The following is a 66352-nucleotide window of genomic DNA, read 5'->3' as shown; positions in this document are numbered from 1 at the left end:
GAATTCACTGGGAATATTTCACTGGAGGCATTTGCGTGCAAACTTTAGAGTCCTATCAATTGTGTTACCACGTATTGAAAAGAAGCATCTTGCCATTAAACCATCTCTGCAGTGGAGCTCCAGTTCTCCACCCAATTTCTCTTCAGGCAAAGAGATTTTTTCTATGCCAGAAGCTGGATGGGATTTGGGGTATCCTGACATTTTTCAGCTTACATAGTCCAATGGCAAAAAAACCCTTTAACAACCCACATGGCCAACCACCACTTTTAATCCAATCTACTGCTTTGTCTGTTCTACTCAATATCTATTGTCTCATTAGTAATCTATCATTTTACTTCTTCAGGGATAATCTCTTACTCTTCTTAATGAAAAAAAATTTACTGATTTCATGAGGAAGATATTGCTCTTCTTGTTTTTTGTTTTTTGTTTTTTAATGATGATCTACAGCTTTTATAAATGATCTGCTGGATTCCCAGACATTCAGCAGCTCACCTAAAGCTGTGGTTTCATGGGGGCTTCTGGCCTTCATGTGGGATTATATGCAAGTAGTGTCAATCTGATATAACCAGGATGAATTAGGCTAATGCATGACGATTTACCCTTGCTTAGATGAAGATCCTGGCCAAGTCAAGACATCATTTGGGGAAGTTCATCGTGTAGGAGTTGAAGAAGAGTAGATGAAGTGTTTTCATGGTCTCTGGGGAACATGCTCCTTTCTTGACCCCAATCCTCCAACATTTAGGCCTCCAAATTTGACTCCGTGATGACCAGTGGAGACCTCTGTAAGCCCCCAGCCCAGACAGCAGCCTGGCTGCCTGCAGGCATATGGAAGCCAACCATGTTCTACATCAGGGGGTGCAGGTCTGATTCATATCAGAGTCCAAGTCCTGATGAATGAGGGAAATATGTTCCTGCAGTTTGAGTAAATCATACTTAATTTTTCATCGGTAGACAGGGAAGCTTTGGGGAGGGGAACTCAGAAACACAGAGGTTAAGTGACTTGCCCCAAGCTGCACAGGATTGAGATTTCTAAATGCACAGACCAGTCACTTGGTCACTGGGCCTCAATTTAATTAGCAAGTGTGTTTTTATTTAAGAATGACAGCGCATTACGTTTCCTTGTAATTCATGGACCCCACCCCACTGTGTGCAGATCCAGATCAAAGAGATGGCTCCTGCTCACAGATCTGCTGCTAGAAACGGTTTCTTTTAATGCCTTAAATTTGAGAACATCAACAGTATCTAAAACATTCAGCAAATGATTTCTTTTCTGCTTTGAAGCTGACTCCCTTCAAATCATTTCCTCCGTCTTTGGTGCAGGTTTCCGCACTCTGAAAGCTCCATGCAGAGCCTTCAGAAATAAATCAGACCCCAAGCTCTCAGCCCCATTGCTTGCTTTGCAGATCCATGTAGTCTGTTTTTGTGTGACAAGAACAGCCAGCTTGCAAACGGCAGCAAAATAAAAGTCATTTCTGAAACCACTGGCCACCAAAATCCTGCCCAAGCTTGGAATGATTAAGCCTGGATTGTAATAATTAAATGCAATTGCATTGTGCTTTGTGTAATGCATCTATGGGTTCTGCTGCTACAGTGTGAGATCTAAAGGTAGGTGCTGCCCAAGCTCATTTTGAGCCCTATTCCCTCCTCATGACGTGGGAACATGGTTGGGTTATTCCTCCTGGCTGAATGGATCTTGCTTCCTTTCCACTGCTGATTTCCTCAACATTCCCTCCCTAAGGAAAGCAAAAGCTCTTCTGTAACTAAAGGCTTTTCTCAGCATACGGTTTGGAAGGGAGGATATAGTTTTAGGGCATCTTAGCCATATGCACTGGATGGTGTTGCACTGGCCCTTGTAGATGTAGCCATCAGGGACAAAGTCAGTTTCTCATTTTCAGCTGAAGTTTTGCAGGTAGGATGCTCCTGTGGCACCCTTCCTGCCTGTCCTCTCCTGTCTACTGCATCTGTTAGCAGTTACTGAGTGGTGATAGGGTTGGGAGGAATAGGGAAGAACAAAAGATGTGTGGTTTTGCAAACAGTCCCCATTTTTGCATCAAAATGTGTTCCCAAAAGAAGTGATTTGTAGATGAAAAAAAAACCAAAAGCAAGATCTGAGGCAGAGACAGCTGCTGTTTTGGTTGTCACTGCCTGATCAGAAGAGAAGGGATGGATGGGATGGCCACTGGACATCATGCTCTCAAAACCTACAACCCAGCTGCCACTTCCTGCTCATTTTATCAGGTGAGAGCCAGACAAGAGGACACCTCCAAAACTTGCAAAAGGGTAGCGAAACGCTGGAACAGTTTGGCCAAAAATGTAGTGCATGCCCCATCCCTGGATATGTTCAAAGTCAGGCTGGATGAGCTCTGAACACCTGACTGAGCTGTGGGTGCCCCTATTCATTGCAGGGGAGTTGTACCAGATGGCCTTGAAAGGTCTCTTCCAACTCAAATGATTCTATGATTCCTTCCCCAAACAGCTTTTACTGTGGCATTAGCACATTGAGGATGGGGAGAAGACCAGCTGGACTCCCCAGAAGTCCATGCTACCCTCAAATTTGCTCAGTTACACAAAGGTAAGACCCCACACCAATGTCAGTTGAGATCTATGAGTCACGGATCTGGACAGGACACAGCCTGCAGCAAGTGGGCAGTTTGGAGGACAATGCTGTGCACATCGTCCCATGCCACGGTAAGCATGAGCCAGTTCTCTCTAATTAAGAGCCATGACTTCACCTCCCATTACCTCATGCTTACCACGTGGGCAGTATAACACACTGCAGCCTCACATCCTCGTCTCTCACATGGTGACTTCCTCCTCTATCCCCTTTCTATTAGTATTTTCCCACATGAGATCAGGCTAAACCTGTGTCCATGCACAAACACGTAGAGAAGTACAGGTGTAGGTTTGGTGGGGATGGTCCTACACAGCGTGTTGCACAACCTCTACGAAAGCAAGATCAGAGATTTCCAACCTGACGTAAATTATCCAAGGATGTATCACGGAGGAAGGAAAGACCGATTAGTATTACAAAACACAAGTGCACCAATGCTTCAGGGAAAAGCAAATTAATATCTCAGATAAGGAGCATGGCATTAGTGGGTTTTTTTTTTTTCACTGATGAGGCGCCTTCATCCTGATGTGAGTCCCAGATATTCACTCAAAGAATTACAAGGAGGAAAAAAATGATGCTAATCCTGTGTATCAGCAATGTCTAACCTGCCAAGCATAAATATTCATGTAATCACTTTGCAGTTACCTGGTAACCACAACAAAGCACACATTGAAAATGTAATTACAGGGGCTCCATAAGCTCATCTTAAATTATCACCTATAGCCAGGCACCTACTATCAGATATTAGATTCTCCTTTAGATCAGAATCTCATGTTCCTTGCATCTAAATTGAAATAACTATCTCCTTATTGGCAAGCGACGAAATCTAAATGGAGTCACGTAAATCCTGCTTCACAGCTCAATTAAGGAAATGTGATTATGGATCTGGAAGCAGATGCAGATATTACTAGGGAAGGGATGATGGCAGGAGCCTACAGGAAGCAGTTGATGCTTTCCAGGGGTCATTTGTAGGGGAACCCGTAGGAACAGAGTTCCTATTGTTATACACTTCATGCATATGGGGCGGAGAGGGGGTGAGAGACCGGATTCCCATTTTTAAGTGCTTTGGAGATTTTCAGAGGGAATCAGGTTCCATTGTTACATTTTAAATACTCTCTAAGCTCTCTGGAAACAATACATGTTTTCACCTATTCCCTTTGCACTCTTCCCTCCCATGACGAGGTTCGCACTCTTTGATTGTTCAGCGGCAGTCACTGATCTTCACACCATGACTGGGGAGTGGGACAAGGTAGGGGGAGATGTCACATTATGCACTTAACCCAACAAAAGCCAAAATGGACTTGGAAAGATGTCCATGGAGCACTCTGCATGCAGCACACAGGTGCCTTTGCAGCTCTCTTGGTTGCACACACCTGGGTGACTCTTGGGAGGACCATTTGTCAGATGCAGCTCAAAGGGTCTCTGTGCCCAGTGGAAAACAGGTTGGATGTCAGGAAAAATTTCTTCTCAGAATGTGAATTCTCAGAGTGGCAATGCATTGGGACAGGTTGCTCAGGGAGGTGGTGGAGTGACTGTCCCTGGAGGTATTCAAGAACCATGGAGATGTGCCACTGAGGGACATGGTCCATGGACGTGGTGGGGATGGATTGACATTTGGGCATGGTGATCTGAGTGGTCTTTTTCAACCTTAATGAGTCTGTGATTCTATGATTGATGTCAAAGAGAGATGACAACACGTCCAACATGGCACAGTGGGTGGCATGGTGGAGGAACACTGAGTGGTGACACGTGGGCAACAATCATCTGGCTGAGCCAAACAGAAAGATGCCCTTTACCAAAGTCCAAAGAGAAGGTGCTAAAGTTACCAGCAGCAGCTGTAAGGGAGCAGGGGCTCAGTGGCTGCAGGTGCAAGAATACATCCTGTGCATTCACCCAGGAGCACGAGTAATTATTCCTTCAGGAAAGGCATATTGTGTCAGAAGGCTGCACAAAATAAATATGGATGCATAGCAATGCATTTGCAAACTTTGGCCAGTGGAGAATGGGGAGAATCAGGGGCAGATGCTGATTCTTAGTTCCCTGCAGTGACCATGGGAGTGTTGCCTTATAAAAATGGTGACCCTGGTCTGTTGAGCGATGGCTGTTTGCCATCATTCTGACCTGTCCTTAGTTTTGCTGCTCCATCCCAAATTGCTTGCTCCTAATTGGAGAAGGCAGTTAGAAAACAGAATCTCTCACACACGTTTGTTAGTTGATCTAAATTGGAAATTAGGACTGATCCAGAAGGATAGCCTTTAATGTTGATAGTTCCCATAGCCTGAAATCCAAACATGGAAGCATACAAGAAAAAAATAGATAGGTAGGTAGATAGATAAATAGATGAATAGATAGATAGATAGATGGATAGATGGATGGATGGATAGATGGATAGATAGATAGATAGATAGATAGATAGATAGATAGATAGATAGGTAGATAGATAGATAGATAGATAGACAGACAGACAGACAGACAGATAGGTAGATACATAGATGCATAGATGGATGGATGGATGGATGGATGGATGGATGGATGGATGGATGGATGGATGGATGGATGGATGGATGGATAGGTAGATACATAGGTGCATAGATGGATACAGATATACAAGTATATCTCTGTCTATATCTCTATGTGAAAACAACAAAAAAAGGTTAAGGAGTTCAAGAAAACCACCCGATTTCATTTGAAACCCATCCCTTTGAGCCCTTAATGTTTTCTTGTATAAAAACAGTGTCTGCTGCATGAAAAATGAAGGGGAAAAAAAAAAAAAAAAAAAAAAAGTTAAAGTGTTCCATTCTGTGAAGGTGCAGACACACGGCTCCTGGACATTGTCTGAGCGTGCCTGCTCAGTTTTAGAGCAGGATTGTGCTGAAGTCAGGGCTTTGAAAGAAGTTTTAATTTCAGTGAGAGTTACACTTCCTTTGGTTGGGAAAATAAAAGTTTTGAGCAAAACTTTATGATTACTCTACTTGTGATGCTGGGACCAAATTATAAATGCAATTTGTGTATCGGAAATCCCCTTGAAATTTCAATTAAATTTGATATATGTGTTCTCAGCATCCTTTCCTACGAGAGTTGGTTTCTGGGCCAAATTCTTCCATCTTTATTCATACACACAGTAAGTGGAGACTTTCTTACTGCGTACTTCAGAGTTTGATCCTTTTCTTTCAGTCTGTTGCAGCTTCTCACAGGAAGAAGAAAAAAGACAAAGCATATTGTAAGAGCAGTAGCTATTTTTCCATTGCTTTCCATCTGGTACGTGATCTGTGATCATACCTCCAGGTCATTATGCTTGTAATGTTTATTGGAAAAATCAATCTTTAACTTTAAGACTTTACACAGGAAATATTAAAGTAAATTAGGGCCCTATACATCCATTTTCAAATTTCCTTTCGGCCTCGCAGTACCTACTTCTTTCATGAAAAGAAATCAAGATTATATATTTTTTTTCAAGCTGTTCCACTTTTGCATAACTGACAAAATTTCCTGGAAGTACAATTTGCCCTGCTACCTTCGTTATTATCTCCAGCCCACATTAGCAGCTAAGCGGTTGTTGACATTCCCTTTCAATATTGCTACTAAAACCCCATGAAGTTCATGCAGAATTTATATACGAATGTCAACTCATTTCTGAAATATGTAATAGGAAAAGATCAGCCAATGCCTTTCTGGCCACCTACATTTCAGGAGGTATTGGCTGGTATTAAAGTAGTGTATACATATATATTTTAAGAAACCACACATTTTCTGGGCCAGATTCCAAGGGCACATAAAGTAGTTTCGTTGGTTATGACTGCACGAAGAGCTAGATGGAAAACAGAACATTCTCAGAGGGTTTGGGTGCACATGAATTTCTTTCCAAAATTAATGTGAGTGGGGGTCATTAATTTTGCTTTTATTTTGGAGGATGAAATGTCGCTCTTCTGGATAGTCTCAGGGAGCGACGTGAAGCCACATCTACCGAAGGCACAATGCTGTCAGTGCCTCCCAGTGCTGAGGCTGAACACACCCCGCTGTTCATGGTGCTTCTGACAGAAACGCTGGGGCAAAAAAATCCCAAAAAGGGACAGTTTGGTGTCTGAGGACAGACAGCTTCGTGGGAGGAGAAGAAAGCCACAGCAAGTCTCTGGCTCTCACCTCCAACATCCACAGTAAATCTCATTATCTCAAGCTGACCATGTGTCCTCTATCCCATGCTACCTTGGATGCAGTGGGGGAAAGGTGGCTCAGGAAAAACCTTTCCCTATTATTCATGCTGTTTGTATTTACTTTGAGTCCTTGCCATCAAACAGTGCCCATCCTACCTGGGCAAGCTGGTTGTGTTAAGCAGTTCACTAAGACAGACCAACGCAATGAAAGGAGAAAAGGTGTATCATAGAATCATAGAATCATTAAGTTTGGAAAAGACTTCTAAGAGCATTAAGTCCATCCCCAAACCGTCCCTACCATGCCCACTGACCACATCCCTCAGAGCCACATCTCCATGCTCCATGAACACCTTCAGGGATGCTTACTCCACCACCTTCCTGGGCAGCCTGTGCCAATGCATCACCACTCTTTATGAGAAGAAATTGTTCCTCGTATCCAACCTGATTTCCCTCCCTTCATTTCTGCACTTTTTAAGAGGGGAATGAGGGTGCTTTGCAGCAGAGCTGTTTGTGATGGAGCTGTCTCCAGGTGGAAGACATTAGTGAAGAGGGAGATATTTTTTTTCTTTACCATTCCTATATGTCCTCTTTAATACCATTAGACTTGACATATCCTTGAGGTTTCTCATGGAATCGACTCATCTTCTCTATTCCCAGAAAATGCTGTGTTTCAATCACAGCTAAGAGTTGTTCGAGGCTGTGTCTTTAATGATGCCAAATGGAGAGATTGCATAACATTGAAATAAAATTTGAAGTAATCAGACTCTTCTCTTACGCTGTGGGACCACATCCATCAGCTGTAGATGCAGCTCTTTTTCTTAACAGAACACACAAAACACCATCATAAACAGTGGAAAACAAAACCACATGTCACCACAAAATGAGCCTGAATACCAAAACTTGCAGGGGAGAGGCCAGATGAACGATGTCTCTTGATGCCAACTAATGTGCTTGGCTGTTCCCTGAGGCCAGGGGACCACCATGACCCATGAAACCCCATGGATGTGTGTTCTCATGCCCTGGGACCATAGCAGCAGGAGTAGGAGCAGTACCAGCCCTCCTGCACACAACCTGTCTCCAGGGCACCTCAGACCACAGATGTCCTCCTGGGAAGTGCGACCACCGCCACTCAGAGCTTTGCAAGGATGTGAAATTTTGCTCCCTGGGAGCTTTTTTTGCACAGAGCCGGCATCAGATGTTAATTTTTAGTCATGAGATTTCTCTCTCAGACTGATTCTATCATTTATTTCCAAGCCCTTGGGCCAGTGTAGGCTGGACTTCATTTATTTTAAACTTCTCTGCCTGGGACTTATTGTTCTGTGCTGCTGGTTCACAGTTCTGTAAGTCATTACCCACTCCATCCCTTCCCCCAGATGTAGTTATTGGGTCTTTTGTCTTCTTCCACTACTTTTTTTCAACACAGAAAATTAGCTCTGTAGCTGCAAAAGAGAAAAGCCCTGGAATCCCTTACTCTACTTTCAAGAAAAAATAAATAAATTTTAAAAAAGAGAAGAAAAGGAGGGTGATTATGTTGCAGTGCAGCACACCAGAAAGCTTACTAATGGCCTGCCTGCAACCAAATGGCAAAGCCTTTAAGCAGAGCCAGAATTTGTGCCATGACATAAGCCTGGTCCAGGGTGTTCAGATGCAGTTCAGAATTTCCCCAGCATGCCAAGATATTTAAAGCAAGACTGTAGGTATAGGCAATTATGGAGGCAGCTGACAGCTGCAAAGAAGCCTGGTCCAAATTTTCCCAGGGCTGCAGGATGTCTGGATCAGAAATCTGCAGGTGAGAAGCGGCGTGTCTTTTGTCTCATCCTTCTTCTACAGGTGTGAGTCATTTGTGCACTCGGTTGCTTGAATACATTCAGGATTACAGGATTTCAGGCAGAGGGCTCCCAGGAACTGAGCCCAAATCCTGGAATGACAACTGGAAATCAGTGGTGGGGAAGAGAAAATGCTTTGTGAAAGCATCAAGCAGTGCTTTTTACAACCACAGGCTGTGTAGGGCCCAGCTGAAAGAGGAAGGGAAAAAAGACCCACTTCATATAATTTCATCACATATTAAGGTGGTTATATTAAGCTCTTGGCCATTCCACTTCTTTAAATGCTAAAGAGAACATCCTGGGAGGCCGGGAAGTTTTCCTTCTGGTAGGGCAATATTTGGGTGGATCTGGGACCCATTTAACCCTAATCCACCCTTGGCGTAATGTCTCAAATTCCTTTGCTGCATATAGACTGCTGCTCCATTCCAGCTTCATTACACTCCTAGCAAAGCTGCAAGGGCTCAGGGATGCTATTGCCATCAAAGGCTAGAGGGCTTTAATGCCACATCTTCTATGGAAACTTCTCATGAGCTCGCCCACTTGCTGGCATTATTTCAGCTGTGTTCACAACTCCATACAGAGATGATGCAGGAGAGGCAGAAAAGTTCTGTCACTTCTCATCCACATGTCTAGAAGAGAATGGGCACTGGCAAAAACAGAGAGATTCAACCCCAATCATCTGGAGATCGTGTCTGCAAGGACCTGGGATGCAGACAGGGAGATTGTCTTGTTACCCAAAAGATTCTGAGGAGAAAAAAGTCATTTCCCTTTTCTATCAAAACATGAGAAAAGCATAATCCAGCTTTCTTGACTGGCTACCAGAAGAAGAGTGATGAGCTTTGGCCCTTTAACTCATGCCAAAGCCAACAGCACTTTTGGACCTCCATGATGTAGGAGAAGACCCTTGCCAGAGTGAGTCATGCTAAATGAGGTGGGCACATAAAAGTCAGCTTGCTTGGATCCTGCATGCACCTGCAGAAGATAATCAAGCCTCCTGTGGCTACCACCACTCATCCCCAATGTGCTTTTTGCAGAGAGAAATAGAAAGAAGCTGGCCAGGAGAAGACAATGAGAAGCAGCAGTGCTCACCACTCCAGCTGTTTGTGGATCAGGTATGGGTGCATAGAATCATAGAATCATTAAGATTGGAAAAGACCTCTAAGAGCATCAAGTCCAACCCCCAACCCATCCCCACCATGGCCTCTGACCATGTCTCTCAGTGCCACATCTCCATATTTCTTGAACACCTCCAGGGATGCTGACTCCATCACCTCCCTGGACAGCCTATGCCAATGCATTACCTCTTTTTCATTCAGATTCACATCTTTTTAATTACAGCTGAAAAATCTTTGAAGGCTGCAATGTCTCAGGAGCTCATGCACAGGATGGGGAAGAACAAATATGAAAAGGGTTTTATAGCTGGTATGTGGGAGGGAAGAAAAGAAGTGGCACTGTTGTGAACTATAAGCAATATCCCACTAAAAGTGTTTGAAATGAGGTGAAGATTTATGCATTTAAGGAGCTGATGCCTCAGTGGGGTGGATGGCTCTGCTTATTGATTTGGGCTGGAGAGCAAACAAGACAAAAAGTTGACTTACGGTGTATTTGCACTCTGAAGAGGAAAATCTCACAAGCAATAACATATCTGGGAACTCTTGGGCTGCTCCACTGCCCTTATTTCTTCAACGAGGCCTAAATGCAAGTCCTGCAGCTAGAAGGACACAGAAATCCTTGCCCTTTTCATCTTCTGCATATTGCAGAGATCTGCAGGGTAAATAGATCTGCTCTTTCAGCCTTATAGATGCATCCCTACCACGTCCTGCTGATCTAACTCAACTGGGAAAAGTGTGGGACCAAGGAGGTGAATGAAGGAGCCCCACACATCCAAGAACCATGAGGAGGCTTGGGTCAACACCACCAGAAACAACCCAAACAAAATCTCAGATAGATAGCTGGAGTTTTCTGGCTGCTGTTTTGAAATATTTGGCTTCATAGCCCTTCAAATCTCACATCTCTCACCATAAGAAAGCAAGGCAGCAACTCCTATTGACTTCAGTGTGTTTTGGCTCAGATCCCTCCCAGCCTCATGCAAGCATCCCTTGATGTTTAAGTGGACCTGGAGGGGGGCACCATTTGGTATCACCTTCCCTCTCTCTCTCTAGTTTCACACTCCAAGGGTAATATTTTCACACTAGGACCATCTGTCCCCAGTTTTCCCCACCTCCTGAGACTGTATCTCAGCTCAGTTTGTCAGCCCTGCTTCCCTGCTGAGCACCCAGGCAGTTGTGCTGTCCCTTACACGTGACATTGAAACACAAAGCTCTGAAGAAGGGACGTCTTTCTGAGGCTTTCCATTACATATGTTCTCCAACCACAGCACCGTCACACTGTCAGACACAAGGACTGCAAGAGAGATGAATGTCATGGAAGTTTTCCTCCTGAATCAGGCAGTATTTGGGCTATGGATTGAATGAGCATCCCAAGGAAACCTGATTGCTGCCAGATTTGTGATCCAGTAAATTCTGTGCCATGCAATGTTTCTTCTCCACCCCTCTCTGCAGGAGCTCATGGCAGCCAGCACTCCAGATGGGGTAAAGATCAGGTTCCTCATCTCCCTCTGGCTCACACAATCCTTAATGCACAAGAAAGAAGCACAAACTCCCTAAAACTCCATTCTTCCACCCAGGATACCTCTCACTGTCATCTGATTTTTTCCTAAAAATAATTTCCTGGTATCTGATGCCTTTCCAAGCTCTCTTTTACAGGAGGCAGCGGCTTTGTGAGGTTCTCAGTTTTGTTGCTTCCTCTTGGAAAGAGGAGTTTTATGTAAGGAGCAGCCAGGAGCTGACAGTCAGGAGCCACAGGAGGCAAAAAATACTGCCTTTAAACCTCATCTTCCTCTGTTTTGTGCTGTTCTCCTTGATGGAGCAGGATGGACATCTCTTCACAGAATCATAGAATCATAGAATCATTAAGGCTGGAAAAGACCCTTAAGATCACTATGTCCAACAATTGAGCCATCCCCACCATGCCCACTAACTATGTCCATCAGTGCCACATCTTCATGGTTCCTGAATACCTCCAGGGATGGTGACTCCATCAGTTCCATGGGCATCCTGTTCCAATGCCTTACCACCCTTCCTTATTAATATCCAGCTTGAACCTTCCCTTGCACAACTAAGGCTCATTCTAGCCCTATTGCTAGTTACGAGGGAGAGGAGACCAACCCCCACCTCATCCCAACCTCCTTTCAAGGAACTGTAGATAGCAGTGAGGTCCCCCCCACTCTGTCAACAATTCCAGTTCCATCATCTGCTCCCCATAGGATTTGTGCTCCAGACACCTCACAGCTTCGTTGCCCTTCTCTGAACAAGCTCCGAGGCCTCAATGTCTTTCTTGTAATGAGGGGCCCAAAACTGAGCGCAGCACTCTAGTACTGGACACAGTACTTCCAGGTACCTCAGCTTCTTCCATCACTCAGTGTCTTTGTTTTAGAGGTCAAAGCGTTCATTTGCACTCTGATTTGCATTGCCCTGTGGGACCAAGCTAAATCAAAGTCTTCCCACCACGCAAAGAGCAAAGTCAATTATCCTCCCCTCTATAGAGGAACAAACTAGAAACAGAGTGAAATAGGAACAGATTATGTTCTTATCTGGGATCTTTCTATCATCTGGGACAACTCAAGACCAAGACTTAAAGATGCTGCAAAAGTTTGGACCGTGTGCTACTAATAAACTTGTGAGGAAGGAGAAGATTTTGTGATGACACACCCAGAAGGACATATCTCACTGGTCTCTGTTGGAAATGGTAAGTGATATCTCAATATCATTGTTACTGAATTCACTCTGTTGAATGACACACTAAGGACATTTAGAGTTCTGTGTACACTCTCATCTGGTTGTGGTTGCCTTCAGGTCCATCAGTTGATAGGGCTGTAGGTCCTCTGTTCCATCGGCAAAAGAGGAGAGGACCCAGGACTGTGGGAATGCACTGGTATTTTTTCATGCTGGTGATTTTTCCTCTGCACATCCAAACTTCTGCTTCCAACTGATAACAGTTAAAATGATGTGGTAGATCTGGGTGGAAGGAGCTATAAACATCACTGGTGCAAAGGAAGAATGAATTACAGTTGTTGGAGGCTAACATGAAAGCAGCAAATTAATTGGGGGAAAAAAAAAAAAAAAAAAAGGAATACGGTCTGGCTAGCCTGAGGGCTAAAAGATATGCAGTTTGGGGAACAAAAGGAGCATTGCATGAGAATAAACTCAGTGCTTGTGCTTACACTTGCAGAATTCACTTGAATTTTGTGGTGACTTAATTTTAGAAGGGACCCAACCTGAGAAAAACTGTAGGGACATAATGGGTGGGTTGAGCTCAGCATTGTCCTAGGGCACAATTGGAACTCCTCATTGGGCAAAGCTCAATTTGTTGGCATCCAAAATCCCAAGTCTCTCTCAAAACTGTTTGGGTGGACACTGAGGAGAGAAATAGAAGCCTGGATTTCAAAACTGAAGTCCAGATAGAGTGCAAAATTACCTCAGGGAAGAGTAAGAAAGAGGAGCCTCTCCCTATTGCCTACATGTCCTGAACACCAGCAATGCTCAGTGTGCAAAGCAGGACGTCTCCCCATCTTCCTCCCCAAATTTGACTTTCTTAGCTCTCCCGATGATGCAGCTTGAAGCAAAGAAGTGTTCTGTGAGGAATGTGTTTCGGGATGAAGATGAATACCTCAGAGCCTGACAGCATAAACACTCCGAGCCTGTTTGGCTTCTTCCAGTGCCAACTCTCTGGATGGACACAGAAAGCTCATTCCCCACCCATGAAGTCTCTTTGGTTCCCTCTGATGAGTTGGAGCTGTTCTGACCCAAAGCAGATGGAGTCAGTTATTTACACCACGGTCTCCTAGGTGCACTCTTGACCCACTGCTTGCTGGTCTCAGTAGACATCTGCACTGGTGCCGGCTGATGGTTTTGGTATGACACAGAGAACATTAGTGGAGCAGAGCCAGGCAGAGGCCCGTAGAGAACAAGCAGGGATGCAGAGCTGGGAGAAGCTTCGTGGTCCCATGTCAAGCAGTTGTGTGTTGCATTCAGGTGGCAAAACGGGATGTAAAACATTCTTGCTCACCCTTTGCAGCTGGGCATGGTGGTGGGCATTGTCTGAGGGGATGCCACGCTTGGTGGGACATCACTGAGCATTGAGTTTGGTGGGGAGGTGGGGTTGTGGGCAGAGGGGGAGGAGGGCAGCTCTGAGATCTGTTGGCCTGGGAGAACAATTTATTTGGCTCAGTGCATGTGATCTCTGCTGGAGGCTCTGAGGAGCAAAGCAGGACAAGCTGACTCACTTCTGCTCCAGCTCCCTAGGGCAGAGCTCGCTTGGCTGTGTGGGCTTAAGGGATCTGCCTTTCCCTTCATCTTTACCCCTCATAGCTTGTAACTCCCAGTCAACATTTGGGTTCCCTTGAAACATGCTGCAGAATGTACAGCTACCATCTCCTACATAGCCCAGAGCAAGTATTATACCTGCAAGACAGACAAACGCAGCTCACAGCTGCTGTCCCAACAGCTGGAAGAGGAGAGGTGAAGGAATTTCAGAGATAGCATGTGGGGAAGGGTGTTAAAGGGTGTCCAGGACTTCAGCAGTTGATGCATATGATTCCTTGAGATGTGGCCAACAGAGACTTATTTGGTCCCACACCTTTATAAACCTTCTTCCTAATTTTTTTTTTTCTCCAACAAAAGAAAGCTTCAAGTTCAGAAGGAGCAAAGAAAGATTAAGTAGAAGGAGTTACATTTTCCTGGCTGCTATCAATGCTTCTTTTCCAGCTTTTCCCTTTTTTCTCTTCACACTGACATACCTTCAATGTTTTATGAGCTGAACTGTATTTCATTGCACGAGGCACTGGAAGACAATCTGAGAGCCTTTTATTCTGAGGTGCTTTTCAGCTTCCAGGCTATGATCTGCATTGCCTCGAACCAGAGCCAGGCTGCAGCCGTGGGCCTGGCTGACATTTAACAGGGAAAGGGGAGTGAGGCATCAGCTCATGAAAGTGTTTGAAGGCTCAAGTGTTGAATATTAAGATATGCCAGCTCTGAACTCCACACAGCATGCTTGCTTGGCTGAGATATTCACCTAAGTTAATTTTTGCAGAGTTGACAGTGCTGGACAGGCTGACAAAGTAACTCTAACAGTGATTTTCACCAGCTGCAAGGTGCCTAAGATCAGCAGGAGACCAGCAAAAGTCTCTGCAAGGAGCTGCCAACCCATGGGAACTCCTCATAGGGTGGTGTGGTGGATGCAACTCACAACTGTGGGCTTAAGCACAGGATTCTTGAGAGAATATACCTGGCTATCTTCTCTTTTTCAGATGGCAAAAGGGGAGACTTAGATTGGGTATGAGGAAAAAAAAAGTCTGTGATAAGTATGGTGATGCACTGGCACAGGTTGCCTAGAGAGCCATTGGATGTCCCATTTCACTCAAGGTCAGGCTGGATGGGGTTCTGAGCACCTGACTGAGCTGTAGGTGTCCATGTTCATTGCAGAGGAAATGGACTAGATGATGTTTAAGTGTCCTCTTCAACTGAAATGATTCTATTATTCTACGCATTTCAAGGCTAAGTTCTCTCTGTGTTATTGGTTACTTCAGTTTATGGAGGTGCTGGGACATGCTTTCTAGTAACAGGTTGTGAAGCCAAGATCATAACTCAAATTCACAATTTGCTAGCTACTAGGGACATTTGGTAAGACAAAGATAAGAAATCTGGGTAAAATCAGTCCAGGAACTAAAGACCAAAACTGTTGGTGCTGGGAAAGAAGCTGGTAGAGTTTCCCTGCATAATCCATATTGCAGTTCAGCTGTGGTGTATTATTAGTTGCTTTAACAGAAGTTGTGCAGCTAGTGGAAAAGAGAGATAAATGTGATGCTGCATTAGGCAGCTGAGCACACTACCAACACAGCACAGTTACCATGAGGCTTAGATCATTTCAGCATCTGGGAAAAGGCTGAGGACAGTCAGAAAATGAACTGGAGAGCAGAGGACCTGAAAGGGAAATATCTGCTAATGGAAAGGAGTGGCTGCTGGACTGTCTGGGAAAGACATCCCATAAGTTATTGCAGGAAAGCACCTAAGGCTGTTAGCCACGATGTGCAGGTGCAGTGTTAGAAGCAGAAGGTTGCAGGGCTGATCTGCTCCCATAAATCACAGATTGAAGGGCAGGGGGATTCGGTCTGGGACTGCACTGTGCAAAACTGGAGTGAAATCTTTCTATCCATGAATGGCTGATGGAGAGATAAAATAGAGCAATGTGCAAGTGCAGGGTTTGAAAGCATCTGAGAAGAGAGAGAAAATGAGTTTTTTCTAATCAAGTCTCACAGGGGTAGAGTGGACTTGGTACCACTCTAATGAAGATTTTTGTGTGCAGTTTTGGGCATTACAATATAAGGATATAAAACCATCAGAGAATGTCCAAAGGAGGGCTATGAAGATTGGGAATGGTCTGGAGGGTGAAATGTGTGAGGAGAGACTGAGTTTCCTTGGGTTGCTTGGACTTGAGGAAGTGGAGAGAAGGCCTCATGGCAGCCTGCAGCCCATCATGGTGGCCTACAGCTCATCATGGCAGCCTGCAGCCCATCATGGTGGCCTACAGCTCATCATGGCAGCCTACGGCTCATCATGGTGGCCTACAGCTCATTGTGGCAGCCTACAGCTCATCACGGTGGCCTGCAGCCCATCATGGCGTCCTGCAGTTCATCATGGTGGCCTACAGCTCATCATGGCAGCCTGCAGTTCCATATGGCGTCCTGCAGCTCCTCACAGTGGAATGGAGGAGCAGGCTCTGATCTCTGCTGTCTGCTGACATCCAAGGCTTCACAGAGGTGCAAGGAGCTGTGAAAGGACTCTTTGTCCCCCATATGGAGAGCAGTGTGGGCTGCTGTGATTTGAGGGACCTCTTTTATGCTGAAGTCAAGCCTCTCCCCTCATCTCCCACACATCTTCTCTTCCCTTTTGCTCCCCTGTTTCCCCTCTTGACTGTGCTCTTTGTTTGCTTGGCCTGCTTGTAATATTGAACCCTTTTTCATGCAACACTCCCCTGCAAAATGTTCCTTAAGCCTCTTCTTGCCCTTTCAAAGCTGTCCCAGGTGGTAAGAAATCTCCTTAGCTCAAAGAAGAACGCCAACTACAATAATCGCTTGTCACTCTCTGCTTAACAGCTCCTGGCTGTATTATCTTGCTCTGTGAAGCCTTTGTTTCTTACTAATCTGCCCTGTTCTCTCCGTCAATGTAATATATCATGAATACACATTAATGATGTTAATCCTCAATTTGCTACATGATTTTGGCTGGGTTGGTCAATCCAAACGGTATAGATGTTGGGCTGTAGGCCAATAAGTTCAGAAATGACAGCTGAGTTGATGTGTGTCACTTTGGGAGCATATGGTGCCTGATTTTCAGAGGTGTTGGAGACAGTTGACAGGACCTCCCTATGCTTCGCATTGCTATGTTATGCATCTTCGATGATAGCTTGTTTTAGTACATATTTGACATTGCTTTCTTCATATTGTTTAGATCATGGAAAGTGGCATTAACACTGGTGGCAGATTTCTGCATGGCTCAGGACTCACTTGATAGGTGGGAAAACCACAAAACTACTTTGCCCAGGCCCTAGCAAGATACCACAGAGATGGAAGGGTGTCCATCTCCCCAGAGGAGAGATCGAAGCGACATACGTTTGAGCCATCCTTGGGTCACATCCTACCCAGAGAAAATAGATATTTCTGAAAACACCATTAATCTCATCCTAAAAGTAGCATGTAAAGTAGATAAGATACATCCCCTGTTTCTCTGCCTAACTAATCTGTCTCAGTCTACCCTTGTTTTGATGCTTTCTCAGAAGGGAAAGGTCAGGGGAAACTGCTATCTTTTCCCAACAAATTGAGCAGATAAGCAAAGTGCTGAAATTCTAGTTGGCAAAGAAAATTGCTTCTATAAAGACAGCCTGATGCATGAGGATGGATCAGCCACTGGCTTTGTTGGTTCTGGAGGACCCGAAATTGTAATGTCTCAGTTGAGCAGCTCATGGTTTACAGGCAACCATGTGAGGGTAAAGACCATTTCTGCATCCGGGTTATGAGCAGAGCTCAAGCCTTCAGGTTCACGCCTGAGGCCCTCAGCACAAGAAGGACATGGAGCTCTTGGAATGGATCCAGAGAGGGCCACTCAAATGATCAGAGGGCTGGAGCACCTCTCCTATGAGAAAAGGTTGAGGGAACTGGGCTTGTTTGGAGAAGAGAAGGCTCTGGGGAGACCTCATTGTGGCCTTCTTGTGCTTGAAGGGAGCGTATAAACAGGAGGGGGAACGGCTGTTTGTGAGGGTGGATGGTGATAGGACAAGGGGGAATGGTTTTAAACTGAGATAGGGGAGGTTTAGGTTGGATATTAGGAGGAAGTTTTTCACCCAGAGGGTGGTGAAGAACTGGAACAGGTTGCCCAAGGAGGTTGTGAATGCCACATCCCTGAAGGCATTCAAGGCCAGGCTGGATGTGGCTCTGGGCAGCCTGGTCTGCTGGTTGGCGACCTGCACATAGCAGGGGGTTGGGACTGGGTGAGCACTGTGCTCCTTTGCAACCCAGGCCGTTCTATGATTCTATGACAGAACAAAAAACTGTGGAGATGTGGCACTAAGGGACATGGTTTAATGGGCACGGTGGGGATGAGATGATGGTGGGACCTAAAGGTCTTTTCCAACCTTTATGATTCTATGATTCTATGATGTTGTGTGTTTGAAATTCAAAGCCAACTTACTTGTTGGGAAAGGCAATGGTTTTCATGGAAGAATTGGCATCAAGCTACTTAAAATGTCTGTGGAATGGTAGTGTTAGTCTATCCCTGCATGCCACTGCATTTCATGTTTCCCATAGGAGCCCATTTTGGGTTATTTCTGGAGTTTGGGCACACAGGATTTATATTAAGATGTGAGGTTATTAGGCAGGAAAATCCAAGCAATGAATTCAAAGCTAGATCCAATTTACCTTAATATTGAAGACTGTTCAGATGTGGAAGTTTTGGTCAGATGACTACATATTAATATGCAATAATAGAAAACCATGAATTGAATTTAATCTTATGCTGCATTGACTTTCTTATGAGCTGATTTTATTTTAGGCATCCTGTGAAAGAAGAGTGTGAGAAACCTTGTTTCTAAAAAAAATAAAGTAAAATTCTTGGTGGAGTAAGCTGCAAGCAAGGAGAAGTAGTATTTAAACTAGATGAGAGCATGGTACAAACACAGATGGTCATAAACTATTGACAAATGAAGTGAGATTACAAAGTAAGTGAACATTTCTCATTTTCAGAAGTGAGAAGATCCAGGACAACTTTCCAAAGAAATAATTGCTGTGTGAAAAATAAAGACATTTTCAGACAGAACAGGTTATTTTCTGAATGGATTTAAACAATATGATTGAGCATGATGGCGAGGAACTGGACTTTTTAACCCTAGAGGTCCTGTCTCATCCTATGCCTCATGGACTGGTTTCAATGATGCATTTGTGATCACCAATATTCCACAAATATTTCTGGGCAGGATATGAAGAATCTCATATCCCTTTGAAACCTGAAAAAATAGAATGAAAAACCTCTTGAACCTGGGTCTTTCATGGCACAAAAAAAATCAAATGGTTCCTTTGGGAGTTCTTCTACTATTGTTAATTCCCCATCCAAAGTCATGATCCTTGTATTCCATTACAGGTATTTGCTGTGGAAATAACGGTGATGTCCGAAAGAATGGTTTTAAGGATGTAGCATCAGAAACACAAGAGTATTTCAAAGTCTGAGATCCTGTGTTCAGTCATCTTTAGTTCATAAAGATTGAAGAGAGAGACTAAACAACAGACATATCCATTTACTCCAGAAACATTCGTACATGTAGCAAAGAATTTTCAGAGATATATTTTGGCTCTTCTGTAAGTTAATCAAGCCAAAGGTTCTGCGAATCTGCCCAGTTCACTCCTTTTTATATAGTTAGAAGTTATTTTGCATCTCATTCTCAACAATACAGACATATAATGAACCATGTATTGAATGAAACGTCACTGCTCGGACTGCTGGGAGGAACAAACATAAAACTGTTGCCTAACTGTACCTTGAGGCCATGCAGAACTTATTGTCTGGCATCTCAAACTACAAAAAATTAATTGTCTGGCATAGCTTTTACCTCATCCATCAGCTTGGCTTTCCTCAGATCCAAGTTCTTGCAGGTCTTCAGCTAAGGCTCAGCTGAACTCAAACTCGGTTTGTTCTTGCCTGTCCCTGTTATTTCTCCACAATCATTTCTAACTCAACCCTCAGTTTTCCTGGAATATTTCTGCTCCTCTTAGGACTTACATCTGACTCACGGAACCATTTGAGTGTTTAGTTTATTTAATGTTTGAGTTTGCTTCCTATTTTCATCCTGATTGCAAAGATTTAACGTCTTGCACCTCAGTAATGTGTTCCAGATTCTTCAAAACGCTCCTCAGTTTGTTCCTCCAAGTGAGCAGCACCAGGTAAAATCTGATAATGGACTAAATGGCCTAGAGGTGAAGTCTCTTGGGAGAACTAAGGTCTTTTCACTTTCAAGGTGGTTTTTTCCTCGCAATGATTCTAGTTTTTATGAGAGCCAAGAGAACAACCCTGCATTTGCTGGGACAGATCCATCTCATCATTCATTTCCTTGTGAACGAATGGCTTCAGCAATGATGGGCAGAGGGGATGCTTACGGGAGATGGCTGGGCGTAAATTTTGGTTTCCTAATGGGAGCATTGAAGTGTGATTTCCATTTATCAGCATTAGTTTTGTTGTTCATTAGGGGTGATGAAAAATTTCAAGGTGTAAGAAGGCTGAGCCTGATTTCTTGATAGCTTTCTCTCTTCAGTCTGGGGAGTGCACATCTCATCTCCAGTGCCCCACAGCCCAGATGAGAGGAAGCTAAGGAACCACAAATGCTTAAGACCTGGCCTCTCAACCCCCTGGCTGTTGGGATTGCCCTTCACTTCCCAAGATGCAAGCTATGGAAAAGCTTTAAAGAGAGGCTGGCACAAAGCTGCTAGCTCTAGAGTAGAGCTGTGCTGGGCATCGTGTGGTTCCTAACCTAGTTTTTGTAGCCAAGTTCCAAAACTTCATTTTCCATTCAAAATGAGGAGCAACACTAAATTCTGGAATAAGAATATCTTCCCCAGTGGTGATGTAATTATTACCCATCCAGCTCTAACAAAACCTGCACAGCTCAGAGAATTCCATGGAGAAAGGGGGATGACAGCATCTGAGGGAGAAAGGAAGCAAGTGAGCAAGCCAAGCCATCCAAACTAACTTGATTTTCTCCAGTCTGGACTGTTTTCTACTAAAATATTTCCTTGGAGATTTTGGCTGGATCCTGATCATCCAGCTAGATCTAGTAGCATGATGCAGGACTCAGCTTGACAGGGAGCAGACACTGCTGAATTTCACCAAAACGTGATGAGAACCTGGGTGACTTCATGTCCCCTCAAAGAACATCCTGTTGCCATACCCCTAAAGCTGCAATCCCACAGCACTGCAGGCACCAGCTGTGTTGAAAACAAGCAGTGAAACACAAACTCATCCTGATTCTGCTCGCCTGCTTCCTCTGATTCACTCCTGCCTTCTTCTGTTTTCATCCTGGGACTCTGTGTTCAGTTTGGAGGTCCCTCCTTTTCACAGCAATTGCCAGCATTCAAACCTCACTGCCTATTGCCTGCTGCCAAGAGACAGTATTTTCAGCTTGATCTAAAGACACCTCACAGCATGGAGAGAGCAGAACAACCATTTCAGAGTCCTTGCTCCAAATTGCAGCAAGTAGAAAGAGAGGAGCAGGGCTGTCCTGAGAATTCCCCTTCTGCATGACAATATTTCCTCTTTTCATCCAACTTTCAAGATTCTCCCTGCCAGGACAATTAGTTAATGAGCACATTGAGTTTCAAGCTAAGCACACCCGCTGATCCTGAAGTTTTATCATAGAAAGAAAAAAAAAAAAAAACACAAGAAAATGAATAATAAATGAATAAATGCAAAATAAATAAATAAATAAATAAAAAATAAATAGATAGATAGATAGATAGATAGATAGATAGATAGATACATACATACACAAATAAGCTTTTCCACAAATTGTACAGCACAGTTTTAGGGCAAAAAGCAAATACATAGGGACTTGAATTGGCACTCATTGGTTTCAGGTGAATGCATCATTTTGTATTCTGTGCAAACCCAATCTCCTTTCAGAACATCCAGCTCAAGGATTGGGCTGGGAACAGTGATTTCCCTGAGGAATAGATCATAAAATCACAGAGTCACCAAGGTTGAAAAAGATCTCCAAGGTCATCCAGGCCATCTATCTACCTACCAGCAGTAGAACCCCACAGATGAAGATGTTCACTATTCAGGATGCACAGTGGTATAGAGGTGGTATGCAGTTGCTCACAAGATGAGAAAAAGGGACCTCTTAACTTCAGATTAATTTACTATTAAAAAAAAAAAAAAAAAAAAAAAAGCATTAAAAATCTACTTCTACTGCTTCATGTGCTGAAAAACCTGGGGAAGTGGCATGTATTTTAGTCCTGGTGAGAACCAGTAATGGTCACAGCTGGAACTTGACCTAACCTTACTGACACACTCCCCCCAGGATTTTCAGGTGTATAAAAAGAGATCTGCCTGCAAAATATCTTTCCTTTTCCTTGATCTGCCTGAACAGATCAGAAATAGACCCCATACATGGACCCATCTAGCAAATGGATTGCTCCCAATTGAATCTCCATCTTCTCCATCTTGGGAGGTCTTCCATATTTCATTGGTCAAGTCCCTGAGAAACCTAATCAGGCCTGCTGTGAGGAGGATGCTGAACTGGAAAACCTCCAGAGGTCCTTTCCAACACAAACTGTCTTCTGATTCTATGATTTTATGGAAAAATGGAGCTAAAACTGGAAGTTAAGGCAGCAGACCTTTTCCCAGGACTGTCTGCTGACTCTGAAGCAACACATTTCTTCCGTGGAGAGATCTGGCTGAGAGCTGCTCCCATTCGTGTCATGGAGCCATCTCTGCTTTCCTGGTTGCTGACTCCCTGGAATCTAAATTGAAAGTCTACTGTGCTGCCATTTAAGAGGACTGCTCATGACAAACCATATCCCTCTGTTTGTTTACGTGATTATGCCCTGCACAGTTTCTGCAAGCAGGAATTAAAACTTTCTTTGAGGGGGTTCTTACATAGGAACAACATCTATTTCGTGTAGCCTCTCAGGAACTATGGCACACAGGCATGTCTGTTCCTGCAGGACTAGAAATGCTGGACTGTGGCCCATGCAGGAGATCTTACGCTCCAAGCAGTAAAACAGGAGTACCTCCATCACTCCAGGCTGAGGTGCCAACAGAGGAAATGCTTCCAGATTTAGGGATTGGCACCACCAGTGTTCTTCATCATTTTTGAACCATGCAGGGATAGAAGCAAAATCGTGGGATCATTAAGGTTGGAAAAGACCTCTAAGATCAAGTCCAAACCCATCCCCTCCCCACAATTCCTACTGACCACGTCTCTCGGCATCACATCTCCATGGTTCTTGAACACCTCCATGGACAGTGACTCCACCACCTTCCTGGTCAACCTGTGCCAATGCCTCATCAGTCATTATGAGAAAAAAAGTTCCTAACGTCCAGCCTGGGAATTAGCCCTTATCAGAGCTGGTATAATGACAACATTGCTGTTACTCCCATAAATTGGGATGTACAAACCCGTAAATTGGATAACCAGAGATATTTTTAGCCAACTAAGGACAATGCATCACATCCTTCTTTATGTGGACGATCCATTGACATCTTCAGTGCTGAAGAAGAGTTTCAATGCCAACAAAAGGCATATTACCTTATCCTGGTAGACCTTTCCTAATGCTGGTGGAGATATGTAGTAAACAGTTGACCCACTATCTCTTATATCTAAACATTTTAGACTTGCTCATGAGCTGTGCCTGCACTTTCCCAGGCAGTTGATTCATTTTAGGGAAGAATATTATTTACAGACATTTCCTGCTGCAGCAGGATTAATACTCAATAAGGAATAATTCTGCCCCATGTGAAAGTCTTGGAAAGTATTTCTCTCTGAAGATAGTGGTGTTCATCAAGGGGTCAGAGGAGGAAGGAGTTGGCCAGGTGTCTGGCAGAACGTGAGATGTTGCTTCATTGCTGGGCTGGTGATGGAGAGTGTATCTTGTTACAGAGGGAACCCTTTTGCCATGTTACTAAAGGAACAGAGGTGCCTTGGAGGATTGGATGATGTTCTGGATCTCCTCCATGCACGTGGAAGCATGATTTATTTTTCAGTTGCCTGCTGGATTCATTAGATTTTCCTTTTAAGATTTGAAGATGCTCTCCTTGAACCAAATGGCAGAAATCTTAATGTGCTCAGGGGGCACGGATGTAAATCCTGCCACCTGATCTTGTATGTTGTAATGTTTTAGCTGCTTGAGCTGCATCAGCTGAGAGTCATTACTGCCTGCAGTTGCTTTTCCCTTGTTTTCTGCTGTAAATAAATGGATAATAATTATAATTTTGATGCTTTCAATATAAATCATGTTCCCTGTGCTCCATCTTGTCTATCTTAGATGCAGTCCCCATAAAATTAGAGGGTAGAAAAGCCACGTTGTCAGGATGCATCAACATTTTCCCTTCCATTGCTTTCTCTGAGATGCAGTGCCATCTCGTGAGAGCATCACCTGGGCTGGTTTTATGTTATCAGAGCTTTCCATCCTTGTAACTGTGAGGTTTTATTTCGTATTTCACCCGCTCCACGCTGCCAAAATTCTTGGAGTGGATGAAAATGTGAAACATGACGATCCCACAGATCCCAAACACTGGTTGCTGGAGGTCCCTGGTAGGTACATCTCCAGACTCGATATGTTATTTCTATGTTAGCTTCAGGAAAGCAGGGGAAAGCTGTCGGAATGCAAACACCTTCAGGCAGACAAGATAAAATCCACTCGAGGACGGCGCTGAGCTAACAAGAGGACGGATTGCTGGTCTGATCCAACTCCCACACAAGGAATGGAAAGGTTCCCACTGATGTAATCAGAGCTGGATCAGGCCCAAGATGACCAGCGATTAATCATGATTATTTATTTGTTAGCACCAGCGATGGATTTGAAAATTTACAAGACATAAATAAAAGGCAGAGCCTGCCCCAAATTGCTCAGCAGCCAACTTCTCTGGTTTTACAAGAAGAGGAACTCTGGGAAGTCCACATGAGGTATTTATTTAGCTTGATTTTAATCTATCCTTCCACAATTACGTGTCGCTGGGACAGAGAGGGCATTTAACTGATGAGGGGTTAGTGATGCTGAGCCTTCTGGAGGAAGCCCTGTGTGCAGCAGGGAGTTGAATTAGGTGGGAGGACCTGAGAGGGGGGAGTTCACTGCATGAACAGCAGAAGATACAGAGGAAATGATTCCAAGCCAAGAAGACTCAGAGTCAGGGAGGATGATGGGGACACAGCGATAGCAGAGAGGCCCTGGAAAGTGAAATAATGACTTCAGTCCTAGGGCTGGAGAAGTGAGTTGAGAGGTAGGCAAGTATATGAGGTGTGGAGCAGTGGTTATGGGAGGAGGAAGAGGATGTGAAGCCATGAGAAGGAGGTTATTTGAGGACTGTGGCTATAGGGGAGTGGTCGGTGATGGTTCTCAGAGCAAAATCAGGAAAGCACACACATGTGCATACACATGGAATGACATATGCATCTTCTCATCTTTTTCTGGAGTGCTTTCATCCTGCTCATCACTCTGGCTGACACCTTCATCCCTGGAGGTGTTTAAGTGTGGAGATGTGGCACTGAGGGACATGGCCAGTGGGCATGGCGGGGATGGGTCTGGGTTGGACTTGGGGACTCTACTGGTCTTTTCCAACCTGAAGGATTCTATAATTCTATGATTCTCTTTTCAGGACAGCTGTGATCCCCTCCAGCATTATCCTGATGATGACCTAAAAGTTAATGAATATGAAGATGAAGATGGCACAAAACACTGGGAGAAAGGATACCCTTGATGCTTGTCCTGTCTTCAGTAAATTGAGCTGTAGATTTGAGCCTCAATTACTGTGACAACACTCAACGACCCTGAGACAAGGAGGCTGGGCTGCTGCCAGAGCCAGATCTGCTGGAAATCAGCATAATTCCAGCGATATGCTGACTGAGAAGGGAGCATCATCCATTTTCAGCAGCTGGAGGCTCCTTGGGAGACCCCATAAAGGCATTTGTTGCTGCAAAATGTGGGCAGATGGATCATGTATCCCTCAGTACCCAGAGGACCACCACACTTCAAGGGTATCCTTCATTAAAGCAGTGATAGGAAAACAGTCTGCGTGTCCCTAGTTAAAAGGAGCTGGTGACTGAAGGTCTATATAGACTGAAAGTCTATGATAAAGCTCCTATTGACCGTAGTGAGAGCTTAATTAGGGCTTTAAAGCCACACCTGGTAAATATCATCCAAATCACTGCATCTTTCCAAAAAAAAAAAAAATGCTCTCCTTTTGCTTGTTTCACAGCTCTGCGGTCCCAGGCACTCAGGAGGAACAGCAGCCTGTACCCACGTGCTCTCGAAACTGACTCCTCTTTCATACACTCACTAAACTATGTAACATTTATACAATCCAGCAGGCTCCATCTCGTAACTCCAGGCGATTCTGAAAGAAAAGGAGATAGCATCAGTATCATAAACCTAACCTCACATGGTCTGCTTTCATGCTTCAGCTACCCTAATGTTTATAGATCACATATCCCAACCACTTCAGTTCAGCTTGCGACTGGTTTTCAAGTCCGTGGGCTCCAGGAAAAGACATAATGGGCTGTTCAGATGGAATTAAGGAAAATAAAACCCCTTTATATTCTCTTGCATGTATTCATTTTACCGCCCTGGTCATTCTATATTTGTCAAACTTCTTCTGAGGTTTATCTGAACTATTTTTACATCCAGATTTTTTTTGAGAGTTTACCTTTAATTCTTGAAAACTCTTCTAAAAACCCGCAGTGGAAATGTCAAAGTGACACCTAATGTTGTCTGAGGGCTTGTGGGGGATGTTTTTAAGGCAGTTTTATGTGATGTGCCATTATAGATATATATATATACTTACGTGTAATAATTAAAAACAAACCTAAAAACATTTTCCATTGCATTTGGCACTTTTTAACTCATACATTTCTGGAAATAGCTATAAACGCACAAACTGTGCACCATTCTCAGATCAAGGTTATGTCTCCTTTGGGGCTGCCCAGGGTGGCTGAGGTCACTGTGCTCTTCCAGGGAGGAGCAGGGAGGGACACAGAGGTAATTCTGTCAGCTCTGAGCTGCTCTCCATTTCCTTTCCCTTGCCTGGTACACTGAGGCAGGGCATTTTTTCATGGCAGCAGCTTCACAACCTGGCTTGTATTTGGTCGGCAGAGTTGATGTTCACATCTCACAACTCCTTTGTGATGGGCAACCTGGCCTATGGGAGCTGTCTCTGTCCCTGGCAGGGGTTGGAGCTGGAAGGACCTTGAGGTCCCTTCCAATCCAACCCTTTATTTGATTCTATGATTAAGTCTGTGTTAACTCCCTTTGCCCATGTTCTGCTTCCAAACGGGTAAGCTAATAAAGGGCATGGAAGACAGCATGCAAACCCATTTGCTCCCATTTGCACAGAGGCATAAGCCACATCAAAAGACATCAGCACGATGTGTTCCTACCAAGAGAGACAAATTCATCTGTCAGTATCAACTGTCTCACATCTGATATTGAGCTGCAGCCCTCTGATCCTGACCAGTCATGACTCTGTGCACCAGGGCAGGTTCCTCAATATCAGAGGAACCAGTTCTTTGCCAAAAGTTTGTTCCAATATCAATCACTGTACCCCCAAATGGATCAAAACTCGATATACCTTGATTTTCTTGTTGGGACATAGGTGTGGTTTGTTGGGAGAGAGGTTGTTAGCAGAGAGGTTGTGATGGGTTGATGGTTGGACTTGATCGTCTTAGAGGTCTTTTCCAACCTAAATAATTCTATGATTTTACGATTTCATATTAAATGCAGTTCTCAGATAAACAGTTAAGCTCTCAGGGGTGGCTCTTAAAGGCCTCCAGTTTTGCTCTCTACCTTCTGCCTGGTGACACTGGGCTTGGGCAGGATTTGGGGCAGCTATGTAGAGAGCAGTGTGGAGCTTGCAAACTCCTGCTATGATTTTTAAATCCACAAATTAAAAAAGTGCAAAGATTTGAGAAATAATTAACTCCCTGGGGTCTCAGAGTCTGCTCACCTTATTTTCTGAACTAACTACTTATGCAGGGATATCTTGTGTTTTACTGGAAATTATCTAGTGTAGTTAGTCTTAGACTGTTAGAATTCACTGTGGTTTTTTTTTTTTTCTATTTCATATAAATTTCAGTGTGAAATTTGTTCTCCTCAGGGAGTAGTTTTTCTCACACATTTTACTGAAATATATTAATAGTTAACTGCTGGCTAGAATGCAGTTTCAAAGTTCTTATAATCCTTCTCTCTTCCCTTCCCTTCCCTTCCCTTCCCTTCCCTTCCCTTCCCTTCCCTTCCCTTCCCTTCCCTTCCCTTCCCTTCCCTTCCCTTCCCTTCCCTTCCCTTCCCTTCCCTTCCCTTCCCTTCCCTTCCCTTCCCTTCCCTTCCCTTCCCTTCCCTTCCCTTCCCTTCCCTTCCCTTCCCTTCCCTTCCCTTCCCTTCCCTTCCCTTCCCTTCCCTTCCCTTGTAATGAGCTGCCCGAGATCCTGAACAAAGTTTTCCTGTATGCTTCATTCATACTTTGGACAGGAAGATTTCCAGCACTGATTGGGTGTAGACACCTTGCCCCTCCTAATGGGAAACAACTCAGCTCATATGAGGGCAGCTGCTGCATTTTAGCACACAAGGTTCTGGAAAAGGTGCTGAAAAAGAAATGACTACGTCATTTCTGGCTCCAGTTATTGCATAATTGTGGGAGAAATTTATTTCATTTTGGTATTCAACAACTTTATTTCCTCTGCATTTTCTTTTTCTTTGTAATCTTAGTCAATGAACCTCCAGAAACATATATTTAGTGTCCAATGCAGAGACTGTCCTGTATTGCAAGGAAATTCTTTTGGTTTTTATTTTGATCTTTGTAAAGCCACTGGTCCAGAGCTAAGCAAGCTCTTCAGTGCAGGAGCTCTCTTCAATTTCATGTTTTATATGGTAATAGCAGCCCAGTCAGTATTAAAGCAGTAATTTTTAAAAAGCCAACTATGCTGCATTAGGGATATACCTGATTGGTAGAAAACTCAGATGTGGTTAAAAAAGAAATGAAATGAAGGTGTAGTCAGTGTGCAAGTTCCTATCCATGTATGGAGCAGAGGGGATGAAGAGATGCCAAGATGAGTTTTACCAGTTCATGCAAAGAACTAATCTCAGTGATGTCTCAGCTTCTTTGCAAAGGTAAGCATTGGTTTCTTCTGCAGCTCTGACTGCTGCAGAAGAAGTGGAAAATAACAAGTACAAAATGTAAAAAATAAGGTACTACAGGCATTGTAAATGTGGTTGTTAAAGTATACGAGATATGAAAGGGAGCCTCCAGCCTTGCCAAGGAATTTTGTCCTTTCATCACTGTGCAGATAAATAGCTTTTAAACCATTCGCGTTGGTTTTGAATGTCTAGAATTCAGAGTTAATCTGAACAGAACCAAATTTTATAGTAGGCACCAGAGCAGGTTTGCTTTCCAATGGCTTTTCCAGGGACCTGCTGCTCCAGAGTGCAGAGGATAAATGCAGCACAGAGGGGGGGTTCTGGAAATAGTTCTGTAGCTCTTTCAGTCAGACACTGGGGAGAGGAGCACACTGAGATTGAGTTACATCAAAGACACACAGAGCCACTAAAAACCAGACTCCTCCACAGCTCAGTTCTGTATGAAGTCTGCATAAACCACAGCTCTGCTCAACAGCTCAGGAGAGAACCAGACCCAAACAATTTGTTTTAGTGAGAACTATTGGTGATTGGTGGACGGTTGGGCTGGATGATCTTGTAGGTCTTTTTCAGCCTTTGTGATTCTGCTATTCTATGATTCTATGAAATCAAGGAACAGTCTGCACAGGGAAGTGATGAGTCAGTATCCCTGGAGATGTTCAAGAAGTGGCACTGAGAGACATGGTCAGTGGCCACAGTGGGGGTGGGTTGATAGTTGAACTTGGTGATCTTAGAGGTCTTTTCCAACATTAATGATTCTATGATTCTACAAAATGGGGCTGTCTAGTTCAGATGGTCTCACCCAAGGCCTGTAATCAGGTGGGGATGGACCTGAGCAAAGACTAGGAAAGGCAAGGTGTCTTGAATGGGGAGAGTGGAGATGGAACAGGGATACCTCGGTTTAGATTTAGTGTTGCAACAGCATCTCTGCTTCTTTTCCACTCATCTTATAACCCCCGCACTCCGTGGGGATTATTTTTGGCATTATTTTACCCTTTGCAGAGAGCACCCTGGACCAAAATTGACTGAGGAATTTGGACTTGTCAAGTGCAATGTGAGGAGGGAAAGTCAGCATAATAAAACAGCAGTCTTCACGGAAATATGAACTGTACTGTCTTAGTGAGATGTGGGCTAGATCCCATCAGCATCCACAAGATAATGGCACTGGAGTCACACAGGCTTTTCTGCAAAATGCATCCCAGTATTTTTACAGAAAGTATTCCTGTGTTGATGCAGGTGCTTGGCTTTGTTATAGGCTTTTCCCAGTGCTTTTTCCTTCCTGCAGATTGGAATGTGACATATTTTCTGGTTGTCACTAGATCCTAATATGTCCAGTTTAACATTTATCTTTGCAGGTCCAAATCAGAAGGAACAGATCTCTGAGCTCCACAGTTTAGCAAACTGGGTGGTGATTTTCCAGGGCTTCATCTCCTTCCCAGAAGAAAAGTGTGTGAGTGCATCTCACCTGGTTTGCAGGCTGAGAAGGGCTGGAAGTGCAGATATGGCAGGTGATTCACAGTGAGTTAGTTTAGGCAGAAATCAACTTATTAGAGCAGTGTCGAGAGCTTACAAGGAAGATGGACCAAAGAGTTCCCCAAGATGGTGTATTTTCTCTTCTGCAAATTGACTTTGCACCTCTACCTTTCTGCAATGGTCCAAGTGCTACTAATCCATGGGAGGTTCAGCTTGGATATTAGGAAAAATTTCTCCTCAGAAAGAGTGGTGATGCATTGGTACAGGCTGCCCAGGGAGGTAGTGGAGTCACTGTTCCTGGAGGTGTTCAAGATGGAGATGTGACACTAAGGGATGTGGTTAAGTGGGTATGGAGATGATGGGCTGATGGTTGGACTTAGTGATCTTAGCAGTCTTTTCTGACTTTAATGATACTATGGTTCTATAATCTTGTTCCTGGGTCTATGTCTCCACTATCTCTCTAGAAACATGGGTGCACAGAGTTTGAGCCTGCTGACTCTGTCCTTACATCCCCCAGTGCAATTAAACCTATTTATCATCTGAGCAAGCTCTGTTTTCACAGCCCCTGCAAGCCTGTTCCAGGACTGTGCTGATCTGATGCTTAGGAAACTTCATCTAATTTCCAGACTAAATTTACTCCAGGCCAATTAAAACCTACTTGTTGTCGTGCCAACATTTTTTCTTTAACTCCAGTGTTTCTTTTTGCTCCCAGCTATTTTTACCTCTTGTGTGCAACTGTGCTCATTTCCCCTCTCTGCCGTTGTTTTGAGCTAAAAAGGGCCCCAGTCTGCAGCCTCCCCCCTGGTGACAAGCTCTCCATCCTCTTGACCATGTCCTGCCACTTCCCTGCACCTGCTTGGTCTCAATGACTCATTGATGGACACGGCTGACCAAGCCTGGAGGAGATATTCCAGACATGCTCTTAGCAATGCATCACGCTTTCCCAAGCACTAAAAAACAAAGACCCCCAAAATATTGCTGCTGAAAGTAGATTAGACACGTGTATCACTCTCATCTTTCCTCTTCTCCTTCTCTAGACCCAAAGGGAGATTATTTTTGCCTGTGCTGGGATCATCCATGTGCCAGAGAACACAATGCATCGTTTGAGTGGTGTGAGCTGCAGGCCTGGTGATTTGTGCCTTGGGGCCCAGCTGGTAGATTGCAGCTATCCATCCCGTGTTGCAGAATTTGTGCCTTGCTTTTGTCACTTGAGATCAGGGCAGGAGACAAAGGCACAGTGGAAGAACACTGCTTTGAAGTTGAATCTGTATTCTGAAAAGCCCAAGAGAACAGAAATATGCTCCACAAGAAATCAATTCAAGCACAAGGAGACAATAATTAGATCCTAAGTTTTTTCCATTCAGTAAAATTTCTTTCTCCTCTCCTCTCCTCTCCTCTCCTCTCCTCTCCTCTCCTCTCCTCTCCTCTCCTCTCCTCTCCTCTCCTCTCCTCTCCTCTCCTCTCCTCTCCTCTCCTCTCCTCTCCTCTCCTCTCCTCTCCTCTCCTCTCCTCTCCTCTCCTCTCCTCTCCTCTCCTCTCCTCTCCTCTCCTCTCCTCTCCTCTCCTCTCCTCTCCTCTCCTCTCCTCTCCTCTCTTCTCCTCTCCTCTCCTCTCCTCTCCTCTCCTCTCCTCCCCTTTTTCTTTTTTTTCCTTTTTCTTTTCCTTTTTCCTTCTTCCTTTTCCTTTTTTCTCGTCTTTCTTTTCCTCTTTTCCTCTTTTTCTTTTTTGCTTTTTCATTTCCTTTTTCTTTTTTTTTTCTGTTCTCCACAGAAAGGTCATAAAATTTTCAGTCTTTCATAACCAACATGAAGGATTTGGAAAATAGATGTCATATATGGAATCGAGACACTAGAAGGGCAAGTGGATTATTGTAATTATGCACAAAATTAATAGCTTGATCATGACATACCACAGAGATATTGCTCTCAGCATCAGAACTACATCCTGTTAAACTTCTATTCAAACCCCACGTTTCTTGATGGGAAGCATAAAGCCCATCAGACTCTGCACATATCTCATCCACGGGATGAATTTCACTCACTAATGGACTAAATCATATATTCTGCTTCGATGAGGATGCTGTAGATGGTGAGTCATTGGCCAAGGAAAATGTAAAGCCAGTACTTTTAATTTGTCCTGAGTGTAAGCTGCTTGGTTTTCACAGGTGATGAGTGTCAGCACTGGATCCTAGAGACATCACTGCAAGCTAGGAAATCATCCTCACTATGACTCTAAGTGCTCAAATAACAGATACCTGCTTTCTCCGGATTTCACATTTCAAAATTGTGGTGAAATCATTATTTTCATCTATTAAAAAAATTATGATAATGTGTTATTAGGTACTGGCCAGGGAATGCAGTCAGACAAATACAATATGAGAGTCTTGCCAATCCTTGTGATTTTATCTGGACCTTTATTACATGTTTTCAAAACCTCAGACTTTGGAGTCATGGGATTAGATACAAATCTCAGGTTTCTCTTCTTTGTTTTTTCTTTTAATAAAGGGAAGGAAAGGAGGTTTGAAAACTTCTTGTAGGTATATTCTTTTGATTCAAAAAACAGATGAAAAACTGGCTGGTAAGGAGAATTTAAAAACGTAGATGAAAATTGGAAACTGTTAAAGAATATCTTACTATTCATCCAAAAAAACATAAGCCCACAGCTGAAAGAGGACTAAATCGGGTTTTTTAAAAGCTACTTTACAAGGGAAGTGAATGCAGCTATGAAAAGAATAATAAAACTCCAATATGCAGAAAGTAGAGAAGTTTAAAAGCAAAAATTACAAACTAGCAACTGTAGAGATTGCTGGGGGAGAGAAAGACACTGCAGGGGAACAGGAGGATGGCAAAGCTGGGACAATAAGTAGGAGTTTTTAATGCATTGGCATGATGAAGAATGATAACACTATTTTGGTTTCTGGATGGATATTGATGAATGGGAAAGGACGAGACAGACCTGTAAATAATAATTCAGCAGTAGCAAGTATCTTCAGGAAACAATTGCATTACAGCCTGGGGAGAAATATAGATTACAGAGAGGGTACATGGTGATGACTTTCCATTACAGTAGAAGTCATGTAAAATAATTGTAAAATCAGGGGTTTAGATGTCTGTATAACTGGTAGAGCAGATTTACAAAACCAGAGATCAATAAGTGATGTTGAGCTGAGCTATAGCTTGCATCCTGGGAATGGAAACAGCCCTAGAACAAACAAACAAAATAAAGTGGGTGGCTCTGGGCTCTCAGCCTGACACAGTCACAGACAGAAGAATGGAATCATCCACATGGGACTCCACTGAAAAACATTAACACCTATCAGCACAGGAAATAATTCTCATCAAGCCGATCTCACACGAGTTTTGATAGGCAAAAAAATGACAGCACTGTTGTTGAATATTTCCACAGGAATCCTGTGAATTACAGCACAAAGTTTCTCTTATGGAATTGGTACCTCTGGCTAATCAACACGATATACATTGAAAGTGATAGCAATGCCAGATAGGAGGAAAATGGTTCTATAAATGTTTATGTACATTTTTGACCCAATACATTTCATAGCTGTACTCTATGTGGATTTGTCTGTAGCCTTACTTTGTTTAATATGTGTACCAATGGCAATGAAAAAAACATGGAAATTGCTATGGATAAACACAGAATCATACAATATCCCAAGTTGGAAAGGACCCAGAAGGATTACTGTGTCCAAATCCAACTCTACATTGTAAATGACACTAGAACAAGCAAAAAAGATAAGCATGAAGACAGATTGCAGATTCTGGGATTGGCAAGCTAAACATACAGAAACTGCTAATATTTCCACATGGTGAAATATAAGATGATGTGCTTAGAAATTGTATGTATGGACCTGATCTACCACATGGGGTTGGGGGACATGATTGCACTCTCTGGAAGGCAGTAGTTTCAGCAGGGACTGGGAGGTGATGGTAGATATTGGTTTAGTGTGCAGATCTTAGTCATTCCATAAGCCTTGAGTTACAATTAGAAGTGGATAAATGGTGGAAATAGTCAAAGCAGGGTTTGCAAATCTGGTAAGGTTTAATAAAAGGATAAATGAATGTCCTTAAAAGTGGTGGATGCCCCATCCCTGGAGACACTCAAGGTCAGGCTGGGTGCAGCTCTGAGCACTCTGATGGTGCTGTGGGCGTCCCTGTTCACTGCAAGGAGTTGGAGCTGATGAAGATTCCTTTCAATTCAAACAATTCCACGATTCTGTGATAAAAATTGGAAAATGTGCTGAGAAAACCTCAATTGCTTTAGATTTAAAAGATTCTTTGCATGTAGGGGGAGCATTTCTCACCACCCTTACGAGGAGCTCACAGTTTTATGCCTACCTTTCTTTCTGGATTAGGCTCCTTCAAAATGATGCTTGTCATTTATTCACCTTTTCTTGTTTCTGCCAGTCCCAATCAGTGCTTGGGCATCTCAGCACAAGTCTCACTCCAGTGCTTCAGGAGGTGAGTCTGTACCGATGTGCCACCAGAAATATGGCAGCAGAGGAAGGAGCAGAGAAAGGAGCCAGCCACAAATTGAAGTCCCTGAAAACATCATCAAGAACTACAAGTAGGGGAGCAAAACACATGGGAGGTCAGCTCATAACTATTCCCCCTATTCAAGTGCTCTCCCTTTCTTCTACCTGTCTGTTGGCTATCCCAATGTAAATCCTCCTGGGAGGGGTTTTATTTGGTCCAACAGCGCTGCTCTTCGCACTCATTTGTGCCCTAGCTGGCACTGCAATCAGCCTCCTTAGTAATAAAAATAAGGTAAGGGGATTTATGAAATACACAGCACTGGGGATTTGAAACCACAGAATACCTGCTTCTCAGCTTGGCAGTCCTTCTGCAGCTCTGTTCTCCATCTGCATGGAGGATAAAGGCTCCAGGGAAAATAAAAGCCCTGCTTGAGCACTAAAGCAGCAGGGCGTACTGCAGCAAAAAAGGGAAATCACGGCTCCGCAGGAAGCAGTGGTGAAAATCTTGTTGCCTTTGGTGGGGCCAGGACGTTGCCTAACGCTTTTCATTGAGGTTTAGCATATGGTTCCCACTGATTTCCCTTGGCATTCAGATCTGTGGGGGTGAAAGAGCTTGTCAGTGGTCCTGCAGCACAAGCAAGAAGAGGAATGGAATTCAGTACAGGGAGTTTGATGGGGCTTGCTTGAATTCCTCCAAGGGAAGGAAAGAGTTTTTCCTGTTCCCAGGCATGTGGCAACGTAGCAGATCCTTTTCTGCTTGCTATATCACACGGCTAATAAAACTCCCATGCTCCACGCTCAGCAGATGGTTTTGTGGCTGATGCATGAACCAGAACAAGATCCTGTTCCTTTTCCCTGCAGCTTTCCTGGTTCTACAGTGTTAGAAAGGGCAAAGGTTGCCTGTGAGTTACTATACACGTTGATAACATAGCAGCACAGGGCAGGAAAACCATGAGGGTTTGAGTGAGGGATCATCAAGGGAGAAAACAAGAGAGAGATGAGTGAGATTTCAAATGCTGCGTTGAGAGGCACTGCAGAATCTTTCATCAGAAAGGAGGAGGGATTTTACAAGCTGCCTCTGCTGAGTGAGGCTTTGCAGGACTGCTGCGACGTAGCAGACTCCAAGGTTGACCTTCCCAACCCTGCTTTCTCCCTGCACTGAAAATGATCCCAGCTCACGTGTGAGTCCCCATGCAGCAAGCTGCATTTAACTGACGATGGGTTCACTTTCCTCAGTTTGCTTTCACAGGACACATAGCAACAGCTCAAGAACTCAAAAGATCCTCCATTGTTGAAACCTCTTGAGTCTTACTAGTTTTGCCAGTCACAGAATTATGGAATAACCAATGTTGGAAAACACCTCCAAGATCATCCAGTCCATCCGTCCTCCTACAACCAATATTTTCCCACTAAACCATGTCCCTTAGTACCACATCCACACATTTGTTGAACATCTCCAGGACTGGTGACTCAACCAGCTCTTGGCCACGTAATTTTACACCCTGTGATTTGAACACAAGGCATGGTCAGAGTTAGACTCATAGCTGTACTTGGAAAGCTCTGCATGGAGATGCACGTGGAGCAGAAGAAAGGTTTTTCTGGGAACTCAGATTGAGTCGGAGTGGTGCAGAGGGCATTGAGCAGCCTGGTCAGATGGGAGATGTCCCTGTCCATGACAGTCTTGGAACTGGGATTTAAGGTCACTTCCAACCTAAACCATGCTGGGATTGTATGAAATGACTGTTTCTAATTGGTGTAAATCTTTCTGATTTCTCCATTTCCCACATAGGAGGTGGCTCAGACTTAGCTAACATCACAAGGGAAAAAGCTGACATGGAAAATCACCAAGGATATCCCTCCAATGGCTAATGGATGAGATTTTCCAGAACATCCCATCAGGGGAGAACCTACCTCCAAGTGTGCCTGATGTTGAGATGTACTCAATAAATAAAGAGATATGAGGGAGATGTTAGGTTTTGCAGCTTGATTTGTCTTCAAGTACGGTGACATTAACCTCTTCTGCCCACTCAAACCTCAGCAGAAACTTTCACTGCATCATGAAACATGAGAGACGAGAAAGGTTTCTGCAGAACACTCAGAGACTAAAAATAATGTGTCTGGCTTAAAAATTCAGGAGATAGAGCCTGCAAGTTGGGTTTTAAGAGTTTTAGAATATGGCCGCTTTATATTTTCAGGAGGGATAGAAACTTAGTTTGAGGTAAGTAAATAAAAGAATGAAAGCTGGGATTTTCTCATAATTATTGCTTCTAGCAGTCTGGAAGTGAAATTATGGTACTGGGACTGACTGGGATAAAAAGGTCACAGCTTTCCTGGAAGCAGCAAAGTAGATCTCACTTTTAAGGCTTTCCCTCATCCCAGCTGGGTGCTCATGCAGTGTTTGAACTTGGCAGGTCATTGAGAAAAGTTGCTCCTGGGGCAAAGGGAGAACATGAGATGTTCCAGGTACACAAAGAAGGACCAGAAAGATGGAGTTTTCCAGGAATTTCCTTCATCTCTCCTCTAGAAAGGTTGTCCATTTGATCAGGAGGACTCCGAATCTTCGTCCAGGATTCTGAGATCCCTAAAACACCCAGACCCACTGATCAGACTTCCCCAGTCCTAGCTGGACTGAACCAAGCAAATGTTCTTCTGCAGAAGATGCACTTCCCTAAGGTACCTCCACCTCTCCGAAAAGAGCAAAGTAAGGGCAATGCTCCCCATTTACATGTCTTATCCACTCAAAGTCTGCAGGACAAAGGCTGCTTCCTGATGGGTATTTGAGCCTCTGGGCCCTCCTCCTCAGTGCTGACAGGAGAAAGTTTTTGGAAGGGCTACAAGCACATCTAGCTGACATGAAAAATCTCAGAATTCATTCAGTGGCTACTTCAGCTGGGCCATTTTGTTATTATTATTATTATTATTATTATTATTTTTGTTAGAGCAAGATGTGAGTCCTTATATCTTCCCTTTATGAATGGGAAAATGAGACACAGTGATGAGCTTAACACTGGAGTTTGTTCAAGCTCCTCCAATGTTTCCACTCACTGCTTTCTGGTCAAAAAAGGACAATGGTTGGGGTGTCATCTTCCCCCTTAAATGCTGCCAGATAACCCAAGCAAGAGAAATGATAGATATTATCTTCATGATATCAACCCAGAAATAAATCTGGTGTGTGGATGGAAATACTGAAAACCCCAAAAAATAAGAATTCAAGGCTTCCCTCATAAGGGAAGATAATCATGAGAATACAAAGAAGTCTTCCTGAACTTGCAGGTTGCTTGAGGCATTGGGTTTGAGGTACATAAGCTCACATGTGGGTATTGACTCCATGGGTACTCTCCAGGACTTTGTTCTTCATCTACAGGGTGAGAAGTGATGTGGATTAAACAGAGCCCTGCAGAACACCCATGGAAAACGAGAAAGTAGAGGGCAAGATTTGGCCTGCTACTCCAACCTACTGAACCCTACAGCTGTCTATTCCTCTTCATTACTCTGCCATAGACTTCAATAAATAGCAAACAGCTGCTGGGGCTCATTCCTTGCTGATATATAACGGTAAGAAGTGTCCAAATGGAGCTGAAAAAATAAAAAAAAAATCCATCCTTCTATAACAGCATAAACTAAACTGCTTCCAGCATAATCATTCCACACAAATCATCCCATAAACACCTTTGAATCTCCCAGTAAAGCATGCATGGCCTCCACTGATGTTATTAGAGGACTCCTCAAGAGTAAATTGAGAGCAGGCTGGTGCCAGACTCCTTCTTCTCTTGTGTTCCTTTTTCTCCCAGGTCTTTGGTCTCAGTTAGTGCCATGAGGGCTGTGATGCTGAGATATTCTTTTTGCTCATCCACTCTCTAGCTGTTCCTGTAAAGAGATCAACCCTTGCAGGCTCACCACAGAGGATGACTCTTCATCATGGCACCCAGAAGGATGTTTTTGGGGAAAGAGAAGTCTCAGTATAAGAATGGGCCAAATACTACCTACAGAGTCCTGCTGAGTTCACTGGATATCTGATCTTCAGCTCACTCCTGTGATTATGATGTGTGTAAATAAGAAACTGGAGCATGAGAGAGACGCTGCTGCAATGGATGCTTGGTTATGAGTTCAAAACCCAAGTGATCCCAAAAGGGGAGAGTAATCAAGCTCTCAATACCACAACTGCATCCATACTCATTGGTGGAGAGAGTAGGCAGTGGCAAGGGGCTCTCCAAGTTCTCCCAAACCTCTCCAAATGGGAGGCTCAATGGGTAAAGGAACGTTGGCAGACAGTGCAATTTCCAACAGCTGCTACTGCAAATCAGTCCCAAAGGGAAGCTGGGTCTGGCCCAGGTTCTCCCAAATGTAGCTGCAGAGGGGCATGGTGGAAATCTTGTTTGTTGGAGCTGCTGCCTGGGTAAAAGAAGCCATTCCACAATTTGTAGCACACATGGAAGCTGGTGTTATTTTGCATCTCATAAGCTCCAAGCTCTGGTTGAAGGTTATTTCCTTCAAAGGCATATCCAAAATGGTATTTTAAATGTGGATTCTCTGGTGTTGAGAGATACAGTTGAATTTGTCTTTCTTTCTCTGTAGGAACTGGTAGATTATCCTTTTTTTTTTTATCAGTTGCTGTAGAATTTGCACAAACTGGACATCTCCCTGAGCCCTCTTTTGCTCTGCTGGACAAAATGACAAAAGTTATCAAAGCTCTACAGTTGGAATAAGTACACCCACATACTGTGGGATCAGTAAATGTTGTTTCCTTTGGAAATCAGGTTGAAAATTAAGTCCAGAGCATGCTCATTACTGCTGCACTTCACTTCTATTCTGCTGCTGCATATTCCTGAAAACAAGTTTTCTAACAAAGTTCATTAGGAGTTGGACTTGGCGATCATTATGGGTCCAACTCATAATATTCTATGATTCCATAATTACATCTTTAATTAATCTGGTTAAAACTGTCCAGGTGGAAGTTGAGCCTCTGGCTATTATATCATCTAAAGCTTCTTCAAGAGAAATTAAATTATAAAATGAGCATTTTTTTACAGTGGCGCATCCCAGATCCTAACTTTACAACTGTGAAGCACCCAGGATGTGGTGTAACTTGCAATGAGTGCAGATGAGAATACAAATTTAGGAATGACCTTACTGGGACAGATAAAAGGGACCATCTGTCCCCATAATTCACTTCTGACATTGGCCCATGCTGAGGAAAAGGGTATTGGAAATCAGAGGTCCTTCTCCTAGCAGTGCTTTCTCAGCTTGAGATTACACCCAGGCTATTGTCTTTAATATATAACCATGGACCTGTTCTACATGGGGTCATCTCTTCACACAAGCACAGTGAAAACCTTTTGCTTTAGCTTGGAAACAAATATATTCCCAATCCCAAAAATGACTGTTGCAAGACATAATAAATTAGTGAGGTCAGACAGCTGAGGATGAGATTACAAGTTATCTGAGGCAAATTTACAAGGTTTAACTTCTCACTCTGCTTTCAGGTTTCAAATATGTTTTCCTTCAACCTACGATACAAACACATGCTCAGAGTTTTATTGGGAAAGGCTTGAAGTAAATTTCTTCATTATTAAGGAGAGAGGGGGATTCAGAACTTTGGATGGGATTTATTTCAGTTCCCGTCCTGTTTCCATCCATCTCTGGAATTCCCCAACAATTGCAATGTGAGGAAGAGCAGCTTCATCTCCTATTTCTTCCTGACAAATGGCAAATTGCTCCAAGGGCTGAGAAGGTGAAAGAAATAGAAAAAGGCCTCGTTTAAAATAAGAGGGGAACTATGCAATAAATTATTATTAATAATAATACCAGCTCACAGACCTAAGACAGGAGAGTCTTCAGCAAGTGAAATGACATAGAGAAATCACCCCATCCACTGGTGAAATGCAACCTCCCCTAGCAAAGCTTAGCAGTTTGGAAGAGAAAACACGGAGGGTCAGCTAAGAAAGGCTCCCCTTTGGCTTCCTGCTACCGTGAAGGATGTATTTGGCTCTGCCATCTCAGATCTTCATGCCCTGAAGCTTCCTCCATGCCCTCTGAGGTGCTGGCTCTTTCATGTTGCAAAGGAAATTTTGCCTCATCTGGAAGGGATCATGTCCTGTAGTGCAGTCCACCAGGAAGAATGTTGCCCTTTCACGCTGCCCGCAACACATCAGCTCATCTGGAGCTCTCGTTCTGCACTCTTTGGAGTGCTTCCATGAGGCATGAAATGCAAACTTTGGCAAGCTTTCATAAAATCAATCTGCAATTCGGGAGCTCTACCAGTTTCTCTAAATCATCACAGTGAGTTGGTCACTTTAGTGTGACTGTAGCCTCTCTGTCTCCTGTCACAGAATCAGAATCATATAACAGATTGGTTCAGAAGGGATATTGAAGACCATCTATTTCCAATCTTCCTGCTATAGGCAGGGACACCTCTAGACCAAGTCAAAAGGATATATGGCACTGTTCAGTCTTGCAAGGCAGTGGAGAGATGTGCTAAAGCTGATGAGATGTTCACAGGCCAGTAGTGCAGGCTGTAGCCCAGGCAAAGTTAAGAAGAACCATCCCAACCCAAAATGGCATTCATGGCAATGCATTGAAATTGGAAGCTCAGGGAAGTGGTGCAGTCACGGTCCCTGGAGGTGCTCAAGAGCCATGGAGATGTTCTGAGGGGCTGGTTTAGTGAGCATGGTGGGGGTGGGTTGACATTTGGACTCGGTGATCTTAGGTGTCTTTTGCAGATTTAATGATTCTGTGATTCTATCGCCTGGTACCTGCCTCCAGCTAGGGCCTGCACAAGTATTTTCAAGGGAAAAGGCAAGAAAGCTTGCAATAGTCTGCCCTTAACATCTTCCCCAGTTAATTTCTGGATTCTTATATCTGAATATTAATAAAACCAAATTATTTTAGCCATACATCTGGGAGTCAGTTGCAATACTACCCGTTTCCGGGAAAAGATGGGCCAAGATGCTAAGCCAGCCCTCAAAAATTCAAAAATAATGTCTCTGCCCATATTCTCACTCCAGAACATCAGCAGCTGGAGGTTTCAGGCACCAAGGGATGTTGGCCCAACACACTGATGTGGTTTCTTCTCAGAAATCTTTTCACAGCTCTCTGCTTATCCCTCACACATCACAGGCATCCACCATCCAGCTGATACGGTCTTTGTTTTCTTGGCAGGAGCAGTTCTGCTCCCACCTCCAGCTTTGCTGCAGGGTTTGTATGTGAACCTCAGCAAGACGTTTAGCTGAGGCATTTTGAGAAACAAATAACGACACCTTCTTGGGTTATTCAGTCCACACAAGCTGTATTTGCTTGCAAAGCAGTCAGTATAGATGGAGTTGTGTCTGTTCTTCCTGGGGCTTAAGATAATACAAATAATATAAACAATTTCCTCTTTTTTTTTTTTTTTTTTTTAGTACTTTAAAGCATGAAGAGCAGTGCAGTAATGCATTTTTGAAAAAAACAGTCAAAGTTTTATGTTTTTCCTTTTCAAAAGCCTAACAGGCCATGTTAGACATAAAATCCCAGCACATAAACGCACACCCCTAACTGAACTCTGCTGTTGGGTCTGCTTTACATTCATCATAAACAGACACTCTGGGCAAATGCAGTAAGAAGATATGCTCTCAGTACATTACTCACTCACTTTTATCATCCACATTTGACTGTTTTCCCCTGGGAAAAATCTCTTTGAATATCTCTGTAGATTCAGATCTACAAACTGAGCCCTCAGTCTGCATGAATCCACACTCCATGGCTGTGAATTTTCACCACTCTGAGGTGAGATGTAGGGTCACTTGAGAACAACTCAACTTTCATAAAGTGTAAATAAAAGTCAGAGACTTCATTTGCAGAGTTCTCAATCAGCATGAAAGGTTTATACAAATAGAGTAAAAGTTTGGACAAAGTCTCAATCCCAGCTGTAAATCATCAAGATATTAAAGTACCACATGGGCCTTTAGATCTTGCATCTAAAGGTTGGATGACGACTTGAAACTGCATGGAATCTTCTATACCATTAAGGTTGTGCAGCCCAGCTGATCAAGTAGGAGGTGGTGCACATTTCCAAAGGATGTCATTGTGGAGCTGCTTGGCAGTTCAAGCAGCTCTCAGGCAGTGAACAGGCTGCCCTCTCAGCGAGCCTGCAGAGGACACACGAACAAGGGGTGATTGATGCAGTGCAGAAGAGCGATGCTATTCAAAGAAACGAGGTGGAGAAAAGGATTAGCAGGAATCTCAGTAAGTTCACCACAGAGAAATGTAGAGTTCAGTATATGAGGAGGAATAACCCATGTGGCAGCACAAGCCAGGACCATCTGGATAGACCAGGGGGCATCCTGGTGGACTATGAAGTCCTCACTACAATATCTCCACACTTGCAGCACAGGATGATCACATCCAGAGGTGGATTTGCAAAGGGGCAGCTAGCAAGCTGAGGGATATAATTCTTCCCCTCTACTCAAAACTGAGATCACATCTGGGCACTGGACTTGAGCTCCCTAATACCAGGAGCTAGGAAAAAGCCCAGCAAGGCCACCAGGATGGTTGGGAGTGGAGCTCTAGATGTACGAGAAGAGAATGAGTTTTGATTGCTCTACAGCTGAAGTTGTGGGATCTCCATCTCCATTTATGTTCTGATGTTTTCTGGAGACAGCCCTAAGCAACCAACCATTCTGGATCTGCTTTGAGAAGGGCTTGGATGAAAGATCCCCTCCAAGAGCTTCCCTCTGACCTGTTCTGTGACTCCTCAAACCTGAATTTTGTATTTCACGCTGTACAAACTAGGATCCAGCCACAAACCCTTTCCAAGGCCAACTGTAGACTATATTTTGCCTACATAGCACCAAAATATAGCTCTTTTTTTCTTGGTTATAAAGCAAGTGACTTCTGTAGGACAGGACCTCATGGAAGTTAGACTGCAAAGAGGTGAAGTTCACTGATTGCTTGATAATGCAAGTGCCCACCAGCACTGGTGTGACAAGCATTGGTGGTCCACAAACCTGACCAGCATTTTGCAGCAAAATACATCCCTGCAGGTACAGACAGGCAAAACCTTGACCAATTCTGCATGGTGATACACGAGTTTTATAAACATACGAAGCAGCTGCACTAGGGTATGGTGGGTAGTTACCTCTTTGGCTTTGTCCCATGCTTTTGTTAACACTCATGAAAACATGAAATACTACAATGCGTGAGAAACACGTCATATATGCCTCCATTAAGAAAAAGAATGGAAACACACAGAGATAACTCCTCCAACATGTAGGAAATGAAAAAGTCCAGAAATGATATATTACTTTTAACTCAGCAGTCTTCTTCCTTGCAGAAATGTATGTTTTGGAATGGTTTCTCCCCCTGAAAGTTGTTTTTCCTCCAGTGTTCTAATCCCTGCTCTCTCCTCCTCCGCTATCACTCCCTTTGTCTTGGCTCATCCATGGTTGCTGCCATGTAGATGAGCAACAGCATCCCATCACGTGCAGTGGTGAGGATCCAGACAGCATGCATCTTCCCCCAACTTGTGTTGAGATGCTGCAATTAGCTGCTCCAACTTCCCAAGTTCTAACAGGCACGCTTTTATTAACTGCTGTCCATTTTGTTGCCAATGTCAGGTCTGATCCAAAGCCCCAAGTCAACGGGAGTCTCTCCCTGTCAAAATTCTCCTTTGATCACTCAGCACTGCTTACAGAATTTTCAGACTCTTGAAAAACTTCCTGACATTTATTATTTTAATGTAATGCGTTATAAAAATGAATTATGAATTCCGATATATTTTGGAGAAACTCTGCAAAACATATGAAGTCACCAACTAAGATATAAATCACATGCCCTTTGTTGTTGCTCTCAAAATAAGATTTTATCTATGCGCTTATTAGCTCCTTCCAGGCCAAACAGTGTTTTCGCAGTGCTTACTCATTGAGTGATTGTAGGGATGTCAGTCCAGTTCTTTCTGAGAGAAACAGCTTGCCAGTGCACATCAATCATTTTCAATTTTGCCTTAATTAGTGAAGCATTACTCTCTTTTTTTCCCCTTGTTTTATTTTTTGGTCTTATTCTTTTTTAACCCAAAGTCAGATTGTGCAAATCTTAATCATAAGAGTAAAATCTGCTCTTCTAACCCCTGTTTCTGTCTTCAAAACATGTTCTGAAAAGTAAAATGTAGGGAAATGGGTGTTGTTTACACCTGGATTTCAACCAGCATGGACAATGTAATTATAGGTTAGAAGTTCTCTCATTTTTCCAGTTTTCTTGTTCTCCTCTCTTCCCTGTCCTCCATCAGTTTCCAGTTCTTACCTGCCTCAGTTTAGATATTTCTTCCTCTCTGGAAGAGATATCCTCTCTTATCAAGGATTCCTCTCTTATCAAGGATAAACTCACCAACATTGATCCTCTACATCTCCTGGTGGATTTCAGACCCTAGATACTTCCTCCCCAGGTGAAGCTATGACCTTAATAAAACACAGCATTTATAAGTGAGTTGGTGAAATCAGAGAGAAAAGAGACCACTTCTTTTCCTGAGTCAGGTTCACTTCTGTGTCTCCATTGCAGTCATGACTCTGACCTTGCATCCAAGCTCCTGAACTTTACAGACCTGTTTATGAAGTCATTTCATGCTTCCCTAATGGGATGTGGGAAATAAGGGTTATCTCCAATTTCTTCTGTGAGCTTTGAGATCACCGCAGAGCTTATGTTGGTATTTATTCCAATCCACTGATGTGGTGTCCATGTTCTCCTGCACATGAAGATGGATTTCCTTTCCTCTTTGGATGCAGAACGGAGAATGTTGAACTGGGGTCTTTTGCCTTCAAAAGCCAAAACCTGGCTGTGCTCAAGCCTTCTTTGGTCTGTCTCCACCTGACTATCCCCATCAGACTTCTCTCTCCAGTTTTCTTTTCTAGAAGTGTTTAAATACTTCTCCAAACTCTCTGGAGGACAGGCAGAAAGGCTCTGCTGACAGAACACCTCATAGCAAAGTAGAATCATAAAATCACCAAGGTTGGAAAAGACCTCCAAGATCATCTAGTTCAACATACCACCATTATTTCCCCACTAAATCATGTCTCTCAGTACAACATCTAGATGTTTCTTGACCACCTCCAGGGATGGTGACTCAACCACCTCCTTGGGCATCCCATTCCAGTGCTTGACCACTCTTTCAGAGAAGAAATGTTTCCTAACACCCAACCTGAACCTCCCCTGGTGCAACTTGAGGCCATTTCTCCTCATCCTATCACTAGTTACATGGGAGAAGAGGCCAACCCCTACCTCAACCACAACCTCCTTTCAGGCAATTGTAATGAGTGATTAGGTCTCCTCCTCCTCTTCTCCAGATAGCCCCTCTCTTCTCCTGAAGTATCTCTGTCTCTCTGTCAGAGGAATTCAATGTCCTTTAAAAAAAAGTAAAATCCATTTAAAAAAAAGTAATGTAGAGTGACAGCAGGCTTTGTTTTCAGAGCATCCCTGATCTCAGTTGTTGTTCCCTTTCCTCAGCCATGAATGACAGAAGACATTCTGTGAGTCACAGCACAAAATCAGTGGGTTAGGTACACTCAGGTCAAAGAGATTTGATGCTGGTGGTGCTACTGATAAAGAGATCCCAACATCTGTTACAAGCAGAACACCTGTGAGTTACTGGTTATTTTCAAGAGAACTGCACATCAAATTAACCTGACTCAAGGACTCCAAATCAGCTGCATTTACTTCTTTTCCTGAGTCAGGTTCACTTTTGTGTCTTCATTGCAGTCATGGCTCTGACCTTACATCCAAGCTTCTGATGCAGGGGAAAGTCCATTTTTCTCCTGAACTTTACACACCTGTTTATGAAGAATCATTTCAGGCTTCCCTAACGGGATGTGGGAAATAAAGGTTATCTCCAGTTTCTTACCAACAGCATACAGATGTGAACACATATGCACGTCTGGAGATCATCAATTTGTTGAAACTTTCATTGCTTCTTCACCTCAGATCTATATCTGCACATCATAGTTCATTCACTCCATTAGTACCTTCCTTACATTAAACATAGGTGCATATACATCCACCTACACCTGCTGAGCCCAGGACTGTGTGTTGATATTTCAAGATGGGAGCACTGAGCCTCCAATTTCCAACTCGTTTGCTGACAATAATCAGTGCCTCTGTGGACATTATCAGTGGTCTGAACATAATTCTCCATATTTTCCATTCAGTTAAAACATTTTTGGAGCATAGAGGATTGACTGGTTTGTGCTTAGAGCTATTTTCAATAGGTGCTAAAATTCTGGTTTAAAAATGCATACCTACTTTATGTAGTATCTTAAATACTAAGCTTTAACAGAAACATTGGCTGCAGGTAATATAAGGTAACTGTTACTGTTTCCTCTGGGGGTCATGTTTTACTGCCTTGGAGACAGCATTTGCATTAGATATAGATGATAAAGATACACTCGCAGTAATTTATATTGTTTACAGTTACAGCTCAGACATTTCCTTTGGCTCTATTTTGTAAAGGACCCCAAAACCTTTCCATGAGGTGCCTGATGAATTGCAGCTCCACAGAGCCAACATTAATGGGAATGATGTCATTGCTTACCAGGCTCACCGGACCAGAAAGTCCTCCCTGGATCAACGCCGATAGCATCCCACTACAACCCATTCCTGGTGTCTCCACTTGCAAACCAAGCCAGCTTGGGGGGAATCAGAAGCACGGAAGAAAAGAAAAACTTCAACCAAACCACTCATGCATTCCCTCCCACTTGACAGCTCCCCGTTTTACACCGATAAGGGAGACAGCCAGCCATACCCCTGCAGCCATAAAACAACATGCAACAACTGTTTCAAATTTAAGCATTCAGCAAGCGGATGAGAAGGGTGGGGAAGCCATGCAGGGGCTGCGGGGTGGGTTCAGCCCTCCTATAAATACTCCGCAATGACAGACTGGTTTGCTTTTGGCTCCAGTCCCACGGGATATGACCCACACTGAGGAATCAGCCTGCCGTTTGGCACAGCCCAGCAGTGTTAATCTCCTCGCCTCTGCAGGGGTCCGTCTCTTGGAAAGGAATGGGGAGACGTGCTCTGCTTCTAATCCAGACTTAGCAGAGGGTGAGGGAGGCAGTGGGGCACATGGAGGGGATGCAAGAGAGGGATGCATCTTGTCTTTCATTAAAGAGAGCCATTTTCCCCCATGCTGCTGCTCCCTCGTGCCACTGTGGCTCTGTTTATGATGCTGTGTGCATGAATGAGAAATGAGTTCTTGTAGTTCAAGGTGAGGGGAGTTGTTTTAGGGATTAATATGGCTGGCTAACAAGAAAGGAAAGGGTTCAGGTTGCCATGAGGAAGCTTCAGGCTGCTATGAGAAGCTGCCAGGACAAAGACATCAGCAAAGAGCAGAAATCCATCCTGCATGCTTCACATGGGAAGGTCATAGAATCATAGAATCATAAGGTTGGAAACGACCTGTAAGATGGGGTTTTGTGCAGAGAGGATGCAAGGATGGGATTCTGTCTAAGGTTTGAAATGCTCCATCCACAACTGGAAGGTGAAGTCTACTGTAGTCTTTGACAAGAGCAGCCTCTCTTAGCACATACATCTGCTTCCAGTTGGGTAGGTTGTCTTTGCCCCAGAAACATCCCATCAGTGTAGTCATCATACCTGGTGGTCCCAACTATGAGACAGCCTCTGGTTACCCAGGTCCAACACCAAAGCTCGGCAACATAGAAAAGCAATCAACCCTTTTTTTCTGTACTACACAGGAACTCTGTCTTTCTCCTCTCATCACACAAAAGTTCCACTGAAGATCATATCCAAAGGATTAAAGGAATAGGATAAAATCTGGGGAAGTCTCATCAGAAATGAAGTTGATTCTCCACCCCAGGACCAGATCAGGGTGAGGACTGTCCCCTCTGCTCCATTCTCAGACACTCCTGTGGTGCTATGTTCAGCTCTGGGCCGCAGTACAAGGATGTTCTTTGCCCCATCCCCGGAGGTGGTCAAGACCAGGTTGAATGAGGAGTAGACAACCTGAGAGAGTGGGTAGCAACCCTTTCCACAGCAGGAGTGAGTGGATATAGAATATCTTTAAGGTCACTACCAGCCCAAACCATTTATCACTTGAAGATTCTATGACACAGAGAGGTTGGAGTGGGTCCAGAGGAGGCTATGGTGATGCTCAGAGATCTGGAGCATCTCTCTTACTAAAAAAAGCTGAGGAAGCTGGGGTTGTTCAGCCTGGGAAGAAGGCTCTGGGGGGGCATCATTGTGGTCTTCCAGTACCTAAAGGATCTAGAAAATCGGAAGAGGGACTCTTTATCAGGGAGTGTAGTGACAGGACAAGAGGTAATGGCTTTAAACTAAAAATAAATAAATAAATAAATAAATAAATAAATAAATAAATAAATAAATAAATAAATGTAGATTTAATTAGATATTAGGAAGGAATTTTCCACTATGAGGGTGGTGAGGCCTTGGCACAGGTTGCCCAGAGAAGCTGTGTGAGCTCCATCCCTGGCAGTGCACAAGTCCAGGCTAGATGGAGGTTTGGGCACCTCATCTATGGGAAGTGACCATGTCCATGGCAGAGGTTGAAACTGGATGAGCTTTAAGGTCCCTTCCAACCCAAGCTGTTCTGTGATTCTATGATTAACCAGTATACCTTTAGGAAAAAACAACTGGTACATGCATTTAAAAGTGTTACGAGCTTTCTACAGAGTTATGCCTTGGAGGGACAATTTACACCCTTTCAGGTGGTATATTTATCAGCTTTGAAAGCAGTCTTTCCCTTCTGGCTAACTTTTTCAGCAAATTTCCATTTACAGCCCATGCAGATTTCTATATATGAAATCTGATGCTTCTGAACTTGAATAGGACACCACAAAATCATCGGCAAGTTCTAAATCCAGGTTTCACCTGCATCGCATTTAGGTTATTCCTTCTAGCAGAGAGTGAAGGGGCGCAAGACTTGGTGATATTAGAAAGATTCCTGCCTTGTGCAATGCCTTTCACACACTCCTTCCTGCTAAAGAGCTAATAGGATATTGAAAGCAAAGCAAAAAGAGCAGCCTATTTCAGGTGCTGGACAACATCTACTACCCTTCCTTCTTCATCCTGTTACCCCTGATACCTCTCATCTCATTTTCAAGAGACATGAAAAATGGACCTAACCCTGACTGTCACTCTTGAGATTTTAAAGATTCTGGTTAGAAAGCTCAAGGACTGCAGATCTTTTGTTCTTTTGAAAATTCATGGAGTCATTTGTCCAAACTAGCTGGCAATGTGTGAATGAGATAGCTTAAGACAGCCAGTGTCAACAAATACTCAGGCTGGAGTTTGTTTCATGGACTGTGGTGCTCCCTGCAAACTAATCTGAGGGTTGCTTTACATCAGCCAGAGTGGGGAAGGCCATGACCCATTGCTGCTTTCATTTCTGTCCTGGTGCACTTTGCATATTTGTCTTTGTCTTGCTTGGGTTTGATCCAAGCACATAACCTTGAAACAAAACAAACCCATACTGTCTGTGGGTCCCTTCATTCTTGGAGAGAAGCTGGAAGCCCACTCTGCTCATTGTGCCCTTCCAGAAAGAGTGACAAAGGTTTTTGACTTCTTTACAGCTCAAAGTTGGCATTAAAAAGGAGGCTGGAGTGAGTGGGATCTGTTTGAAGGAGATGCCAATGTTGTGCCCTTCTGCAAACAGGCTCCCACAAAGACCTCACATCTTACAGCTCCTACTAAGTGGGGTGAGCCAGACTCCTCTTGTGTGCTCAAGGGGATCTTTCATACAGACTCTAGGAGGAAAACAAAGACTCATCTCCTCTGCAAGGAACTGGCATTCAAATTGTGTGGGGCTCGCTCCTCTCTCTGCGGTGACCTCTTTGCTGCAAGTATGTGCCTGTGGTGCCAAGTGGCTTCCCACTGCAGGAGCAATTCAGACTACAGGCATTCATCCCTGCCACATAAACATTGCAGCTGGCATCAGAGCTAATACAGATATTCAGATAAAACAGGTGGTGGGCGCAGATGACCCTCACCAGTCTGTGGATGGATCAGTCAGGGTACCTTCCCATTGCATCTGTGAGCACAGGAAAATCCTTCTTCTCTCTCTGCTGCCACTGAACCTTAGTTTAGGTCTCATACATTTTGAGTATGTTTAGAAAAGCCTGGCATTTTGTCTTCCTAGGTATTTGCTGGTGTTTCTTCCAATAGAAGGCCCCAAAAGACTCTGTGAAGGATCTAACCTCTCCTTTCAGCCTGGATCCACCAGCATCCTTGTCTGTCCTCCAGAGGTGGGAGTGGAAGGCTCTCAGGAGCTGGCAACAGACCTCCCACCTCAACCAGATCTGTGCCTATAGGAAATCAGATCATAGGATCACAGAATGACTGAAGTTGGAGGCATCTGTATGTCCATCGCTTGAGCAGGACCACACAGAGCAGGGTATCCAGCATTATGTCCAGGTGTCTTTTGGAAATCTCCAAGGATGGAGACCCAAAACCTTTCTGGGAAACCTGTACAAGAGCAACGGCCCTTTTCATGTCCTCATTAAATCCATACTGCTGAAATTACACATAAAATATTTCTCTGACATCCTTCCCACTACTCTTTCTCTTTGGGACTGGCACAGAGGTTGCAGAGAGGTTTCAATCTGTGTTAATGGATGATCAAGCAGAGTCCCAGGGACTGACTTCCTTGGCAGGACCACAGATGCTCATCCAAAGTAGATTCACACATTTGGCTCATGTTTGGCACAATGTCCCAAAATACCATCTGCTGACAAAGGTGTATATCTGCAACACTGAGATGGAATGGCCTGAGTTGAAAAGGACCACAATGATCATCTATTTCAACCCTCTGCTATGTGCAGGGTCACCAACCAGCAGATCAGGCTGCCCAGAGCCACATTCCAGCCTGGCCTTAAATGCCTTCAGAGCATGAAGACCACATTAGGTCTTCAAAGGCTGGATGAGACCACAGTAGGTCCTTGAATTATGGATGCTGATGGAGCTGTTTACAGTAGCCAAAGTGGGATAGTTCCCTCTCCCTTCTCCCTCATCTCCTTGGTTTTTGATAAGATGATTACTCACGAAGCCTGGAAGAAGCATTTCTGAGTCTTCTTGGCAAAAGCCATGCTGTAAACAGTGGGGGAGATTTAGAACAGAATAAACAGAATAACGTCTTCTTCAGGATTAAAAAAAAAAAAAATGAACCAAGCCATCACCATCCTTGATGGTGATTAAGAGAAATTGCAGAGTAAATGCTTATCCTTGTATATTGCTGGTTTATCAATCAGATCACAACATGGAGAGGGAAGGCAGCAGAAGGGAAGAGAGATTACTCGGCTTGGCTTCTCTGGCAGCCATCAGCTGCTGTTTATGAAGCCCTAGAAATGTACAACATGCTTTACAAGATACATGTGTTGAAGGCTCTGGGCTGGGGGGGAGGTGTATGGATGTGTATCCTACTGCTCTTACACTGCTTTATCTATAGGACACCTGGAAATTGGTCCCATTAGATGCAGAGTGTGTGGGCTGCGGATCACAGGCTCATCCCTGCAGCAGAGAGGGAAGGAGTAAAAATGTCAAGAGCTCATTAAAAATATAGAAGCTGAGGGAGTGTGAATGCAAACAGCCTGTAGAAAGCACTTTAGTTCAAATTACTGAATCCAAGAGCTGCTCTGTAAGCAAACAACTGCTTCATAACCCATGTTTCAGTGGAGAGAGGAGTAAACCTTCCCATCATCAAGTCTATCAGCTCTAAGAAGTTGAGGTGACCTATCTGAAAGAGGAGAAAGCTTTTAAGAGACAGTTAAGCTCCAAAAGCTCAGCCAAGCTCATCAACTGGTTGATTTTCACCTTCAATCACCAGCTTCAAACTGGAGAAAACCTGGAGGGTGTATGTGTTACCTCAGGTAAGATAAATCCTGGAAGGACACCAGGGCCATCTCCAAAGATCAGCCTCCTGTGACTCAAGCAGGAAAGGGCAGAAGATGGCCTTGCTATAAGCAGGAAGGGCTGTGGTCCTCATCATGCTCCTGAGATAGGAGTCACAGCCCTCTCGTCCCTTTGCTGTTACTGCAAAGGTTCATGGTGCAAAACTAGAGGTACCCCAGGAAAAGAGGGATGGAGTACTGAGCAACAGAACAGTTGCCCAGAGACATTCTGGAATCTCCTCCTGGAGATCTCCAAAAGCCACCTGGACATGAAGCTGGGCACCCTGCTCCAGGTGTCCTTTTTCCAGCAGGGTTGGGCCAGATGGACCCAGAAGGTCCCTTCCAATATAACCCATATTGTGATTCTGGGTATGGAATTTGCTTTCAGGATTTGTGACCTCAGGACTAAGCATAAGATTTAAATACAACTTTTTTCCAGGCCATTTGTGTTTGAGGTTTCCATGCAGGATCCTTGTCTGAGGGTAGGATTTATCCTTTCCAAGCTTCCCTCTGCAGAAAACATTTTGGTTTGTGGCTGGCACCACATCAAACACTTCCAGCACCTGATCTGAAGTAAAACATTAAGAATCAGATACAACTGGGCTTGAAACAACACCAGCATTATTATAGCCAAAAGAAAAAAAAAAAATCCTGGTGATATTAATGAGCTCTTTGAAAATGCAACCAGCAAGATAATCCCTACACACACTGCAGAAAGCAAGGCAGACAGAGTGGGAAGATGCTTTGGTTTCCCCAAAACAGCTACAGCAAAGCAAGTCACTCCGATCTTGCAGCAATTTTCTGCTGTTGAAATATGACCACAGCTGAGGACGGGGGGTGAACGCACTGCCACATTTCCCACCCATCCCTCCTCGTGTGATATTTCACATTTCCTCAGGCGGTGATTTCAACACAGCATACTTTTGTTGTCACTGGGGTTCAAGGGCCTCCAGAAGAGGGGATTACGGGATGGGATAAGGCCTGCCTACCCGTCTGATAAAGCCTAGCTGGAGATAAGGGCTCCTTAAAGCTCTAATTTTAAAACTGGCCCCAACACCCTTTGATTCTCTTAATTCAGAGCCGATTCATGCTTTCCGATAAGAAAGCAAAGAAATGGATGGAGAGGTCGGGAAGGCTGAGGATCCACATTCTCCTGCCCTTTACCTTCCACCTCAGGCACAAAATCAGCCCTCGTGTCTTGAAGCATTTGAGAAGTCATCCTATTCCACTTGAAGAGCCACATAAGCCAGAAATCTCTCCTCCCAACACAACACCCACCCGGAGCACCAAATTTTATAAAGCTGAAGGAGCTTTAAGGACACAAAAAACATGGATGGATGGAGCCTGACATGCCTTCTCTCCTGTCCCAGCACCAGACTACCATACCTCAAGGCTTTGTCATGAACTAATTTAGCTTAATTTAGCTCATGATGGGGCTGGAGATTATCCAGCCCAGGATCTGTTTTCCTGTGCTAGTACAAATGAGGGGTGCCCAGTTGGGCTGCCTCCATCCAAAACAATACTTGCACCCAGGACTGAGGTTAAGCAGAGCATTTTTATCCAGTCCTCTAGGTTTGCAATTTGTTTAACTACCTTTTCTTATAAATGTCCTTAAAAGAGAGGTGATGTGTTCTGCCCAATAAAAGAGACGTCCCTGGCCTGATCAGCTTCAGAGTGGGAAGGCATGGGAAAATAAAGGCAGGGGAAGAGGTAGGGGAAGGGAAAGGGGAAAAGGAAAGAAGGGGAGGGGAGGAAAAAGGAAAGGGAAAAGGGAAAAGGGAAAAGGGAAAAGGGAAAAGGGAAAAAAGGAAAGAAGGGCAGGGAAAGGGCAGGAAAGGAAAGGGCAGGAGAAAGGGCAGGGAGGGGAGGGGAAGGGAAGGGAAGGGAAGGGAAGGGAAGGGAAGGGAAGGGAAGGGAAGGGAAGGGAAGGGAAGGGAAGGGAAGGGAAGGGAAGGGAAGGGAAGGGAAGGGAAGGGAAGGGAAGGGAAGGGAAGGGAAGGGAAGGGAAGGGAAGGGAAGGGAAGGGAAGGGAAGGGAAGGGAAGGGAAGGGAAGGGAAGGGAAGGGAAGGGAAGGGAAGGGAAGGACATAAGCTCAAGGCTACTAGAGGCATGATAAAGCTGAGTGTGTATATGTTATAGTTTGGAGAACCCAGCAACGAACACACTGTATATAAATCCCAGCATTCCTGGCTCCTTGTGCTTTGATCACTGAATAAAATTGCTAAAACATATAAGCCACAAACACTGACCTCCGGCTACTTCGTGCAGCACATTAAAACCATGTCCTGAAATCAAGTTAATCTCTCAGCTGGAAACAAAGGGAATGAAGGAAAATTTTTACCATCAGAAGGTGCCAGGAATGCCCTAGGGACACATCATGGGATCACCTGGGTGGTGATGCCTCCCTGTGCTCATGGAGACATAAGTGGAGGGAGTGGGGCAAAGAACCTAAGGGACCAGAGAATTGAAGAGGAGCTGAACTGGAGAGCATAGAAAGGCATGGGATAAACAGCCTTTCTGAATTCTTGCACAAATCAGGAACTGAGTGGGAGACCTAATTAGAATTGCACTTTTATCATGGTACAGTGCTGTACCCTTATAATCACAGCCAGAGTTTTGTGTCCTGCCAGTGGGATGCTGAGCTGGGACTTAACACACACCTGCATGGTGCAGGGGATTGTGCCCCACAGTGATGACATGTACCTGCACGCCAGTGCTCAGAAAGCACCAGCTGCTCCTCTGCAGTGCGGTCACAGTGCTTCCTGCAATGGCCCAGACTCAGCTGGGTCTGCAGGACTCATATTTTGTGACTAGCAGCATTCTCATTACCCAGTTTTGGATTTCACCAGGGCCCTGCTGTGGCTGTTGGGAGCCAAGACTTTGAATCACGTCAATGGGACAGCATTTAGCTGATGCAGCGAAGACTCCAGGCTAGAAATAAGCAACCCCATGTGCTACACAGTCAATCACCAGCACAGCCACTTGTTGTTCCTGCAGGGAGGGATTTTAACCCAAGATATTCTGGTCCCCAAAAATCATTTCAGATGTATTCAGACAATTTCAGCACAAACCGGTTCCAAAGTAACATAAAAAATCATTGTATATCCGCACTGTTAGAGGATACACAAAGTTATATATTCACATGAACAGCAGAAATTCACTGATCTGAAATTTAGCCTTCCGTTATAACTTTTCCATTCAAGCCTTTGAAAGAAATCTGGACTGCAGAGAACCATAAGAAGTCTTTCAAGAGCTGACAAGTATCCAAAAATGCATCTGCCTCTCCAAATGATTCAACCTACTCGGTCTGGAAAAAAAAAAAAAATTAAAAATAGGGTAATTCAGCAAGAGTTGTGCCATAATTTCCCATGCAATACTTACCTTCTGACAGTTTTGGAACCTTCTCTTGTAATGTTTGAAAAGCAGCCCCATTGCAAGCTGTCATCTTATGAGGCCCTTTGAAAAGTCACTCTCAGACTTGTCCTTCAGTCCTTTTCAAGGCGGGTAGATTTTTTCCTCCTCCATTTCCTGCTGTCATGTTTTCTTTGTTTCATATTTCATTCTGCCCTCCAGATTTGCTGGGCTGCGTACAACGGGGTCACAAAAAAGTTGCCTTTGACTGATGCACAAAGTGGCATTTGAGCATGAGAAAGAAACGTGGGTTGTTGCAGTCAAGGAGGTTGCAGGATGGCAAAAGCAACTATTGATGAATATGATGGAGAAAACCCATGGTCTTTCCATATCCTTCTTGTTTTCCCATAAACCTATTGGTTTATTATAACCCTCTGGATAGCCATTTTTCCTCCTCATCATACTTTAGCTTACAGACCTCCTAAGACAAATTCATTTGCCTTTTTTTCCCCATATTCCCCAAACCTAATGCTTTTTTCTGTCAGTGTGAACACCACATGTTCACCCTCCTCTGCCCAAATGAGAGCTGCATCCAGTTGCCTGGGTACAAACAGCACAAACAAGAAAGAGTGAGGGCTGAAATCCCCATCACCCCAAAGCAAACAGAGCTTGGCACAGATTTTTATGAGAATGTCATAGATCTGTGGCATAGATTTTTATGCAGAGAAGAAAGAAGGCTTCTTTCTCCATTGACTACAAAGGCTTTTCATGGTCACCGCTTAATCCAGGGTTAGCAGCAGTAGTGCCCATACTGATCTTGTTAATGCTAAAAAATAATAAAATCTGTCTTTCCTCTAGCAGCCTTGACCCTGAGGCAACTCAACACCAAGCCATATAACAGGAGGAAACAGGCAGGGGATGTGGGACAGCTGGACCATGCCCAAAACAACTGAGGAAAATCAACCCAGCAGCAGGGAGAGAATGCAATTTTCTCCTATGGTAAAGCACTGCTCCCTAAAAGGTCCCAATCACTCGTGGGATGCTGTCTCCTGCAGAGCACTGCCATGTCATCACTTTAGGAAGCATCTTGCACAAACATCAGCTGGCAGCCTCACCACCACATTGCACATTGAGAGACTGTTCCCAATATCTACCCTAGCCTATCTCAACAAGGAAGGTTTGGTATTTCTGATGGGTTTGGATGGGATCAGACATCGTGTTTCTTTCCACACCTCCTGATTGGTTTCCCAGCCACTGACACTGCTGTGTTCATCTGTTTCAGAAGCTGAAAAAAAATCCCCCAAAAGCACCTTGGGGAATGTCCCATTGTTTTTAAAAGAAGACAAGGCAGGGAAAGAAAACATATACTGTAAGGAACAATCCTGCCTCATCAAGATAAATGGATTGAAATTCTTATAAGGTCTTTTCAGCCCTCACTGTTGAGAAACTTGAGCCTAGACCACAGATGCTTTATAGCTCTCAATGCCTTCCATGCCATGGAGTCGCATTGATCTGCCTTGGCTGAAGACTTGGGCCTCCAGCTGGAGCTGGAGAAGAGCAAGAGCAGCTCCTTACAGACAGCTTATTGCATTTGTTTCTGTGCAGTTTAGTGTGAACTCATTGCTCCTGAGTTTCACTCATGTGAACCGGGAAGAGAGTAAGTAGCACATGAGGTATGGAGCCAAAAGCCAACAAACCTGTACCTTGACCTTTATGGATCATGTCCTGGATGACTTCCACTGCCCTCGGCTCCAGTTCAGCTTGGGATCAAGGAGCATCTTGATTCAAATATGGCACTGCAGATCTGTGTCTCTCTTCATCTAATTGACTTCTGTACAAATGCGAAGCTGAGCCTGAACTAATTTTGGTGTACCTCATAAGAGAGAATTGTTTCAGGCCCATTCAGTTTATGTTTCCTTTCCTAAAGCAGCTCACAACTTGTGAGCAGAGCACAGTCAAGGATCAAAGCCAGCCTATGTCCATCTCCACCAGACGCTTACAGTCCTCAGTAAAATCTGAGTTCTATTTGCTTCGTGCAGTATGTTGATGAAGCATATAGCAGCACCACAACACACAGGAGCAGCAAGGATATTGCATGTTACGCAGTCACCTTCAGTAGGGATTTCATATCCTCAAAGTTGAAGAGAGGGCAGGCTGAATGTGGAGAGCCCACCACATCCCATCATCCACCCTACAAGCAAACCCTAAGAATTACTCCAGATGCAGTCACTGAACAAAGACTGAAGACCTTCTTCAAGACAGTGACAACAACGAAGGAGGTTCTCTCATGCTTGCCAAATGGAAGTATTCCAGAAGTACATCCACAGACAAGGTGCTCCAGCTTGCTTTACACAGGGATTGTTGAGAGACACGGAGATGAAGATTATTATCTGGGTTTTCTGAGGCACAGATCAAGCTTGACAGTCTAAATCAATCAAAAATTTATGGTGATTGTATCAAAGAGAGCACTTGGTCAGATTTGAATGGCACAGAACTATCCTGAACACAGCCAAAGAAGGAGAAGAGGCTCACCATGTGCTGACACTTTTATTTGAGATACTACAGTGTAGTCTGAGACCCCACCTGAAGGAGCTCTGTGACTTCTGAACTATACTTGCCTGCCCCTACCCATGCCAAGTGGAGCATTCATTTCTTATCAAGGTCCTCAAAAACCAGTTTTCTCTGGGTCATCAGGTTAAACTGTGTATTTCGTTACTGCAGGGCACAGGGATGCTAAAAGTTACAGTTGTTCAACTGTATGACCTAAACTAAAACCCTGTATTTCAGCATAGGAGATGCACTGTCTTGTATATATGGGCTCAAAATTTGGTGTATGTTCATCTCTCCACACCAAGGCTGTATTCCACCTCCCATAGCTGCTCTATACCTATTAACTTTCTTCTTGGTTTGGAGAGCTGGGACTTTTCTCATGTCTTGATCAGGGGAAACAAATCAGCTCCATGAATATGTCTGGCATGTGTCTGTCCATATTTGCTGTGCGTAAACACGGGAACAAGTTGCAACTCACAACTAAGCACAGTCCAACCAGCATTCAAATGATGGGAAGAAAATCACTCCTGTGTGAGGGACATGCTATTTTCTCACAAATAAATCAACATTGACCTTTTGCAAAATTGTTAAGAGAGGTCTGGGATTTCTTTAACTTTCTCCAGATGAAGAACATTAAGCAAGGGGCATAGGCAGTAGATATTTTTCTTAGAAGATTTTCAGGGTGGGTGCCTCAAGTACATCCTCTGCAGTGAGCTCTTATTGCGTCCAGTCCAATTCTTTTCCAACTCTTGCAATTACACATTTCTTCTCAGGAGGCTCTAACCACCAACACGATGGAAGAGGATGGTGCTGAAAGATGTGGCAGGTGAAAGAAATAGTCCATGGACAAGGATGTTAAGAAATGTGGAACTCCTTCCTGGCAACTATCTATAAATTATTGCCTCAGTCTTATGATTTGTAGACTTGAGAGCATGCAGATGGGGTGAGGCAGTGCCCAGTCCAGCCATTGGGACCAGCCAGGTGGTCTGGCATGAAGCAAATGGGATAATACTTTGCAGTTCCCCCACAAGCAGTGTGAACTGAGCTCTACTCTCAGCTGAACCACAGTTTTCCAAATTTCTATCCACCTCACCCTAGCAGAACCCTGTTTTGGCCTCCTGGCTGTGCAAAATGGGCTTAAGAAGGAGGGACTGGCAGTTGGGAACAGACCCCTGAGCAATCACATGTCCCATCTCAGGTTCTGGCAAGGAACAAATGTGTCAGAAGAATTGCAAAAAAATCCAGAATAAACAAATGTGGATCAATAGCAGGATAGCAGGAATAGCAGGAATCTCTTTCTAACCTCCAGCAAATATTGATTTAAACCCCCCATGCAGACGTGGACAAATATTGTCTCATCAGTCCTTTTGGGGACATTAAAAGTGTCCTTTCAATGGAAAAAAAAAGAAAAAGAAAAAGAAAAAAGAAAATCTGTTTTGTTTTCTTTTCTTTTTGAATGTTCCGTTTTTGTTTTTTTTTTCCTTCTTCTTCTGAAAAGAAAGCTCAAGTATTTTAATTTTTTTGGACTCTGTTCTACTACTATCACATACTATCACTGCCCTCTAAGACAAAAACACCATGAAGTATTAAAAGGAAATCAGCATCCCCTGCAGGAGTGCAATTGGAGTTTTACATCAGATTTCTACCAGAGAAAGAAGATTTATCTCCCTGAAGAAATTCTTATTTTCTTTGTTACATGAAAACTAATTATTTCAATTCTTGATGCTTTCATTATCTACATAAATATTTACTGCCATTCTGAGAATGCTCATGATTACAGTGTGTTTTATTTCTTCATGAGGCCAGTAAGTACTCTTCCTGAGCCTTTCAGTACCTAAAGGGAGCCTATAAACAGGAGGGGAATCAACTCTTTGAAAGGGTAGATAACAGCAGGACAAGGGGAAATGGTTTGAAGTTGAGGGAGGGGAGATTTGGGTTGGATGTCAGGGGGAAGTTCTTTGCAGAGAGAGTGGTGAGGTGCTGGAACAGCTGCCCAGAGAGGCTGTGGATGCCCCGTCCATCCCTGGAGGTGTTCAAGGCCAGGTTGGATGGGGTCCTGGGCAGCCTGGGCTGGTATTAAATGGGGAGGTTGGTGGCCCTGCATGTGGCAGCGGGGTTGGAGCTTCATGACCCTTGAAGTCCCTTCCAGCCCTGGCCATTCTGTGATTCTATTGCAGGGCAACAAGGATGAGACTGAAATAGAGAGAGAGGCTGCGAGGAGGTTTCAACCAATAACTTTTACATCTGTGACAGCTACCCATAATACCAGATGGTTCAACTGCAAAAACATTACAGCAATGGAAAGCTGTAGCTGGCAAAGCCATCATCTCACGGCTATTCAGTTCTATCCCTGGGCTACTGCTAGGAAATGAGTGTTGCCTGGTCTTTAACTTTCCTGCATCTACCACTCACCCTCTGCACCATGCAGGTGTGTGCCATCTTCTCCCACCATTCCTGCTCTGCTCTGCTGCTGTGGCCTCTGCACTGGGAGCAGCTTTAGGTGACACAGGACTTAGATTCCAGAAAAACCCTATGAGGAAGCAGCTCCTGACCCCAACTGCTGCAGTGTTCGCTTTCTCCTATTAAATGTCCACCAGTCACAGCAAACAACACAGCCCTAGGCTTTCTCAGTGCCTCCCTGAAGGGACTTGGGACTCTTTTAACAAACTCGGACAGGTTATTTATGAAACCTCAGTGTCTCAATCTCTTCCAGTTCAGGACATCTACTCCTTCTCCTTTCCTGCTCTCCTCGTATCAGTCCTGCTTACCACTCTTTCATTGCTTGCAGCCTCATTTTCTTCTTTACCAGTATAGGCTGTTTCTGTGGGACTCTATTTTCATGGAATCGTAGAATTGTTTGAGTTGAAAGAGACTCTTTAAAGGTCATCTGGTCCAACACCCCTGCAGTGCACAGGGACACCCACAGCTCCAACAGTGCTCACAGCCCCATCCAACCTGACCTTGGTGTCTCCAGGAATGAGACACCACCACCTCTCTAGGCAACCTGTGCCAGTGCCGCACCACCCTTATCATAAAATACTTTTCCTTATATACAATCTATATCTTCCCTCTTCTAGTTTCAAACCACTTTCCCTTGTCCTATCTTCTCTAGTCACTAATAGCCTTGAGAGGATTTAGCCTACTGAATTGATCTTCAGCAATGATATACTAAGTAATTCAAGTAAGAATCTAATTGACAAGTAGCAACAGAGACCTGTCTCTGAGCACCAGCCTGGGGGCAGGAATTTGCAAAGATATTTCAAACGTTTACATTCCACATTTTTTTTTCCCATTCCAATCATCTTATTCCAAGATCTCAGCAAAATTTAGAGGTGAGTGATTGTCTCCTCAAAGAGATCATCAAAGTTTTGGATCAGACAGAGCTCTTCTTGCCTAGGAGCTACAAACCATCTCAGACTCGTTGAATCTTTGTCAAATGGGTGATTCCCACGGCTATAGAGTTTCTCACAAGTTCCTTGGGAATAGTCAGTGGTGACCACTGTTAAAGATGATATCTCAAATGTGGATCAGTGCCTTCGATCCCAGATACGTTTGGCACTGGTTTTGGTCCTCTTTTCCAGAATCCTACCTTTTCAGTGCAGTAGGTTTTCCTCTTCACTCTGTGAAGATCAAAGATCCCAGATCTAGAAAGCCCAATTTAAGGAATTTTTGGCTGATATTGCCCAAGCCTCAACTCCCTCTGTGCAGTAAACCCCTTATAGATTTGCTTCCAGCTCTACACAAATCCTTCTGCAAATGTGCTTATGGGCTATTGAATTGCAACTGCAGAGCTGGCAAGGTTACACAGCTTCCATCAGATATGGCACACAGTGTGATGTGACAGCATAAGCATGGCACCCAAACATTGGCTATCATCAAAGCCCGCAGATGGCATCTTTGCTATTACACCAGTCTCCTACTGCTTAGTAGACAACGTTTCCATGAAACCAGGTCTTCTGCAGGTCTTAAAACATAGAATCACAGAATCATAGAATGGCATGGGTTGGAAGGGACCTCAAGGATCATCAAGCTCCAACCCCCCTGCCACAGGCAGGGCTGCCAACCTCCATATCTACTACTGGACCAGGCTGCCCCTGGTCTAGTAGAAGCAAGATAATCATGTGATGGTTACACTTCACTAGCAAGTGTTTGGGGTTGAATTAGATGTGTTAATTATTTGAAAGGGGAAAAAAAAAGTGCTAGTTGTTTAGTAAGAAAAGGAAGGGCTGATCAAATGGTATTTCCTATGGGGAAGATAGAGCAAGTTCGTTACCTATGGGGCACGGGGAGTGTGATGGTTTCTTGGGAAAAGAAGAGAGCTGTGATTGTAGGTTGCAACCTACACTAGGGAACCTGCAACCTATTGTGAGGGACATGCTTTAGTATAGGATTTGGACTAGATGATTTCCAGAGGTCCTTTCCAGCCCCTACAGTTCTGTGGTTCCTCATGCAATTCTATGTCTCTTACTGAGAAAACACAGTGAAAAAGAGATGTCAGAGAACAGAAACTCATCCTATGCTGTCTTATCTCCCTGATCTGAGTTAAACACTGGCCTCCCTCTCTGAAAGAAGCCTCCCAACCCACCTCACACTGGTGCAGATCAACACAACAGTCAGAACACAGAAACTTAAATGCATTTTAATTGGGTTTTAAATTGTCTTTATGCATTGCTATCTCAATTCTTTGTCTTCTGATAGTCTCCCAGCCTGATACTTAATTAAAATTAACGTAGTCAGAAGGGATTTTTTAAACATTTGTATTTGAAGGACTTATGACACAAGTCACAAGGGTCTGGGGGAAAAATACAGTCTACCTGCTGCTTCTCACAACAGTCTATCTTTATTTATGGTTAACTTCCAGGAGCTGGGATGAAACCAAGCACTGGGCAGACACCTGACACCACAGCTGAGCCAAACTGTGGCCTGATTTACACTAGGGAACAAGGCCAAAGGGAAAAGCACCTGCATGAAGAGATGGAGTTGTCACTGCAGAGTATGGATGCTTATGATCAGCCAATACCTGAGGTAGTCCATATTGGAGCAATAACTCTTTGCATACCTTTTTTTTTTCCCCCCCACATTTTAACATAAAAATTTCCAATGGCCCCTATTAGCTATTACTTTGCATTTCTCAAGGATTTTACAGCCAAAATGTGAAAGATTAGATCTCTGCCTTCAGCCTTGAATCGTGGTTGTGCAACTGCAAACCCTGAGTCACCAGCTGTAAGGGTAAGGGGCTCAGTAAGGGGCTGTCCTTACTGCAGACTCTGGCCCACAAAGGCATTAAATAGGCCTGTGTATGGCCAAACAAGATGTAGAGCCCAAATATGTGGAACAGCTTTCAAATTTCACTTTTTCTGTATTCCCACAGAACTCTGTGCCTTGTCTCTGTGTCATTAACCTCTGAGCTCGCCATGAAAAGAACCCATGGTTGGTACAAATGCAGCCATGGCCAATATGGATACCTTGACATCACCACCACAGTACTGAGTCCTAGGAGCATCTTAAACTATGATTTAAATGACACAATTTGTACAGCTTGCCTTTCCAATATTTGGCTTTTGCAATAGCTGTAGGCTGTGAAAGATTTTGACTTTATGCATGGGAAAGTGTTTAAAACATTTGCAACTCCTGTTACTGCAATTAAAGGACAATAATGCACTGCTTTATAGTTTTGAGATGTGTTTCAATGCTACTTTTTTAATCAGGAACTTCCACTGTTTTGCATTTGCTGGTTGTTGGGGGTGGGAGGTTGGTTTAGGTGAGCTAACGCTACTGGCACAGAAGGTTGCAGCTGTTTGGTCTGGGACTGGAAAGGCTGAATCATTTTTTGGGGTGAAATCCAAATCTTCCCACGAATTGGTCCCATCCCAGCAAGGGAAGGAACCCAATGCATGAAAAATCCCAAAGATGAGCAGGAGGAGAATCAAATTTGGTTTATTGGAGTTTTTTCCTCCCACAAACTGCAGGCCAAGAAAAAATAACAAGATTGTGATGGTAATATCACCAGATGGGTGACCCACATCAGTGCATCCGCTCCCTGTTAGGATCAAGCAAAAAGAAAGGAAGGATTTGATCTTGTATTAACCTGAAGTAATACAGACTCACAGAGGGGACAGGTAATATCTTCCACCACTTAGGGACACACACTTGGATGCTCTATCCAAGGGTTGCAGTTATGGCCATGCAGGCAACAGCAGGTATGAAGACTGGCAGTAAATCAAATTCACAGAATGATACAATCACTAAGGTGGGAAAAGACCACTAAGTTCACCACATCCAACCCAACCCATCCCCATCATGCCCAGTGACCACATCCCTCAGTGCCACATCCCCGTGGTTCTTAAATACCTCCAGGGATGGTGAATCCACCACCTCCCTGGGCAGCCTGTACCACTGCATCACCACTCTTCTGGAGAAGAAATTTTTCCTACTATCCAACATGAATTGCTGCATTTGTTGAAGCACATGCTGGAAAGCCTGGCGTGATGCAAGCAGCTAAAGCATTGTGTAGTTCATTCTGGAAAGTTCAGGTTCAGATGGGCAGAGAGTGGTACTGCAGCACTGCCAGGATAGAGGGATGTATTGATTAGATCTCTGGATTAATTGATGTGCCTTGAAATGCACAGTGGCAGTGGTAAGCACTCATCCTCAGGAGACACAACTTGATATTCTGTTGGGTGAAACCACTTTTATGTTAGCCTGGCTGTGATTTGCCACATGCAGTCTTTAGAGTCTGCTTTGTACACTAAAAGCAAAGAGCCATGAGAAAAAGAAAAAAAATTAACTGCTTGCCCACCGCTCCTGCAGCCCACCCCACAACCACCTTCGCTATCTCCAAGGGTGAACTCTGCCTTTCATTTTGGAAGTGATTAATCCCCATTCTTGCCCAGAACAAAAGGACCTACAGCTGGCCTTGCGCTCAGCAAGGAACACCAAGAAAAAGGGCGAGCAACCTTTCTTTTTATACACCATCAGTCATGGGCTACTGGTTTTTGGTGGAGGAGCTGACAGGCAATTGTGCCAGAATCAGAAGGGAATCAGAAGGGACCTAACAGTAAGCGCAGCTTGTTGGAAATGACCCGGGAGTGTGAACACTTGCCTCCTTTGAAACACGCTCCGGGTACAAAACAGTTGGATTTTTTGCTCCATTTAATGCGGGCTCAGCGTGAGCTGGAGATGGGTGCCAAAGTGAAGCCAAGCAAAAATCACTCAGCCGAGCCTTCCCAATGCCTTTGCTGCCTGCCAGGGCGTTTGGTTACAGAAGCGTGAGTTTCTCTTGCTCGTGCCAAACATATTGCTACTGGATGAGTAATTTTACCTTTATAAATTGAGCTGTCAGTGTGGGTAGACAGATGGTAACGCAGAACTGAGCACACTTCTCACCGTTCTTCCCACTGCGGTATCTTTAGAGCCATCTGTGTTCAGTAATATTGCTAAAAACCACTTTTATTTTAAACACGTACTGGGATTCAAAATTACCCCCAAACTGTGTTTTTCAGAGGTAGGGGTGGGGCTTTTTTT

The 66352-nt window shown here is 44.0% G+C and overlaps 1 long non-coding RNA gene across 1 annotated transcript; it reads right to left on the bottom strand.

Moving 5' to 3' along the window:
- Positions 1 to 40636: 40636 nt before the first annotated feature.
- LOC149920355 (uncharacterized) lies at positions 40637 to 53459 on the bottom strand. The gene is made up of 3 exons (XR_016463483.1): positions 52901 to 53459; positions 46295 to 46416; positions 40637 to 40773 (listed from the first exon to the last, which is right to left on the bottom strand). It is a non-coding gene; the product is annotated as an uncharacterized LOC149920355 (long non-coding RNA).
- Between the last annotated feature and the right edge of the window lie 12893 nt (positions 53460 to 66352).

This window comes from Phasianus colchicus, chromosome 1 (assembly GCF_987193195.1).
Source record: "Phasianus colchicus chromosome 1, bPhaCol1.hap1.1, whole genome shotgun sequence".
NCBI classification, from domain to species: Eukaryota; Metazoa; Chordata; class Aves; order Galliformes; family Phasianidae; genus Phasianus; species Phasianus colchicus.
This window is presented reverse-complemented; position numbering and strand designations above follow the sequence as displayed.